Genomic DNA, 72089 nt, shown 5'->3' with positions numbered 1-72089 from the left:
CCTCTGGTTTACCACTGCCACCCTCTGGTTCATCACCGCCACCTTCTGGTTCACCACTGCCACCCTCAGGTTCATCACTGTCACCCTCTGGTTCATCACTGCCACCCTCTGGCTCATCACAGCACCCACTGGTTCACCCCTGCACCCTCTGGTTCATCACTGCCACCCTCTGGTTCATCACTGCCACCCTCTGGTTCACCACTACCACCCTCTGGTTCACCACTGCCACCCTCTGGTTCATCACAGCACCCTCTGGGTCACCACTGCCAACCTCTGGTTCACCACTGTCACCCTCTGGTTCATCACTGTCACCCTCTGGTTCATCACAGCCACCCTCTGGTTCATCACAGCACCCCCTAGTTTACCACTGCCAACCTCTGGTACATCACTGGCTCCCCCTGGTTCATCACTGCCACCCTCTGGTTCATCACTGCCACCCTCTGGTTAGTCACTGCAACCCTCTGGTTCACCACTGCCACCCTCTGCTTCATCACTGCCACCCTCTGGTTGATCACTGCCACCCTCTGGTTGATCACTGCCATCCTCTGGTTCATCACAGCACCCTCTGGTTCACCACTGCCACCCTCTGGTTCATCACTGCCACACTCTGGTTCATCACAGCTCCCCCTGGTTCACCACTTCCACCCTCTGTTTCATCACTGCCACCCTCTGTTTCATCACTGCCACCCTCTGGTTCATAACAGCACCCTCTGGTTCACCACTGCCACTCTCTGGTTCATCACTGCCACCCTCTGGTTCATCACTGCCACCCTCTGGTTCACCACTGCCACCCTCTGGTTCACCACTGCCACCCTCTGGTTCATCACAGCACCCTCTGGTTCACCACTGCCACCCTCTGGTTCACCACTGTCACCCTCTGGTTCATCACGGTTACCCTCTGGTTCATCACTGCCACCCTCTGGTTCATCACAGCACCCCCTGGTTTACCACTGCCACCCTCTGGTTCATCACTGGCTCCCCCCTGGTTCATCACTGCAATCCTCTGGTTCACTAATGCCACCCTTTGGTTCATCACTGCCACCCTCTGGTTCATCACAGCACCCTCTGGTTCACCCCTGCCACCCATTTGTTCATCACTGCCACCCTCTGGTTCATCACTGCCACCCTCTGGTTCACCACTGCCACCCTCTGGTTTATCACATCACCCTCAGGTTCACCACTGCCACCCTCTGATTCACCACTGCCACCCTCTGGTTCACCCCTGCCACCATCTGGTTCATTACAGCATCCTCTGGTTCACCACTGTCACCCTCTGGTTCACCACTGTCACCCTCTGGTTCCTCACTGCCACCCTCTGGTTCACCACTGCCACCCTTTGGTTCAACCCTGCCACCCTCTGGTTCATCACTGCCACCCTCTGGTTCATCACTGCCACCCTCTGGATCACCACTGCCACCCTCTGGTTCATCACAGCACCCTCTGGTTCACCACTGCCACCCTCTGGTTCACCCCTGCCACCATCTGGTTCATCACTGCCACCCTCTGGTTTACCACTGCCACCCTCTGGTTCATCTCTGCCACCCTCTGGTTTACTACTGCCACCCTCCAGTTCATCACTGTCACCCTCTGGTTCACCACTGCCACCCTCTGGTTTGGTTCATCACTGTCACCCTCTGGTGCATCACTGCCACCCTCTGGTTCATCACAGCACCCTCTGGTTCACCACTGCCACCCTCGGAATCATCCGTGCCACCCTCTGGTTCACCACTGCCACCCTCTGGTTCATCACTGTCAGCCTCTGGTTTATCACTGCCACCCTCTGGTTCATCACAGCACCCTCTGGTTCACCACTGCCAACCTCTAGTTCACCACTGCCACCCTCTGGTTCATCACAGCACCCTCTGTTTCACAACTGCACCTTCTGGTTCATCACAGCACCCTCTGGTTCAACACTGCCACCCTCTGGTTCATCACAGCACCCTCTGGTTCATAACTGCACCTTCTGGTTCATCACAGCACCCTCTGGTTCACCACTGTAGAATATGGGGAGAAAGCACACCTGCCCAGCCTCAACCGGGGGCTGGTTAATGTGTTACTGAATTTGAGCTTCATGTCCGGCACCTGCTTCCTTATCTGTAAGTGCTTCCTGTTGTGGTTTAATTTTTGTGATAGCCTGGAGCATTGTGCCATACTTGTAACTATTCTCTGACCCTGCTTCGAGGATCAGAGCAGGGTCAGAGCATAGTTTCAAATAGGCAACAACTCTGGAGGCGCCGCTCAGGAAGCACTTACAGGGTTACAGCAGGTGCACAAGTTGAAGTTAATTTCTTTGTAACCATTTTGCAAATAGTTACAAAGAAATTAGCTTCAACTTGGGCACCTGCTGTAACCCTGTAAGTGCTTTATGTACTTCAGTTTTTGAAAATCCGTCCCGCAAGCGATTGCGCAGATTTTTCTGCAATTTCGCGAGATTCGCGGACCGCAAAATAGCAGAAAATCCACAAATTCCGCGAATGGAACGGATTTTACGCCCATGCTTAATCTAAATGAGGAACATGAGAATAGCGATACTGAAAATGAGGATGAGAGCAATATTAGACTACCTTATCAAAGAACTGTATCAGCCTGAGGTGGAATACATTTTGTCAGAACAAGTCAATAAAGGACTCTAAAAGGGATAAAGAAGAAACACCATTGTGTGTAGGATGACACCACCAGAAATATGTATATATATTTCTAAGTTCATTTAGATTTTTTCTTTAGGCATTAGCTAAAGGAGATTGTTAAACTTTTCAAGCAACCAAAATCTAAACTAAAACGTAGATGTGTAGAATTTTGCTTTTGTAATATTTTCTTACTAACACTTATATGGATCATATTAACAGTAGTCACACCAATTTATTTATGTGAATAACTTTAGAAATAAGACTAAAGAAGGGTTTCCTAAAAGAATGTAAGATGCTGCTAAAAACAGACCATAAATACTAATCGAGAAGTTAGATGGAAGGATACTCTATCATGAGGAACGGGATAAAGATTTTTTATTAAATGTGTTTACTAAGTTGTTGTATGAGTATACCAACACCATAAATGTGAGTGATTGTTATGTTTGCATGAAATTACCCTCATCTGTCTCTGAGGGAAGAACATACCAGCATCTTTCTCTAACATATGCTGTTTCATGTAGTGCTCATCTTTACATAGAAGGTAAATTGCAGTAACAGTATACAGACGTAGATTTGTTATTTTCAAAGGTACCAATAATAAGAAAACTAACGAAAATATAAAGTGCTAAACATGCACGTTATATGGGTGAATTTTTCCATATTAATGAGCCATTAGATTTAGACCATGCTCATAAAAACAACTTTCCATGTGGACTGCATTATGAGGAACAATTGTTTTTAGATATGGTAGAACATAGAAGACAGAGTTTCCAGAAGAAAGCGGTTGAACTAAAAATACAACAACCCCCGTGGGCATTCCAGGAGGGAAATTATGGAAAGAGTGAAATCTATGCTGCAATGTCTTTAGACTGGTCGACGAGAGAGAAATTATGTTTATTGAGATCAAAGACAAATTACACCAATTATTCCATTGGCACTAGTGAATGTGAACATACCTTCCAAATTACAGGAGGTTGGGGATTAAAAGGTGAAACTGATCCTGTCTTTCCGGATATATACTATGTATAGAATAGAAAAGCCTAATATAGGTTACCTGCCCACTGGTATGTCAGCTACTTTGGGGTTGTGTTTCCAAAAGTTTATCATATAAACCTAAAAGATAATAGTGTCAATGAAATAAAACAAGGATTAACCCGCAGAAAGAGAGCAATTTTTACTGAAATAGTAGGTGATTTATTTTCTGAACTGATACCATCAGTTGGGGTAGTACAAAGTTTGCATGAAATTCAAAACCTGTCCAAGGTAGTGGATCGATTATAAGCAGATTCTGCAGTGGGTTTTTGAAAATTGATACCGAAATGGTGGCAATCAGAACAATGGTTTTGCAAAATAGACTTACCCTTGATATTATCTTGGCACAGAGGGTTGAGTCTGTGGAACATTAAAAATTTAACATTGTTGTACCTATATCCCTGATAAAAGTAATGGGATAGATGGTTACATTAGAAACTTTACAAAGTTACATAAGAATTTATCCCAACTGGAAGTTAACCGTATCTGGGAAAGAGTTGGAAAAAGTCCTACAGCTGTGAAAAATTGGTTTACAACGTTTGAAGAGAGTCTTTTAGGGAAAATAGTAATGCAATAGCAATAATAATTTTAGTAATGATAACAGCGTATAAATGTTGTAGGGGCATGAAAAGAAGAAAAGTTACATTAGATAAAAAGTATAAAAAGAAAGAAGTAAAAAGAAAAAGAGATGAAATAGAACTTGAAGAAAAAATTGAAGAATATTATGATATGATGAAAAGTTTAGATGAGAGTGCCATGAAAAAGGAGAAGAATACTAAGCTTTAAAAAACATAAAAGTGGTACTTGGTATGGTGAGTATTTGTGAGGGCTTCAAAAGCCATCAGAGGGGGAATTTGTGAAGCGGGGATTAAAAAAAAATAAAAAAATAAACCTGCTCATATTAAATACCCTGTAACACATACTAATGTTAAGTAGATAGAATACTAATGTGCACCTATACATCACATGAGAGTAAACCGCTTCGCAAAATGCATGAAATTAATCTTAACGAAACGTAAATAACAGAAGATGAAATAACATGGTGAATAGAATGTGTGTGAATGGCTTGCACTGCAAATTGTGCGCATAGTGTATTAAAAGGCATGACGTGATGCTTAAGAAGTGCTAATTAACGTTGCTTTTTACTTATGCTATGTTAAAATAACTGATAACTTGGATCTGAGTAGAGGAGGGTGGTTAACAGTGAACGTTTCATTACCACATTATTAACACATGCCTGTTTTCAGTTTTTTTAGTAAATAGATAAATCACCATGTTCTTAAATTGATCAAACTTTGATGAGTGAAACTTGCAGAGCGCACAAACCACGTGATACTGTGGATAAATTTGCTGAGCCAGCCGAAAGGCTGTTATGCGGTGAAGGACATGACACTAGATGAGCGGCCAACTTCTGTGCATCCGTGTGAAAGCCTGCAAATTTATAAAATGTATAAACTTTTCCTTAACATGATACTTTTCCCTCATGAGAGAGTAGGGATGTATACCAAATAGGTGGGAAAGAAGACGAACAATAGAGTAGTCAAATAAAGCATGATCTAATGTAGGATGACCATCCGCCCCTCTTTATTAACCAATCCCATAGCTAGAATAGGTGACATTAGCAACTTTAGTGGGATGGACATGTACAAAAAGGGTATAAAGGATAGGTGATTTAGGGGTGGGGCGGTTGCTGACTACAAGACTTTTGAGGGATATTGAGAGAGTTAGGGTGCGTTGCGGATTGTCGGGTTGCAGAGAGGCCTAGTGGATCCAGTCCTATCCTTATCCTGATCCTAAGACTTTGATCCCTGACACTCTGATCTGGGGTCCCCTGGCGCTACCTAGGCGAGGGTGGTAGTTTTCCTCATTCTTATTTCCTTGGGTAGGTATCTTTGATAACTCGAGATTTCATTTTGTGCTTTGTCTCTTCATCTACTTTCCTGAAATGAGAGTTTTATTTGATGCCTATTGTCTGATGTCTCTTCCTCTATCCCCTCCATGAGACAAATGTATTTGTTGAGATTGAATATTTGCTAGATGATTATTAGATTGTACTCTCCCTCATGAGGTGTTTTTCAAATTAATGCATCGAGTTAGAAAAAATGTAATAACTTACGACAAACGTTTGTGGTTATTTGCCTCTGTCAATGATTTGAAATGACTATTTACCTTCAATTATTCAACTAATTGATCCATCGATTAAGTAGATGAAGAATTGATACACAATGATTATATGTGAATTTGTGGAAATCCTCAACTATTGAATTAGGGATATATGATCTGGTAAGGAAATCGCAAACATGACACCGGATCAACATGGATGCTGGGTGTATGTGTATGGGCCACAGTAAATAAGAGAATTGAATGTTCGTCCCTGTCCAAATAATTGGGTTTGCGCTGGATCAAGACCATTGCTAATCAAACCACCAAGGGTTTTCCTGCCCTTCTTGTGTTGGTTAAAGCAGACTGTTTTGGTGCACACACATAATGCTTCATTGTGAGCTAGCATGACTTAACCATGCTCAGCAGCCAAAGAATGAAAAAATATGACTAGGTGTTTCTGCAAGAGGGAGCTAAGAGTAACCCCAGGGTCCTTCCGATGACAGAAATGCCTAAGGCCATCCATCACTGGAGGGCTACAGAGGTAAAGGAATTGTAATCTCTTTTTGACCCTAAACATAGGGAAGTCCCCCACTATTGCTAATGCCTTATGATCGTCCCGTCAATTTGAAGGACAGTGCCCAACGAAATAAAGTATGAGATGTTTCTTGTGGCAAATATATAATCTATACCTGAAGCCAGGCCATTGCCTCTAAAAGATGGCAAGGTGCGCCCACCCCCTCAAAACAGCGGAACCAAGTGAACTAGGTTGACAGCTGCAAGATCCTGCCCTAGCTCATTCCATTTATTATCGAAACATCTAATGCTGTCAGCATTTTGCTGTACTTCCTGCTCATCAACAAACAACAAACAAACAAATGATGGACAGAATGCGGGCAATGCAATAATTCTCCCCCAGTGAAAATATCTGGGTTAAATTCATCGTTTTTTTGCCCACTACACCACCCTAGTTTGGATCCATCACAGGTTTAGTGCTAAAATTCCCACAGAGAGGATAATTTGGCTGGGAACAGGTCTCAGCATCTGGGGGGTTCAAATGGGGTAGGAAAGCAAATAACTTGGTAAAATGAGTGCACACAGCTTTTGATGAATCATTATTATAAAATGTATTAAAAAAGTAACATACAACTCAGTTTGTCTTTGATAAGAAGGGCTTCGAAAGGTGAGCTGTGGGTGTCAAAGTGTCAAAGGCCAGAACATTAATGTTAAGATCCAAACAAATCCAGATAGAGAGGCCTTGCCTTAATTGGAGGAAATTGCGGGGCTGGAATAACAAGTGAAACGAACCAGAGAAAGGGACTAGTGACCCAAGTTTCTTGAAATGCTATACAATCATATTTGTCAATAAAAGCAGTCTGGACAGGATTGTTTATCTTGGCCTGAGGCCTCATCAGTCCAACTCAAAAGGGAAAAGGCATGATTTATAATTGTATCTAAAGGACTACTTCTTTTTTGTTCCTAGTTGGGCTTGTTGATAGGGGATGACTCCTTCTGGAAGGCAGGAAGTCAGTCTACTTGCCAGCAATCAGGTAAGGCTTCAAAATAGCCAACTGATACAGAGAACCTCTCCACAGAACTAGGTGGGTGTATGTGTGGAGTTGGTTCGGTCGTAAACGGGACAGAAATCACTGGGGACATTGAGATTTTTTCCATTGCACAATTCGAAAAATGTTGTTTAGACACAGTGATTATGCTGATGTTATGAATTGAAAGGGTATCTAATCCAGCTGAATGAGGACTATATTTCCACCCTCTAGTACTTTTCATGCAGGCATGTATAATAAGTTCTGTACCAGGTGAGATGTAAAGTTTGCAATAATGCAGTCACCGTCAACATCCATAGGACTGGCCGGATTGGCACCAATCCAACCAACTCTATTCAACAAAATATCTCCAGCATAAAAAAAGCAAAATCTCTATTGCGCACCAGCCAGTGCAGAACTTTGCTGTGAAGCTCCCTGTCGGAATACCCCTGGTTATGACCAAGTGGGGGTACCCCAATAAGGACTGCAATTTAGGGGCAGGCTGCCGGAGATATATTATTGATAACACAACCAGGGTTCAGGGTAGCCCCCCTCGCATTTTGTTCTGCTCTGAGAGGTTTCGATGGGATCTTAATGACTTTCTCCTTCAAGCTGCCTGGATGCAATAGTGGTCTGTGCAGTTCAATAGGTCTGTGCGGCCCAGGAGCCAAGGAAGCAGAGCGAATGTGGCCCTTGTTTGGTAAGGGGCTCCTGGAGTCGCGAGGCAAAGTTTGGTTGTATGGGTTAGGTAAAGCAGTGGGTGGAGGAGAATTGACTGCAATGATGGAAGATGAAGATAAATCGTTATTGAAGTGACAGCCATATCTGCTGTGATAAAGCATACATCTTTCAATTACAGGTGTCATTTCAACTTGCAGAAGTGATTTACATTTTGTACAGTAGTCATCAATGAAGTGCTCTGGACAGAAAGAAGTTGGCATTACGGCACTTGGGGCTTCAAGTGGAAGGAACTGAGGGTTAGGAGCGCAGTCAAAGGATGTCATCTGGCAAGGCTCCTCTCTACTTTTATTATGGGGCCCTACTTTTTACTTTCATTAGGCAGTGAATGGAGACTTTCAGTAATCCCTATGAAGTTGGCTGGGTAGGCATTGCAGCAGAAATAGCAGGTAGAACATTTTCTGAAGAGCCTGGGAAAATGCTGCTGCTTAACTTAGCTGAGGGGCTGTCTAGTTTTATACACATTCTTCTTTTTTGGTGAGTGCAATTTCAGTGTTTATAACCACTGATCATCAGGTAGGCATATGTTTGCAATAAAAAAACTAACCAAAGCAGCAGGTGTCTGTCTTGCAAATGTATTGTAAATGTAGTGCAAACAGTGTATAGATATTTTAAAGTTCAAGGATGACCACCACATATAGAACCAATGTGCTGACCATCTTGGAATGGTAATCAATGATACACTAATGACAACAGCCTTCCTGGCCTAGAGGAATTAGCCAAGTGCATTGTGGCACATTGCAAATGAAATGAGCGGCAGACAAGCAACCTATTAGCACAGTCTTGAAAGCTGTAGTATCCACATAAGAAACATTAAAACAAAAAGAGGAGAAGCAAAGAGATGAGAGGGCAACTATAAAAGGAGAAAATTCAAAACTAAAGGACTGGCCCACCAGCTCTAATACTGAAGCACACTCATTTTCAGGTGAATGTACACACGTGACCAGAAAGTGCCATAATTCACATGGCAAGAGAGCCAATGAAAAGTGCACTTTGAACCACTACCCAATGTAGGTCACTGTCATAAATAAAAGCAGAGTGTAAATGATAGACAGATCAATACCGGAACGTAGCAAGCCCAAGTGCCTTACAGGTTCCTGGCAGACATCTAGGATGAGGTTCTAGCAAAAATTATTACAGTGTAAATCGTCTCCCTATAAGTTCTTTTCAGCTGCAGTAACCAACACCAAAATTATCACTTACAAAGGTAATTTTACATTTTGCATAACAGAATTGCTATCTGTAATATTTAATACAGAAAAATAAAACGCCACCCTTAAATGACTGTTGATTTTATCACATGGTTTTGGCGGTCAACATGTCAAGCCAAAAGTGTTTGTTATAAACTTTAATAATAAACAAATCATACCTATGGTAACAGACATATTATTCCTAATAAACTAATCAGTCCAGTAGCTGTTCTCAATGGCTTATCACTATAACCAAGTGAGTCTTTCTGTACCGACCGTAGGCTTTCCCAATAAAGCACACCTGCCCAGCCTCAACCGGGGGCTGGTTAATGTGTTACTGAATTTGAGCTTCATGTCCGGCACCTGCTTCCTTATCTGTAAGTGCTTCCTGTTGTGGTTTAATTTTTGTGACAGCCTGGAGCATTGTGCCATACTTGTAACTATTTTCTGACCCTGCTTCGAGGATCAGAGCAGGGTCAGAGAATAGTTGCAAATAGGCAACAACTCTGGAGGCGCCGCTCAGGAAGCCCTTACAGGGTTACAGCAGGTGCCCAAGTTGAAGTTAATTTCTTTGTAACCATTTTGTAAATGGTTACAAAGAAATTAGCTCCAACTTGGGCACCTGCTGTAACCCTGTAAGTGCTTTATGTACTTCAGTTTTTGAAAATCTGTACCGCAAGCGATTTCACAGATTTTTCTGCAATTTCGCGAGATTCGCGGACCGGGAAATAGCAGAAAATCCACAAATTCCGTGAACGGAACGGATTTTACGCCCATGCTTAATCTAAATGAGGAACATGAGAATAGCGATACTGAGAATGAGGATGAGAGCAATATTAGACTACCTTATCAAAGAACTGTATCAGCCTGAGGTGGAATACATTTTGTCAGAACAAGTCAATAAAGGACTCTAAAAGGGATAAAGAAGAAACACCATTGTGTGTAGGATTACACCACCAGAAATATGTATATATATTTCTAAGTTCATTTAGATTTTTTCTTTAGGCATTAGCTAAAGGAGATTGTTAAACTTTTCAAATAACCAAAATCTAAACTAAAACGTAGATGTGTAGAATTTTGCTTTTGTAATATTTTCTTACTAACACTTATATGGATCATATTAACAGTAGTCGTGCCAATTTATTTATGTGAATAACTTTAGAAATAAGACTAATGAAGGGTTTCCTAAAATAATGTAAGATGCTTCTAAAAACCGACCATAAATACTAATGGAGAAGTTAGATGGAAGCATACTCTATCATGAGGAATTGGATAAAGATTTTTTATTAAATGTGTTTACTAAGTTGTTGTATGAGTATACCAACACCCTAAATGTGAGTGATTGTTATGTTTGTTATGTTTGCATGAAATTACCCTCATCTGTCTCTGAGGGAAGAACATACCAGCATCTTTCTCTAACATATGCTGTTTCATGTAGTGCTCTTAGTCGTCATCTTTACATAGAAGGTAAATTGCAGTAACAGTATACAGACGTAGATTTGTTATTTTCAAAGGTACCAATACTAAGAAAACTAAACAAAATATAAAGTGCTAAACATGCACGTTATATGGGTGAATTTTTCCATATTAATGAGCCATTAGATTTAGACCATGCTCATAAAAACAACTTGCCATGTGGACTGCATTATGAGGAACAATTGTTTTTAGATATGGTAGAACATAGAAGACAGAGTTTCCAGAAGAAAGCGGTTGAACAAACAATACAACAACCCCCGTGGGCATTCAAGGAGGGAAATTATGGAAACAGTGAAACCTATGCTGCAATGTCTTTAGACTGGTCGACGAGAGGGAAATTATGTTTATTGAGATCAAAGACAAATTACAACAATTATTCCATGGGCACTAGTGAATGTGAACATACCTTCCAAATTATAGGAGGTTTGGGATTAAAAGGTGAAACTGATCCTGTCTTTCTGGAGATATACTATGTATGGAGTAGAAAAGCCTAATATAGGTTCCCTGCCCACTGGTATGTCAGCTACTTTGGGGTTGTGTTTCCAAAGGTTTATCATATAAACCTAAAAGATAATAGTGTCAATGAAATAAAACAAGGATTAACCCGCAGAAAGAGAGCATTTTTTACTGAAATAGTAGGTGATTTATTTTCTGAACTGATACCATCAGTTGGGGTAGTACAAAGTTTGCATGAAATTCGAAACCTGTCCAAGGTAGTGGATCGATTATAAGCAGATTCTGCAGTGGGTTTTTGAAAATTGATACCGAAATGGTGGCAATCAGAACAATGGTTTACAAAATAGACTTACCCTTGATATTATCTAGGCACAGAGGGTTGAGTCTGTGGAACATTAAAAATTCAACATTGTTGTACCTATATCCCTGATAAAAGTAAAGGGATAGATGGTTACATTAGAAACGTTACAAAGTTACATAAGAATTTATCCCAACTGGAAGTTAACGGTATCTGGGAAAGAGTTGGAAAAAGTCCTACAGCTGTGAAAAATTGGTTTACAACGTTTGAAGAGAGTCTTTTAGGGAAAATAGTAATGCCAATAGCAATAATAATTTTAGTAATGATAACAGCGTATAAATGTTGTCGGGGCATGAAAAGAAGAAAAGTTACATTAGATAAAAAGGATAAAAAGAAAGAAGTAAAAAGAAAAAGAGATGAAATAGAACTTGAAGAAAAAATTGAAGAATATTATGATATGATGAAAAGTTTAGATGAGAGTGCCATGAAAAAGGAGAAGAATACTAAGCTTTAAAAAACATAAAAGTGGTACTTGGTATGGTGAGTATTTGTGAGGGCTTCAAAAGCCATCAGAGAGGGAATTTGTGAAGCGGGGATTAAAAAAAATAAAAAAATAAACCTGCTCATATTAAATACCCTGTAACACATACTAATGTTAAGTAGATAGAATACTAATGTGCACCTATACATCACATGAGGGTAAACCGCTTCGCAAAATGCATGAAATTAATCTTAACAAAACGTAAATAACAGAAGATGAAATAACATGGTGAATAGTATGTGTGTGAATGGCTTGCACTGCAAATTGTGCGCATAGTGTATTAAAAGGCATGACATGATGCTTAAGAAGTGCTAATTAACGTTGCTTTTTACTTATGCTATGTTAAAATAACTGATAACTTGGATCTGAGTAGAGGAGGGTGGTTAACAGTGAACGTTTCATTACCACATTAATAACACATGCCTGTTTTCAGTTTTTTTAGTAAATAGATAAATCACCATGTTCTTAAATTGATCAAACTTTGATGAGTGAAACTTGCAGCGTGCACAAACCACGTGATACTGTGGATAAATTTGCTGAGCCAGCCGAAAGGCTGTTATGCGGTGAAGGACATGACACTAGATGAGCGGCCAACTTCTGTGCATCCGTGTGAAAGCCTGCAAATTTATAAAATGTATAAACTTTTCCTTAACATGATACTTTTCCCTCATGAGAGAGTAGGGATGTATACCAAATAGGTGGGAAAGAAGACGAACAATAGGGTAGTCAAAGAAAGCATGATCTAATGTAGGATGACCATCCGCCCCTCTTTATTAACCAATCCCATAGCTAGAATAGGTGACATTAGCAACTTTAGTGGGATGGACATGTACAAAAAGGGTATAAAGGATAGGTGATTTAGGGGTGGGGCGGTTGCTGACTACAAGACTTTTGAGGGATATTGAGAGAGTGAGGGTGCGTTGCTGATTGTCGGGTTGCAGAGAGGCCTAGTGGATCCAGTCCTATCCTTATCCTGATCCTAAGACTTTGATCCCTGACACTCTGATCTGGGGTCCCCTGTCGCTACCTAGGCGAGGGTGGTAGTTTTCCTCATTCTTATTTCCTTGGATAGGTATCTTTGATAACTCGAGATTTCATTTTGTGCTTTGTCTCTTCATCTACTTTCCTGAAATGAGAGTTTTATTTGATGCCTATTGTCTGATGTCTCTTCCTCTATCCCCTCCATGCGACAAATGTATTTGTTGAGATTGAATATTTGCTAGATGATTATTAGATTGTACTCTCTCTCATGAGGTGTTTTTCAAATTAATGCATTGAGATAGAAAAAATGTAATAACTTACGACAAACGTTTGTGGTTATTTGCCTCTGTCAATGATTTGAAATGACTATTTACCTTCAATTATTCAACTAATTGATCCATCGATTAAGTAGATGAAGAATTGATACACAATGATTATATGTGAATTGGTGGAAATCCTCAACTATTGAATTAGGGATATATGATCTGGTAAGGAAATCGCAAACATGACACCGGCGCAACATGGATGCTGGGTGTATGTGTATGGGCCACAGTAAATAAGAGAATTGAATGTTCGTCCCTGTCCAAATAATTGGGTTTGCGCTGGATCAAGACCATTGCTAATCAAACCACCTAGGGTCTTCCTGCCCTTCTTGTGTTGGTTAAAGCAGACTGTTTTGGTGCACACACATATTGCTTCATTGTGAGCTAGCATGACTTAACCATGCTCAGCAGCCAAAGAATTAAAAAATATGACTAGGTGTTTCTGCAACAGAGAGCTGAGGGTAACCCCAGGGTCCTTCCGATGACAGAAATGCCTAAGGCCATCCATCACTGGAGGGCTACAGAGGTAAAGGAATTGTATCTCTCTTTTTGACCCTCAACATAGGGAAGTCCCCCACTATTGCTAATGCCTTATGATCGTCCCGTCAATTTGAAGGACAGTGCCCAACGAAATAAAGTATGAGATGTTTCTTGTTGCAAATATATAATCTATACCTGAAGCCAGGCCATTCCCTCTAAAAAATGGCAAGGTGCGCCCACCCCCTGAAAACAGCGGAACCAAGTGAACTAGGTTGACAGCTGCAAGATCCTGCCCTAGCTCATTCCATTTATTATCGAAACATCTCATGCTGTCAGCATTTTGCTGTACTTCCTGCTCATCAACAAACAACAAACAAACAAATGATGGACAGAATGCTGTCAATGCAAACATTCTCCCCCAGTGAAAATATCTGGGTTAAATTCATCGTTTTTTGCCCACTACACCACCCTAGTTTGGATCCATCACAGGTTTAGTGCTAAAATTCCCACAGAGAGGATAATTTGGCTGGGAACAGGTGTCAACATCTGGGGGGTTCAAATGGGGTAGGAAAGCAAATAACTTAGTAAAATGAGTGCACACAGCTTTTGATGAATCATTATTATAAAATGTATTAAAAAAGTAACATACAACTCAGTTTGTCTTTGATAAGAAGGGCTTGGAAAGTGGAGCTGCGGGTGTCAAAGTGTCAAAGGCCAGAACATTAATGTTAAGATCCAATCAAATCCAGATAGAGAGGCCTTGCCTTAATTGGAGGAAATTGTGGGGCAGGAATAACAAGTGAAATGAACCAGAGAAAGGGACTAGTGACCCAAGTTTCTTGAAGTGCTATACAATCATATTTATCAATAAAAGCAGTCTGGACAGGATTGTTTATCTTGGCCTGAGGCCTCATCAGTCCAACTCAAAAGGGAAAAGGCATGATTTATAATTGTATCTAAAGGACTACTTCTTTTTTGTTCCTAGTTGGGCTTGTTGATAGGGGATGACTCCTTCTGGAAGGCGGGAAGTCAGTCTACTTGCCAGCAATCAGGTAAGGCTTCAAAATAGCCAACTGATACAGACAACCTCTCCACAGAACTAGGTGGGTGTATGTGTGGAGTTGGTTTGGTCGTACACGGGACAGAAATCACTGGGGACATTGAGATTTTTTCCATTGCACAATTAGAAAAATGTTGTTTAGACACAGTGATTATGCTGATGTTATGAATTGAAAGGGTATCTAATCCAGCTGAATGAGGACTATATTTCCACCCTCTGGTACTTTTCATGCAGGCATGTATAATACGTTCTGTACCAGGTGAGATGTAAAGTTTGCAATAATGCAGTCACCGTCAATATCCGTAGGACTGGCCGGATTGGCACCAATCCAACCAACTCTATTCAACAAAATATCTCCAGCATAAAAAAAGCAAAATCTCTATTGCGCACCAGCCAGTGCAGAACTTTGCTGTGAAGCTCCCTGTCGGAATACCCCTGGTTATGACCAAGTGGGGGTACCCCAATAAGGACTGCAATTTAGGGGCAGGCTGCCGGAGATATATTATTGATAACACAACCAAGGTTCAGGGTAGCCCCCTGGCATTTTGTTCTGCTCTGAGAGGTTTTGATGGGATCTTAATGACTTTCTCCTTCAAGCTGCCTGGATGCAATAGTGGTCTGTGCAGTTCAATAGGTCTGTGTGGCCCAGGAGCCAAGGAAGCAGAGCGAATGTGGCCCTTGTTTGGTAAGGGGCTCCTGGAGTCACGAGGCAAAGTTTGGTTGTATGGGTTAGGTAAAGCAGTGGGTGGAGGAGAATTGACTGCAATGATGGAAGATGAAGATAAATCGTTATTGAAGTGACTGCCATATCTGCTGTGATAAAGCATACATCTTTCAATTACAGGTGTCATTTCAACTTGCAGAAGTGATTTACATTTTGTACAGTAGTCATCAATGAAGCGCTCTGGACAGAAAGAAGTTGGCATTACGGCACTTGGGGCTTCAAGTGGAAGGAACTGAGGGTTAGGAGCGCAGTCAAAGGATGTCATCTGGCAAGGCTCCTCTCTACTTTTATTATGGGGCCCTACTTTTTACTTTCATTAGGCAGTGAATGGAGACTTTCAGTAATCCCTATGAAGTTGGCTGGGTAGGCATTGCAGCAGAAATAGCAGGTAGAACGTTTTCTGAAGAGCCTGGGAAAATGCTGCTGCTTAACTTAGCTGAGGAGCTGTCTAGTTTTATACACTTTCTTCTTTTTTGGTGAGTGCAATTTCAGAGTTTATAACCACTGATCATCAGGTAGGCATATGTTTGCAATCACAAAACTAACCAAAGCAGCAGGTGTCTGTCTTGCAAATGTATTGTAAATGTAGTGCAAACAGTGTATAGATATTTTAAAGTTCAAAGATGACCACCACATATAGAACCAATGTGCTGACCATCTTGGAATGGTAATCAATGATACACTAATGACAACAGCCTTCCTGGCCTAGAGGAATTAGCCAAGTGCAATGTGGCACATTGCAAATGAAATGAGCGGCAGACAAGCAACCTATTAGCACAGTCTTGAAAGCTGTAGTATCCACATAAGAAACATTAAAACAAAAAGAGGAGAAGCAAAGAGATGAGAGGGCAACTATAAAAGGAGAAAAACTAAAGGACTGCCCCACCAGCTCTAATACTGAAGCGCACTCATTTTCAGGTGAATGTACACACGTGACCAGAAAGTGCCATCATTCACATGGCAAGAGAGCCAATGAAAAATGCACTCTGAATCACTACCCAATGAAGTTCACTGTCAGAAATAAAAGCAGAGTGTAAATGACAGACAGATCAATACCGGAACGTAGCAAGCCCAAGTGCCTTACAAGTTCCTGGCAGACATCTAGGATGAGGTTCTAGCAAAAATTACTACAGTGTAAATCATCTCCCTATAAGTTCTTTTCAGCTGCAGTAACCAACACCAACATTATTACTTACAATGGTAATTTTACATTTTGCATAACAGAATTGCTATCTGTAGTATTTAATACAGAAAAATAAAATGCCACCCTTAAATGACTGTTGATTTTAACACATGGTTTTGACGGTCAACATGTCAAGCCAAAAGTGTTTGTTATAAACTTTAATAATAAACAAATCATACCTATGGTAACAGACATATTATTCCTAATAAACTAATCAGGCCAGTAGCTGTTCTTAATGGCTTATCACTATAACCAAGTGAGTCTTTCTGTACCGACCGTAGGCTTTCCCAATAAGCAAACATCAGATATAGCCATAAAATGTCATACTATACAAATTAGCAATTGGCAAAGCAAAGGCAAAGCAAAATGCTATCTCTTCTAAGGATTCTGACACTTTTAAACCCATAGTTTGTCAGATGGAGTGACAAGCACCGAAATGCATGGAAGTCTGCGAGATACCATGTAACAAAATACCCATTTGTAGGCTTTAATATAGAGTAATAATAATCTACCCGTAAATGCCTATAGACTTTAACATATGCTTTTCACAATCACTATGTCAGACCTTTATCATATCTTTTCTGTATAAACAATCAAACCTATAAGCTTTATTATTGGCTTGTAACTTTGAGCAACTCAGACTTACTGGGTTGGTTTATAAGATTTTCATAAAGGCAAGCATAAGGTATACAGTAATAAAATTACAAACACGTACAAAATACGGTTATCAAAACAATAGAGTGCAAATCGTCTATTCCCATTGGTAGTTAACGGGCATCAAAACCCTTGCATACTACAGCAAACTGGCAGGGACAAAATCCCTGTGTTTAGGTTTTATCACAGTGTAATAACAAACCACCCATAACAGTTATTTGGCTTGAACACATACATTTCGGAATAAGTAGGTCAGGCATACTTACTTTATCATAACTTTTCATTTTAAACAGCTCTCACCTAAGGAATATGACATAGCTTTTCCCATTCAACTGTTAAGGCCTCTACCCATTACCAATGGCTTGACACCATAAAGAATTCAGGCCTACAGGTGTGCATTGACGCTAGCAGCCATAAGGCATACATTTATACATTTACCAAAAAATTTTAGTTCACAAGCAACTTAGAGCCCCTCTCCATAGGACCTACCAAGAATCATGATAGAAATTCCTCTCCCAGGGTTTGTCAGAGGGAGTGACCACCACCATTACCATTGCCTACAATGGTGATCTGTAAGATGACTTGTGACCAAATACCTTTCTACGGCCTGTAGCATGATGTTACAACAATGCACTGTTAGAGGACTATTGGCCTTACCATATGCTTTTCACAATAAATGAGTCATGTTTACTGTCTTTGTGATAATTTTTTATAATAAGCCAGTTAGATCAGTGACATCAGACATAATATTTACCTGCACACCAATCAGCTCTACAGCTGTTATTATTGGCTTGTCAACATAACCAATTTAGGCCTACTGTACTAAGAATAAGATTTTCCACAAGGTAACCATCAGGCATACAGTCGTAAAATTGAGATTATGTACCAAATTACAGCTGGCAAAGCGAAATAGTATCTCTCCTAACAGGGCTTAACAAGGATTCTTAAAGTGCAAATCTTCTATGCTCATGATTTGTTAGAGGGGCAACAAACACCAAAATATTTATAAAGGCAATCCATAAGATTCCATGTAACAAAAAACCTATTTGTACGCGTTAATTCCGAGTAATAACAATCCACCTCCAAATGCATATTGACTTTAACATAAGCTTTTCAGGCCTTCTGCCTTTATCGTAAGATTTCACAATAAACAACCAGGAATATCTTTATCATTGGCTTGTCATCATAACCAACTGAAGACCCTTACTCTGAGGGCAAGTTCAACTATCAGGCATACAGATATAAATGTACAATGTACACAACATTACAGCTGGTAGAGCAAAACACAATCTCCTAAAATAGCTTGAACCGGCATGGGTCGTGAGTACTGGGCAGTTCAAGAGGAAGAGAATTCCAGGCTTTGGTCGCTTTGAAAGATAGAGAACAATTTCTAAAAGTTTATCAAGGGACTGCGGGAATCAACCAGTGAGTCAATACACACTCTGTAAAAAAATCATGCCAATACCACCAAGGTGTTTTATACAAAATGTACAGTTCTCTCAAAGAAATATAGCTACAAACCTGTGCTTCACAGAGAGTTGTGGCGTTCTAAAATCTCTCCAATACTTTACAATCTTTCGTGAGAGCAACAGTATGATCAGATATACCTCTTTTCAGGATTGCATAACTAAAGTATGTGAGGTTACTTGCAAAACAATTGCATTACATACATGAGCTCCTTCATACAGATCACAAGATGGGTCAAGCAATACAAAGACTGGGTACAAGACATAAGCTACACATCCTGAAGAGGTACTTGTTAGGGCAGCCTTCCTTCCCAGAGTTGTCCCAAGGACCAATAATCCAGAGGGGACAGGCATTCTTCTTTATATTGGTTTATTTATCCAAGACAAACAGGCAGTCCTATTGTCTTTGAGAAATAGAAACTGGTCCAACACGTATAGTATTCAATCCTGCTCCAGTAGAACATGCTTCCAAGGAGCATGCAGAAACCCAGCACAGAAAGCAAACCCAAACGAGGCAACACCCGAGGCATGGCACATCAGTTGACCAGCAATTAGATCATAGAATCCCACATTGTTGTAATCTCCAGCTTGCAGCCATTCAAACCAAATAGCTGTTTTAGAGCATCCATCAAGCAGCACTGTCATGGCCAATGGATGCGTGCATCACTGTTCACCGCCCTGCAAGTTAAAGGGTAGTTCTGTCAGTCTGAAGGGCCATTCACACCGCAGCACTGATTAAACAGCATAGGATGATTACAAGTCTTTCAATTCAATTCAATTAATCTTTATTCAGATGCAGAGTGAATCCATAAAAGCACAGGTCAAAAAGATCAGTATTAAAATACATAAAATATTTAAAAACACAAGGATATAAAAACGGTAGCATTATAAAATGCATGTCCGAACAATAATATATTGGTAAAGAGTTGCAGCATGACACTGCAATATAACTACAAAGTGCATTTTTTTCCATATATACACTATAAAGTGCTTACATTTCATGTATTTCCCGAAGAAAGAAAATAACATGTGCAATGTACGCATAAACATCCTCATAAATTATAAATATGGATGAGTAAACAAACTTAGATATCCAAGTATTTTACAACTCATTCAAATTGTAATTTTAAGCAACAAGAGACACAATAAAAATCAGCCATCAGTGATTGCACATGGAGGTGCATGAACAAACTGCTGCTTTCAAAAAAGAACCTATACGAAAAACCAGAGCTTCCTCCTCCAATTTAAGGATTTCCGTATAGGCTGCTTTGTAATCAATAACGGCGGTTTCCTTAAGAAAAGGAATCAAAAACAGTATTGTGTACATTTGATAAAAATTGCAGAAAAATACTAAATGTAACATCGTCTGTTTGCTATAGTTATCACATGGTCATAGCATTTGATCAAGCTTAACATTAAACCCCAAGGGGGATCACTGACATAATATCGAGGGACATAATATCGACTATCTAAAATATTGACAAAAAAAATCAGGTAAGTACAAAAATATCGAGTAAAAAATATCGTTTACAAAAATATAGGGGCAGATTTATGAAGGGCTTGCGCCACGTTTACGCCACCGTTGCGTGACGCAACGGCGCGGAAACGTGGCGCATCCCTGCGCCCTATTTACAACATGACGCATCTAGGAGATGCGTCACGTTGTACAGCACTGCGCCATGAGGAGGCGTTCCTGCGCAGGGGGAGGCGTTCCTGCGCAGGAACGCCTCCTGAAAGTGGCTGAGTGAAATCTATGAGATTTCACTCAGTCACTTTCAGGGCAATGCTGCGTCAAAACCCTGCGCCTGCTTGAAGCAGGCGTAGGTCTTGAGGCAGCATTGAAAGAATAGGCCCCCCCAGAGCATTGCTGGAGCTGCGTCGTGCTTGCGACGCAACCCCAGCAATGCGTCACTTTTACGGCACAGATGCGTGACGCATCTGTGCCGTTTTTGCCCCATGGTGCGCCGCATCATAAATGCAGCGCACCATGGGTGGCGTAGCTGTGGCGCATGTTAACTGGCGCATCCCTGGGGATGCGCCAGTTGACATAAATCTGCCCCTAGTTTGTAAAAATATCGACTTTATTAGAAACAATGTTAAATTAAATTAATATTAAAAATTAATTACTAAAATATACTTAAAAGTACTTACATTACCTTATAATAATTAAATAATTAATTAAAGTTATAAAATATATTGTTTTCAATCATATTTGTTAAAACATATATATATAGTAAAATAATATAACTACAAAATATCCAATTTTATTACCGTGGGATAGCGGAAGTGTAAAAATTACTATTCCCACTCCAGAGAGTGCAACAGTAGATAAGGCGTTGTATAGCGTAGAGGTAAAAATTACTATTCCCACTCCAGAGAGTGCAACAGTAGAGAAAGGGGTGGATAGCGTAGGGGTAAAAATTACTTTTCCCACTCCAGAGAGTGCAACAGTAGGGAAAGTGTGGGATAGCGTAGGGGTAAAAATTACTATTCCCACTCCAGAGAGTGAAACAGTAGGGAAAGCGTTGGATAGCGTAGGGGTAAAAATTACTATTCCCACTCCAAAGAGTGCAACAGTAGGGAAAGCGTTGGATAGCGTAGGGGTAAAAATTACTATTCCCACTCTAGAAAGTACAACAGTAGGTAAGGCATTGGATAGCGTAGAGGTAAAAATTACTATTCCCACTAAAGAGAGTGCAACAGTAGCGAAAGGTTTGGATAGCGTAGGGGTAAAAATTACTATTCTCACTCCAGAGAGTGCAACAGTAGGGAAAGCGTTGGATAGCGTAGGGGTGAAAATTGCGATTCTCCTATTAACATGACCAGAGAATCTGGATTTCATTAAAGACACGGAAGCTAACATTATGCTTACAACTTTTAATGCAGACCCAAGCAGCCGCATATGTCACAAAGTAAAAGTTCTATACTAGAACACAACAGACCAAACAATAGCAGTAATCACTAGGCAATCAGCCTCTTTTAAATGTGGAGCAAAGGAAGTCCAAGGAGCATCCACAAAGTACAGCTTGAATGAAGATAGAAGAACTTGAAAAGCCAAAAAAACAGGAATTAAATCCAAAGGATGTAGAACAGGAGCCATAAAATAAATTCATGAGAGGTTATCTGAAAAGAAGAAAGGTATAAATGAATTCAGAAATATGAACAATAAAACAAAATTTTATGCAGTAAATTATAGAATAATCGAAGATAAATCCTGTAATAAAGGAAAAAGCAAGCATGTGAGTATAAGATGAGAATGAAATACAAATGCAACAGGAAAATGAATTAAATATGATCGTGAAATTAAACACAACCACCCAAGGGATGGGTGGGAGGGATAATGTTAGCCTCTGTGTCTTTAATGAAATCCAGATTCTCTGGTCATGTTAATAGGAGAATCGCAATTTCATTACAAGACCGGAGGCTACCATTATGCTTGTTGGTAGTCATGTAAAACAGCATCAGACATATGAGTAATACGTTTGCAATAATGATGAGCAAAGGTCCTAGAATTTGACCAATCAGCAGATTTAAGAATGTCTTCTAACTTACCGCCACACCAGAAAGACTTACTTGCCATAGCACCTCTAATGGAATGTGGTTTAAAAAGATCCAGATTGACGCCAGCAAGGCCCATAACAGTTTTAACCCATCTTGCTATAGAAGTGGAAGAAATACCTTTATGAGGTTTAACAAAGGAAATAAGCATTTGATCAACACCCAGAGGACGAAGAGAATTCATCCTTAAATCATATTCTTTCATGCAGTGAACAACACAAAGTTTATTACACATTTCAAAACGTGGATAAAAGATACTATCAGACATAGTTTTGGTTCTCCTATGTAGTTCAAATTTGACCCCAAACATATCATAGCACCTATATGAAATGTCAAGAGCCTTAACATCAGAAACTCTTCGACATGAAATTAAACAAAGAAGAGTTGCCAATTTTAAAGAAAGATTCTTTCTACTTAAAAGAGAGTTCTCAGGCCAGGAGCAGAAAAGGTCAAGGACTAATTTAACATCCCAAAGAGATTGATATCTTGGTTTGGGAGGCCTTCTGATCCTTACACTTTTAAGAATTCTACAAATAATAGGATTCTTACCTACCGTCTTATTGTTGACAAGGGAATGACCAGCAGAAATAGCAGACCTATAGCAGTTGATAGATCTGTAACTCAGACCTCTATCAAATTGTTCTCCCATAAAATTAACTATATCAACGATAGGTGCCTCCACGGGATCCAGGTGCCTTTCCAAGCACCAACGTAACCATATCTTCCAGATGTTGTTGTACCGGTAATGTGTACCGGGAGCCCAAGATTCTCCGAGGAGAGTAGAAGCTGTTGACGAAAGTCCTGCGAGATGGTTAGATCTCCTGACACCTTCCAGGTAAGAAGGTTCAAACTCCCTGTCTGAACGAGAGGGTGAATTCGCCCGTCTACGTCTGTAAGGAGGTCTAAGAGTGAGGGAATCAGGAACGGTAGATCGTAAGTTAGTTCCAGAGTAGTGGGAAAACATGCCTGGGACGGCCAAAACGGAGTTATCAGAATTATTGAAGAGCGTTGTTGTCTCACTTTTTGAAGTACTCTCTGGATCATTGCAAAAGGAGGGAAAGCATAACCGATGATCCCTTCCCAAGATTGGAGAAAGGCGTTCACCGCTAGAGCACCCGGATCGGGCATCCAGCTGTAATAATTTTCCAGTTGGAAAGTCAGTCTGCTGGCAAAAAGGTCTATTTGGAAAGGACCCCAGAAGTGATTGAGGGAATTGAAGACAGAAGTGTTGAGTTTCCAATCGCTGTAATCTATGAGGAACCTCGAGTTCCAGTCTGCACAGAGGTTGGATTTCCCTGGAAGGTATTCTGCTCTGAGAGAGATCTTGTGTTCCAGGCAGAATATCCAAAGTTTCTTGGCTAGGTTTGACAGGTCTTCCGATTTGGTGCCACCTAAGCGGTTTATGTAGGCAACTGCGGACATGTTGTCCATTTTCAGAATGACTGATCTGCCTTGAAGAGAGTGTTTGAAACTCATTAGAGCATATAGCCCTGCAGTCAATTCCAGATAATTGATGTGTTGAAAGGATTCTTCTTGAGACCAGATCCCACCAGTGTTTTGATCTTGGAGACAGGCACCCCAGCCATGAAGGCTCGCGTCTGATTCCAAAATAAAGTCTGGAGCTGAACCAAAGATGGCTCTGCCATTCCATGCGTCCAAATTGTCACACCACCAATTCAGTTCTGAGACCGCTTCTTGGTTCAAAGAAACGCGGTCGCCGTACCAGAGACCTGATCTGAGAGCTTTGGTCTTTATTCTTTGAAGGGCTCGATAATTCAAGGGGCCCGGAAAGATAGCCTGAATGGAAGAAGAGAGAAGGCCCAAGAGTCTGGCTAGTTCTCTCAAAGAGAGATACTGTTTTTTCAGGACATGTTTTATCTCTTTCCTTATTTTTGAGATTTTCTTTTGAGGAAGGAGAAGAAGACAATTCTCTGTGTCTACTGTGAAACCGAGGAATTCCATCGTTTTGGAGGGGGAAAGAATGGATTTCTCCTTGTCCTTTGTTTCTAGAAGGTCTACAACAGTTTTGAGATCTTGAATGATCTGATCGTAATTTTGAGAAAGAATAAGGATGTCATCTAGATAAATGATGAGACGAATACCTTTTTCTCTTAAGGAGGAGGTCACTGCCCTCATCACCTTGGTGAAACACCAAGGGGCTGAGGAGAGGCCGAAAGGAAGGGCCTGGAATTGGTAAAGACGGTTTTTCCAAATGAATTGAAGAAAAGGTTGATGAACCTTGGCCATGGGGATTGTAAAGTAGGCATCTTTCAGATCCAGCTTGACTAACCAGTCTCCTTCTAATAAGAGGTCCCTGAGAAGATGGATTCCTTCCATCTTGAAATGTCTGTAAACAAGGTATTTGTTGAGTTCCCTGAGATTTATAACGGGTCTCCAACCTTTGTCCTTCTTTTCTACAAGAAAAAGAGTGCTTACAAACCTCAGAAATTCCATAGGGACTTCTATGATAGCACCTTTTCGAAGCATTGAGGAAATTTCTTCCTCTATTATTTTTTCTTGGTCCAGAGTAAGTGGAATTGCTTTCGGAATTGAATTCTGAACTGGGGTTTGAAAGAAATCTACGTGGAAACCAACTACGGTATCTAGAACCCAAGGATCCTGTGTGATAAGTTTCCAGTTGTGGTAAAAGAACTTCAGCCTGCCTCCCACTTTTGGATTCAAAGAAAGGGGAAGAGAAGGAGTACTCACTTTGAGGGTTGGTGTCGGCAGGAGCTCCTCTCGCTCTGAAGCCTCTGGAACGAAAGCCTCTTCCTCTGGGGGGATAGAAGGGAGGTTGGCTTGGGGGTTGGTATCCTCTTCCGCCATAACCCCTGGATCTAGAAAAGGGCCGTCGGTTGAAACGGCCGAAAGATTGGCCCGTCTTCCGGCCCTTCCAAAAAGGTTACTTGAATTGAAGACCTTCTTCATGTTTTGATGGGCCTTATCCAAGGCGGTAAAGGTATTGACATATTTGCCAAGGCTTTTAATTAGGTCCTCCCCGAAGAGAAGACCTTTGGGATTAAGGGAGGGTTCTTTGTCGGCCAAATCGGTTAGTTTTGGGCTAATTTTGGTTAAGACCACTCTTCTTCTCTCGGAGTTGAGCCCTGCGTTAGCATTGCCCAACAAGACTAGAGCTCTTTGAGTCCAACCACGGATTGAAAGAGTGTCAAGAGGGGAGTCGGTGAGGTAGCTTTCTTCTGCGGCGTTAATTATTTTAGTTAAGGGACCAAGGATATCTAAGACCTTATCTTGGCATATTTTTAGGGATCTTTCCAATCCTTTACGAGGGTCCCTGCCGAGCTTAAACAGATAAGTTATTAGCTCGGGTCGAGATTTGGGGTTTGGCAAACCTTACCCTCTATAGAGGGCCTGGAGCATTCGGCTCTTAAAAGGTTTCGAGTCTCCCTCTCCAAAGGATTTCTGATCCACTTAGTAATGAACTTACAAATGTGGTCATGGGGGGGTCCATTCGGAACTTCTAGGGTGCTTAATATTAAGAGGGGAAAACATTTCTTCTCCCAAGGGGTCTAAAATACTATACTTAGAAGATGACGGAAGGTCACCACCAAAGAGAAGTGAGTCAAAATCTTCGTCATTTTCATCTAGATCAAGGATATATTCATCTTGAATATCTGAGGCATCATCATTGAGATCATCATTGGTATCATTCTGAGCACTTTGGTAGTATGTGTCGCGGGGGACACCCAAAACTTTCGTGCCGCTAAGGACACCTCTTGAATTTGTGCCGCTAAGGACACCTGAGGCAAGTGAGGTGAGATTACCTCCTGTAGAATTTGAGGTGCTAGGACCTCCCGTGCTCTCTGGGGTAAAATTAATATTGTTAGATTTTTTATGCCTCTTACCCCTTATTTCTGTGTTCTCGTTTGCCAGGTCATCGTTATTAAAATCATCCCTTCCGGGAGGGAGTGATCTCTTGGAGGATATGACCTGAGAGAGGGTAGAGAACATGCAGGATCTCATTTCTTTATGTATAAGATTCCTGATGGATTCATCGTTAAAATCAGATTCAGCTGCGTTGGCTTGATCTGAGTCGGAATCAGACATGAGTAAAATTATAATAAAATATGTGATGCCTTTATGTATTCAAGGATAATAATTATAGTTTTTTAGTTTTTTTTTAATACAATGTTTAAATAATCTATAATTCAGTGCCCCTTTTTTTTTTTAAATATATTAATATAGTAGGGATGGATGGGGAGGGTCCAGTAGGACGAAGAGACTCTTAATCACAGATTAATAGACAGTAAAGGGCAGGAAACAGTGTTAAAACTGTTAAAGTATGAGGTTGGAAGGGTTAATGGATCGTTTTAGAGGGATTATATGGGATTTGACAAGAGCGCTAAGGATTTGGCAAGAGCGCTAAAAGGAACGGTAAATCTCCTTCAAAACAGCTGATCGCGTCGGGGAACTGTTTGTTTCCTCGAGCGCGAGCTGTGTAGAGACGCCCATGGTAAACGAGGGAATTGAGGAAGGTACCTAGGCAAGCATAGCACGCAGCGCGTGTGTTGCCAACGGTCCTTCCTCGGGTCCCTGTGGGCTTGGAGAAAGAAACGGGAAAAGGTCCTGAAGTCCGAAGGAAAGGCGAGGTAAGAAACGCCTCAGGCTTCATATGAAAGGGCGCATGAAGCGGTCGAAAAGCGGGCGCATAAAGCGGAAAAACGGACAGACACTTGAAAAAAGACTACGAAGGTGGTGAGAGAAGAGGGAGGAAGCCGATCTCCGTAAATTGGAGAACGGTTACCCGAGACAGGAATAGGGGGAGAATCGGTTAGGTGAAACATACAAAATAAAACTCACCTGAAAAGACCTGAAAGGCAATATGCTCGTTAGATAGAAGTGGCAAGTTTAAATACTTATGTATAAATCTAAAGCAATAGCTATAACAATAATAAGAATAATCAGATAAAATAAATTAAACCAGTAATGATAAGGAGGATAAGAAAAGCATGACTTATCTGCTTGGAGCCGCATTTAAAAGAGGCTGATTGCCTAGTGATTACTGCTATTGTTTGGTCTGTTGTGTTCTAGTATAGAACTTTTACTTTGTGACATATGCGGCTGCTTGGGTCTGCATTAAAAGTTGTAAGCATAATGTTAGCCTCCGGTCTTGTAATGAAATTACTATTCCCACTCCAGAGAGTGAAACAGTAGGGAAAGCGTTGGATAGCGTAGGGGTAAAAATTACTATTCCCACTCCAAAGAGTGCAACAGTAATGAAAGCGTTGGATAGTGTAGGGGTAAAAATTACTATTCCCACTCCAGAAAGTGCAACAGTAGGTAAGGCGTTGGATAGCGTAGAGGTAAAAATTACTATTCCCACTTCAGAGAGTGCAACAGTAGGGAAAGGGTTGGATAGCGTAGGGGTAAATATTACTATTCCCACTCCAGAGAGTGCAACAGTAGGGAAAGCGTTGGATAGAGTAGGGGTAAAAATTACTATTCCCACTCCAGAGAGTGCAACAGTAGGGAAAGCGTTGGATAGCGTAGGGGTAAAAATTACTATTCCCACTCCAGTGAGTGCAACAGTAGGGAAAGTAGATCCTTAATATATTATTTAAGAATGTATATATTAATATCCATAAAAAAATAATTAAAAGTAATTACCAATGTAATATAATATAATAATTAATTAATTACAAATGCTAATTTAATTTAATCATTACAATTAGTTATCTATTAATACTAATTAATTACAAATTAACAATTAATTAATTAGTAATTAAAAAGTTACTTAACAATTAAAATCTAATAAATACCCCAAAAAATTAACATATGTAATTAGTTATAATTAAATTACTTCCCACCCTACTCTCCTATAAACACACAAACCACTACAGAAAATAAATTAGTAAAATTAACATAATTATCAATTAATTAATATATAAAAATAATTCTCAATTAAAATTTAATTAATTACCAAATAACAATTATTTAACAATTAATTATAAATAAATAACTCTACATAAATTAACATATTTAATAATTATAATAAAATTACTTCCCACCCTACTCCACTATAAATCCACAACCCGCTACAGAAATTAAATTAGTTAAATTAACATAATTATCAATTAATAAATTAAATACAATTAATTGGCAATTAAAATTTAAAGAATTACAAAATAAAAATTAATTAATAATTATTATAAACAAATACCAATAAATAAATTTACAAAATTTAATTAATTATAATTAAATTACTTCCAACCCTATTCCCCTATAAACCCACAACCCGCTACAGAATTAAATTACTCAACATTTAAATAACATTAAATTAATTGATTAAATTACATTATAACATAAATAAACACTTTTAACACATACAATACACTATAAAAAATTCGATATTATTAAATGTTTGATATTTTTATTAACCTATATTATGTACTTCGATATTTTGACTATCTATATTTTAAAATTCGATATTACATTACTTACCTTCAAAACGATATTTTTGATGTCTATTTTCTGTCCATTCGATATTCTGTCCAGCCTATATTTTGTACTCGATATTATGTCAATTCGATATTTTGTAGTCGATATTTTGTAGTCGATATTTTGTCTGTTTACCTTCTTTAAAAGGTAACTAGATGGCAAGTGAGTACATCATCTAAGGACATATACCTTGCTACTGAGGATTTCAGGTGCTCTTCTTCGTGTCTTACCCTGTTTTACTTATCATATAGCGCCTCTTGTAGGAATTTTTTACTTACTCCACCCGTGTCACTTGGGTTTAAAAAAGTGTGCTCAAGATTTACACTACTTAGGCTTTCCCTTAGAGCAGCGAGCCATGGTATATCCAAGCCCTTTACACATTTAAGGCAGTCGGTAATTACATTTCTAGTGAGGGTTGTTGCCTGATTTCGCCAGATTTTTAGCCAGAATCTAGCTGGCCGAGCCCTGATGTAATCCTCAATATATGTCAGTTTTAACTCCCAGTGACAGATGTACTGTGATGAGGTGATCAGGGCCCCCAGCAATTTCCTGCAGAATCTATTTTCCTCACTTTGTATGCCGCTGCAACTCGTGAAGCCCCAAATTTCCGCACCATAAGTAGCAGGAGGGATACATTGAGAGATAAAGATTTTAGTGATAGCTAGTACCATCTCAACTTTGTTTGGTTGGGGAAGTGACAGGACAGAGTTAATTGCTTTAGCAAACATGCTCCTACTATGTGCCACATGGTTAGTCCAGGAACCAGTGGCTGAAAATACCAGCCCCAGATAGGGAAAAGTGCAAGTGAGATGTAAACGTTCGTTACCTATGGAAATAGAATTAACAAGGTGCTTTTTTGTGCCGCATGCCATTAAAAAGGATTTGTTAAAATTTGTACGGCGATCTAAGGTGGCGCTAAAATCAACAAAGCCCTGTACTAAAATACGAAGTGCGTTTGGTGTGCGGCCCATTAGGACCGCATCATCCGCATATAATAAGGCGGGTAGGATATAACCATTAACGGCAGGGGGATCATTGGTAAGCTTACTCAGGGAGTCATGCAAATCATTGATATATAAGATAAATACGAGTGGGGCCAGTACGCACCCCTTCCTGACCCCTCTGCCAATAATGATGTCCTCAGAAACCTCCCTGCCTTTACCGATCCGCACCCGGGCTTTCAAATCCCTATGTGGATACGCCAGAAAGTGAACTAAAACCTTGTCCAACCCATATTTTAAAAGAATCGACCAGAGATGTGACCTGTTAACAAAATCAAAGGCTGAAGTGAGGTCCATGAAGGCAAGATAGAAAGGGGATTTTCATGCTACAGTTTATTTACCAATGATCAGGTTAAGGTTTAGACACTGTTCGACTCTGCCTATTTTACTTCTGAAACCTAACTGAGAAGAATTTTAAATGTGTTCCTCCTCAGCCCAGGACCTAATCTTATTAAACAGGATCCTCCCAAGGATTTGCAATGTATTATCAATCAGGGAGATTGGTCTTTAGCAGCTAGGGTTGGAACAGTCGCCTTTTTTAAAAATAGGGACAATGTTCTAGTCGACCATGTGCTGGGAATTGAAGCAGCAGTTAAGTAATTAAAAACATTAAGTAAAAGGGGCGCCCAGAATTCAGGTTTATATTTGATAAGATCTATCGGTAGCCCGTCAGGACCAGGAGCTTTATTGCCCAAACTTTGATATATATCATCCTCAACTTCTGACACGGATATCTCAATCCTTGAGGCACCTCTGTAGTTATATAAATCCTCATTCCGTAACGTTGCTTGATAGATCTTTGAGAAATGGGAAACCCAGGATTAGCTAGTAATGGTGCAACCTATTGGTGTTAACGTAAGGCCTACAGATCTCATGTCCTTAACTGCTGACCAGAAACCACTCCCTTTATTGAGTCTAGCGGCACAGGAAAGGTTATCCCATCGTTCTTTTAAAACCTCGTCTTTCCGCTGTTTCGTGATACACTTATATTGATGCCTCAGGGACTTTACAAGTGCTAGGGCCCTTGGGCTTGTCACAAGGGCCTCGCGGAGCTCTCTGTTTGCTTTAGAGCACGCACTATTGAACCACCGTGGACCCCGATTTGGCTCCATTATCAGTCTAGATATCATTTGTTTGACACCCCCCTCAGAGTTGAGAAAATGTGTTAATAACCACAAGGTTATGATTGCATGGTGACATGCAAATATCAATAAGTGGCGAGTGAGTTTTTATCATTCTAGGGAATAGATCACTATTGTCGACCCCTCGCCAAGCCAGTCTTAGATTGTCAGTGGAGGGCACTAAGTTACTGGCCCCACATTCTTTTACAAATACTGGCCTAGGGGTGACTCTTAGTGTTGTAACAATGGGATTATGATCGCCCATGGAAGTAGGTATGACCTCAGCCTTTAACAAACACTTCCACTGCAGCAGATATAAACACGTAATCAGTAATAGAGGCACAACCTCGCCCTCTATATGTTGGTACAATGAGATTATCTTTATTGGGTACAGCTGCAATTTCCATTACATTTGTTAAACTATGGTTGGACAAGTAGCCCAACAACTCTACCCCCTTGTTACATGGGTGTTTATTGGTATGAGAATCCCTATCTAGTTTGTTCTTGCTTGAAATCCTGATGTTAAAATCACCACTTAGACAGATACCAAGGGGCCCATTAGGATGTCAGGAGCCTGTCGCACCACTGCGGCGCTGGCGGGGTGGAAAAACGTCTTTTTCCACCCAAGGGCAGCGGTACTCACTACCCGTCCGCCGCTGAGCGACGCCCACCATTATCAAAGTGCGCCCGCCACCGCGGCGGTGGGAGCCAATGGAGACTCACCTCCGTGCGGAATGACGTCCGCCCGCTCCACAAATTAGGATGGCCCAAACAGGCAGATGCACCGCAGCGGAGACACCGCCCAACCAGACACGGCGGAAACTTGACAGCGGAGCACCATAGCAGAGACCCAGTCCTTTCCACCCAGACATGAACACCATGGAGCCAGCTCTACATATGCATCCGGTGATTTACCTGCTACAGCACTACCATCACGTCCGCCATATTAGTATATAAAAACATAGGTCACTACCCGTCCGCCGCGGAGCGACGCGCACCACCATCAAAGTGCGCCCGCCACCGCGGCGGTGGGAGCCAATGTAGACTCACCTCCATGCGGAATGACGTCCGCCCGCTCCACAAATTAGGATGGCCCAAACAGGCAGACGCACCGCAGCAGAGACACTGCCCAACCAGACACGGCGTAAACTCGACAGCGGAGCACCATAGCAGAGACCCAGTCCTTTCCACCCAGACATGAACACCATGGAACCAGCTCTACATATGCATTCGGTGATGTACCTGCTACAGCACTACCATCAAATGGGCTGCCGCGGAAGCCGCCGCAGGTACGCAACTACACAAATACAACACACAGCACACGGGCTGACACAGGGTCCAATTCCACCACAGACACCCTGCTGGGGGTCACAACACATCCACAAGGGCACCCACATATTACCCACATGCCACCAACTTACCCCTCTGCATCCGGGACACACGTCGACCGCAAACTAGCAGCAACGTCCCGTTCCCGGTCACGTCACCGCCGCGGTCAACACATGCACACAATGCAGTAGGCAGGGCCACTTCAAGACATGGGCAGGGCACAGAGACCACAGGGACACACCACCCCCAACCACACATCAACACACCCCATCAAGTCACAGGCCAGGTGACCATCCTGTGCACCCCCATGCACAGCAACAATCAACAAGCAAACACAATAAACACCCTGCACCACACAACAAACAACCAGGGAGATAGCCACCTCAGGAGTGGCTGACAAGGAACACACAACACCAGTGCCTCACACACTGAAGGCTGCCAATACTTCCTAGAACATACACACACAAACAAACACACACCCTGGGTGTATCCACATACAGAACACACACACAGGGAAGACTGAACAGATGCCTGCCCAAACACTACACACAAACACCACAGGAACACACACAGAACCCCAACAGAGACACCCCCTGTCAGCCAAACTGTGGAAAGGCAATAGGAGCACAAACACAACATGAGTACACAACCTCATCACTCAAGAACAAAGCACACACACAACATACCACAAATCACACAAGAAGTACACCTGCACAGAACTACACTGCCACATCAAACCAACCACAGATGCACATGAAAGCACAAATCAACAAACACCACAGGACATCAGGGGATGCACATCAGGCAATGCCAAGCCCACATACACACAGCACTGTATGCACTACAAGCAGTGTGTGCACACCAAGCAGAACAGTCACACATAGACAAGACTGACACAACCTCAACACACACAACACAAATCAGCACAGCACAAACACAACAGCACACCCAGGAAGTGAAGCAATACCACATCCAACACACATATATCCAACACAACAACAACAGGATGCACCACTCTGGGATACAAGAGCAGAACCATCTACACCAGAGCACACACAGCTCAAGTGCACATGGGCAATCCTCACTGTTCAATAGCTCAAGAACATCACACATCAACCACTGGGGGAATGTCCAGAGTGGAACATCACACTTGGCCCAAGAACTGCACAACAAGGCACAGTCTCACAAATGAAGTGGCGGGCAGGCACATACACATATAAACAAAGGGGACAGCTGACATCAAAGTGAACCGACTTGCATGTCAGTAGCAGACATGTAAGAGGTGTACCATACACAAATATAGGGAGTGCAGACCCACAATGGCTAGGCACAAGAGGCACACATAGGGGATGGCATTACACCGCACACACCATGCCACACTCACTATGCCATACAGGAGGAGAAAAGGCACCATGTGCCTGCAATGCATGAGAAACACAAACGCAATGCCAGTGAGGAGCAGCAGGGCCCCACAGTCTACACAATCACACTCAAGACACATTGATGATCAAACAAACACAACACCTATGTGCAAGTCGCACACTTTGCACACTCATAAGTGACCAAAACAACAAAGAGGAGTCACACAGAACTGCATGGACACACCAACACACTGCACAGTGCACAACAGACAACTCACACAAGTGCATACAATCATTTACACAGGGCAGGACAATACAAACAACAGGTACACAACTCCAGGCTGACACATGTGTGTCTATTACAATCCAGGGGAACACACACATCCACACCCACTACATAGTCACACCCTTAACACTGCACACCTCGTAACAACCCAAGAGTACACATCTCATGTATGTTATGTTATGTTATGTTATTTGGGTTCTTCTATAGCGCAACGGCTACTCCCGTAGGAGTGTCCCGGCGCTTTAGCGAAGAGGTCCTTGAGAAGAGGAAACATAACTGCAGAATAAAAGGAACAGCGAAGTTAACTGGTAAACAGCCAGGTTTTTAATGCCTTTCTGAACGACATCAGACTAGGGGCCTGTCTGAGAGAAATGGGAAGCTCATTCCAGGCGCGCGGGGCCAGGTAATGAAAAGAGCGCCCCCCTTGTCTGGTTCGCTTGATGGACGGAACAACCATTTTAGACAAGGAGGCAGATCGCAAAGTTCTGCTCGGCTTGTAAAGAGCAAGGCGCTTCCTAATGTACCTAGGGCCTGAGTCATGAAGGGCCTTGTAGGTCAGCGTCAGGCTTTTAAAGAGAGCCCTCTTGGCTATAGGAAGCCAGTGCAATTCCTTCAACAAGTCTGAAGCACTAGCTCGTCTAGGGAGTCCATAAATAGCCCTGGCAGCTGAATTTTGGACTACTTGAAGTCTCCTCACGAGATATTTAGGGAGTCCTAGATAGAGGGCATTTGCATAGTCCAAACGCGACCCGACAAGTGCTTGGACAATGACCCTTCGATGGTTCATAGAAATCAAGGGGAGGAATTTCCTGAGCATCCGCAGGATCCCGAAACATTTCCCCGAAAGACAGGATATTTGAGGCCCAAAGGTTAACTCATTGTCAACAATGATACCAAGATTTTTAGCCTTGGTACTTGCATTAACCGGTGGAAACAGGTCTTGTGGCCACCAACTTTTCCAGTTTGGTTCAGAGACACATCCAAAAAAAAGCAGCTCCGATTTATCGGAGTTGCATTTTAAGCCGTGTCTTTTGAACCAATCAAAGACTGCTTCTAGGCAGCCTCTGATGCGGATCCCATCAAACACCTCATTCTTGTCGTATGTGAACAAGAGCTGGGTGTCGTCAGCGTAAGACACGATCTGAGCGCCGAACGACTCCGCAACCTCTGCAAGGTGGGCCAGAAAGATGTTAAAGAGCAGGGGGCTAAGAATAGACCCCTGAGGGACCCCCACTTCCAGAGTTGCCATAGCTGCGGAGTGAGGTGGCGCCCAGATCGTTTGTCGACGGCTAGCTAGAAATGATTTGAGCCAGTTCCACACCGTCCCCCGGAGACCACAATCCCAGAGTCGAATTAGGAGGGTATCATGGGGAACGGTGTCGAACGCCGCCGACAGGTCCAACATGACCAACATGGCCTTTCCTCCAGTATCCAAGACCTCTCTGATGGCAGTGGTGACTTCAAGTAGTGCGATCTCTGTGCTGTAATTCGCACGAAACCCAGATTGAGTGGGGTGCAACAGATTGTTATTCTCGATGAAGTCAGAGATAGATCTGTGCACATGTCTTTCCGCCACCTTTGCCAGAGCAGGGAGGAGAGAAATAGGCCTGTAGTTGGCATGTATGATGGGATCCAAAGCTGTTTTTTTTATGAGTGGAAGGATGAGAGCACTCTTCCAAGCCTGAGGGACTACGCCAGAAGACAAAGAGGAATTAAGAATGGAATTGATGGGGCCATTTAGCACAGGGGCTATTTTGTTAAGGCAAGAGACCGGGCAAGGATCTAGAGGAGAGCCCGACTTCAAGCTTGTCAGATGGTCTAATGAGGCAGCAAGGCTCAGCTGCGGGAATTCCCAGAGGGTGGGTTGTGAAGAGGAGAGGGCACCAAGAGCAGCATCCTGAGGCTGTTTTGAGTAAATGGCAAGAGAGGCTTGAATAGATGTTATTTTATCTACAAAATAATGTGCCAGTTCAGTCAGCCAAGGTTCTGAGTGAGACTGAGCAGAGATGCCTAGGGACGGAGAAGTAAAACCTTGACAATTTTAAAGAGTTCCTTACAGGAGTTTTCAGATTCATCTATCCGACGTTCAAGATAGGATTTTTTTCCACTCCAAATCATCTTGTGGTAAGATCTAGTTAAGTTTTTAAATTTTTCTTTCTCAAGAGGATTGTAGTCTTTCCTCCAGGCTCTTTCTGCTCTCTTGCAGTTTTGACGGGCTTCTCTAAGCTGAGATGTGAACCAAGGAGCAGAAGGACGCTTGTTTCCGGGTTTAGCGGCTTTCTCAGGCACGAGATCCGCCAGTATAGTCGTGAGCCAGTCAGTGTAATGAGCTAGATCGATTTCCACATTACCTGACAAGGTGCAGGGTGAACATGACATGGCCTGTAGTAGCAACTCATTAGAGAGCAGATGAAAAGGCCTGGAAAGTCGTTTAGCAGAGGTAGTGGGATTTGGTCTAGGGGGAGGGGTACTTAATAGGAAAAAGGAGATTAAGTAATGATCCGACCATAATACTGGCTGAGGAGCAAGTACATTAATAGGGACGGTGGAAAAAACTTGGTCCAGAGTATGGCCCTTATTATGCGTGGGATCGTGAATGAAAGGTGTAAGTCCTAATGCTGTTGTGACCTCCATGAGTTTCATTGTGTCAGGATTTGTGGCCTCATCCATGTGTATGTTTAGGTCGCCTAAAAGTAAACAATGTTCTGATTTAAGACATGGGACAGAAAGTGCTACCTGTAATTCATCCAGGAAAGAACCTAAGGGACCGGGAGTTCTATATACGAGAATGCCGGTACATGCCTGGTGGGGAGACAAATGAAGTGTGAAGCCGAGCGCCTCGGTGTCCTGAATAATGTCTATCGGGAAGGTAGTGCAGTGTAGCTGGTTGTTAACTATGATAGCCACACCACCCCGGCGCCCAGATGTTCTGTCCCTCCTGATAATGGAATAGTTCGGTGGGATGGCGTTGACTAAGTCAGGGGCCGAGGTATCACTAAGCCAAGTCTCTGTGAGAAAGAGGCAGGATATATTAGAGTTATCGAGCAGATTCCAAATATCTAGCGCATGACAGCCTAGGGAACGTGTGTTAAGGAGTAGTCAGGTGGTAGTGATAGGTTGATGGATCAAATTCGGCTTGTTGTGTATAGGAAAGCGCCAACCGCACTCAGTGCCACCTTTCCTACGGGCACGGCAACCAGGAAAGACAGAGTGGCAGCGACCTACCGGAGGACGCATATTTAAGAGGGTCTCTGAGGAGTAAGAGAAACACATAGCTCAAGCCGAGAAGAGTAGGGCACCAACCAAAGGTAAATGCCAGCCAGCCGTCCTGCCCCGTCTGCTGCCGGAACGCTGACGGGCGCAGACGGGCTGACTCTGGCGTGACTCTGGCGCTGAGGAGGCGCGTCCGCAAACGCGACCGCTAGCGCGGAGAACGACCGTTTCCTTAAGTACAGGAGACTGGAGCGCTCTCACCGCTCTCGCCCCCTCACCCAATATGGCCGCCGTAGAATCTGTTTGCTCTGCACCTCGATCTTCAGCCCTAAAGTCGGCTGGGATCGTCAAAGCAAGGCGAAAATGGTGCCAAGTGGGTGCCAGGTGTGCTGAGTGCAAGCAGTGTGAAAATTCAACAATTTAGAAGTAAAATTCGGCGATTTTTAAAAGTACAAAAACGTTGCACGCAGTAGCTCTAAATTGCTCCTAGCGTGTTCTGATGACAGACAAAGTGTTGGCAAGGCTCTAGAATCACGCGCCTGCCTCCTAGGGGCTCCTTAAGTACAGGAGACTGGAGCGCTCTCACCGCTCTCGCCCCCTCACCCAATATGGCCGCCGTAGAATCTGTTTGCTCTGCACCTCGATCTTCAGCCCTAAAGTCGGCTGGGATCGTCAAAACAAGGCGAAAATGGTGCCAAGTGGGTGCCAGGTGTGCTGAGTGCAAGCAGTGTGAAAATTCAACAATTTAGAAGTAAAATTTGGCGATTTTTAAAAGTACAAAAACGTTGCACGCAGTAGCTCTAAATTGCTCCTAGCGTGTTCTGATGACAGACAAAGTGTTGGCAAGGCTCTAGAATGTAGGCCAGGGGACCAGGACTAAGGGCCAACACAAAACGACCATACACATACACAGCTGGGCACATATGCAGGAATAACACACAAACATAATGACATTGCCCAGCCTGCATGCAAACCTGTGCACAGCATCACACCCTTTGCTGGCAGTGTACCCCAACCTGACATGACAACAACGTAGCCAACAATAGAAAACCACTAAAAAAAGAACTGCATGACAGGTAAAAGAGCCAACACAGATAACACAAGTATCAGTGTCTGAATGGACTGAAGACCCTGTCACCCCTGTTTAAAAATGTGATGTGGGCAAAGAGCTTTTTCAATATTGAAGTGACATATAGAGCATGGGGCACAGGCAACCAAATGCACACACCAAAAGAACTTTTAACAGCAAGGACACTGACAAAACACACACAAGGAGTAACTGTCTATATTCACATATTGCACAGATGTGACAGTAGAACAACAGTACACAAGAGCAAGGCAGAAAATGCTGATCTGCAAGATAATCTGCACAGGCAAACTACAAACAGGATTGCCAGTGGGCATGGCACACGGGAGAGCACAGCACAGCAGAGCAACAGGGCCAGTGTCCATGGCACAGGTGAGAGTACAACACAGCAGAGCAACAGGGCCAGTGTCCAGGGCAGGTGGCACAGCAGGTACAGGCGAGGCTGCACAGGGGAGACCCCAACACAGCAGAGCAAAAGGGCCAGTGTCCATGGCACAGGTGAGAGTACAACACAGCAGAGCAACAGGGCCAGTGTCCATGGCAGGGGACACAGCAGGTACAGGAGAGGCTGCACGGGGGAGACCAAAACACAGCAGAGCAACAGGGGCAGTGTCCATGGCACAGGTGAGAGTACAACACAGCAGAGCAATAGGGCCAGTGTCCATGGCACAGGTGACAGTACAACACAGCAGAGCAACAGGGCCAGTGCTCATGTCACAGGTGAGAGTACAACACAGCAGAGCAACAGGGCCAGTGTCCATGACACAGGGGAGAGTACAACACAGCAGAGCAACAGGGCCAGTGTCCAGGGCACAGGTGAGAGTACGACACAGCAGAGCAACAGGGCCAGTGTCCAGGGCAGGTGGCACAGCAGGGACATGGGAGGCTGCACAGGGGAGCCCCCAACACAGCAGAGCAACAAGGCCAGTGTCCATGGCAAAGGTGAGAGTACAACATAGCAGAGCAACAGGGCCAGTGTCCAAGGCACAGGTGAGAGTACAAATGCAAAACAACAGTTGATGGACAGAATGCAGAATAATGTCATACATTCACCCCAGTACAGAGATCTGGGCCTAAATCCATCGTTTTTTTGCACTCCACAGGGCCAGTGTCCATGGCACAGGGAAGAGTACAACACAGCATAGCAACAGGGCCAGTGTCCATGGCACAGGGAAGAGTACAACACAGCAGAGCAACAGGGCTAGTGTCCATGGCACAGGTGAGAGTACAACACAGCAGAGCAACAGGGCCAGTGTCCATGGCACAGGTAAGAGTACAACACAGCAGAGCAACAGGGCCAGTATCCATGATGTAGTGTAGTTCCTATATTCTCAATAGGCTCTGTGCATTGGAATAACATAAACAATAGTTTAGACGTAAGACTGAAGTCGACTAGGTCTCTATTGAATATGTTAGACTTGATTGTGAATGCCAGCTAGCTCAGAGGTCACTAGAAACTTTCTCGAATAAACAAGAAGGGATTAGTCTCTGTCAACCATATAACATGACAACTTTGTTCCCCAAGAATAAGAAATATAGCTTCAGAGTCGTGGAAGCAATAGATGGTTATTTCACTCATTCAATCGTGCATGCTTCGTTTCACCAGGGTTTTTGCAGAGAAATAGAGAGACGGGCGTTTTCAATAAAAAGGTTATTTATTGAGCAGTCTTCTTTCTCATGCAAGAGAAGTGAATTGCTATAATCGTAATACTTGCTATGAAGTAAAGTGCGTACAGTAAAAAGAGTATTATGAAATAATACTGTAAAAGCATTATATGGTTTCTAAGCCATAAGATACATAAAATAGATAAAATACATACAATGATAAATAATGACTAAAAGTTTTCAACTGGTGCATCTAAAATACGCCTACCCCAGTGTACCTAACCTAAGTCTAGTACAAGGGAAGAAGTAAGTGAGGTGTAGCTTGAGTTAAATAGTTTCTGCCAAGAATCTATCCAAGAATTCTCTAAGGGTCTAATCAGCTCCATAGCTTGGTAATAGAATGAAGGAGGTCTTGTATCTCTCTCTCAGGACTCGATCTCCCAGTAACACGCAAAGGTAGCAGGGAAACACTGGAGCTGGATTTCTCGGCAGGAGAAAAGACAGCGTCTCTCTCAGTGCGTCAGCTGGAGGGTCGGCTTCCTTCGGCACTCGCTACAGCAGGGCGTTGGGCAAGTAGTTAGTCGGTCCCGAGTTTGACGTAAGGGTGGACATAATAACGTCACTAAGAACTCGAAGTTCTTTACACGCTCCAGGAGTTCTGGGACAAACCAATACTGAAGCAGGGGGAAGTCCCGTACTGCTGAAGGCTGGTTGTCTACAAGAACTCGTTGTACTCTAGGAGCTTAGTGGAAGTAGCCATGCCGTATTCGGACTGCATTGGCTGTGTCTAAATATGGTTATGATTCTTATGCCTATATAAGGATATTATAAGTTATACCTATATAAGGGCATGAATCGGGAAAATTACACTAGAGTCCTAGATTCGTTTACAACAATGGCACAGGTGAGAGTACAACTCAGCAGAGCAACAGGGCCAGTGTCCATGGCACAGGTGAGAGTACAACACAGCAGAGCAACAGAGCCAGTGTCCATGGCACAGGTGAGAGTACAACACAGCTGAGCAACAGGGCCAGTGTCCAGGGCACAGGTGAGAGTACAACACAGCAGAGCAACAGGGGCAGTGTCCATGGCACAGGTGGGAGTACAACACAGCAGAGCAACAGGGCCAGTGTCCATGGCACATGGGAGAGCACAACACAGCAGAGCAACAGGGCCAGTGTCCAGGGCACAGGTGAGACTCCAACACAGCTGAGCAACAGGGCCAGTGTCCAGGGCAGGTGTCACAGCAGGTACATGTGAGGCAGCACAGGGGAGGCTCCAACACAGCAGAGCAACAGGGCCAGTGTCCATGGCACAGGGGAGAGTACAACACAGCAGAGCAACAGGGCCAGTGTCCAGGGCAGGTGGCACAGCAGGTACATGAGAGGCTGCACAGTGACTGTGTTTCACTGTACCCTTCCATGACCAGCAACACACCCAGGTGGCAAACAATGAGCAGGACTAGCACACCTGTATGAGAGACAGGTGTATGAGGGGGACTGCCACTCACATTTAGCTGTCAGGCGGACTTGGAGCTGGCTGTGTGTCGGGGACAGCAGGAACACTTGACTGGGGAGTCAGAGGCTCAGGTAATGTAGGGCTAAAAGTCGTTTGGCAAGCTGGAGGGCTGTTTGGACCAGGTGGTATAGTGGTAGGCAGAGGTGGAGTCATGCAGACCTGTGACACAGTGTGGGTGCGAGAGGTTGGAGGGGTACCCTTCCACTTTTTGGGAATACAAAATGGCTTCCCAGTCTTGGGTTTAATGGGAACTAGTGATGACACAACAGGCACACACACCAACTGTCCTGCATCAGGTTCAGACACTGGCACTACCTCTGGTGATGTGCTGGATCCTGCGGAACGTTTTATCTGGCTACGCCTCTGGACCACCTTCCCCTGTTTGCCAGGTGTCCCACCTACACTGCCCTCCTTTGCCTCTTTTCCAGGGGTGGTCCCTACAGTGACCTCCTTTGCCTCTTTGCCAGGGGTGGCCCCAGCAGTGTCCTCCTTTGTCTCTTTGCCAGGGGTGGCCCCTACAGTGCCCTGCTCCACCTGCTTCACTGGGCTTGGAATTGGAGTTGATGTGGTGGGGGATGTGGCCCTGGGCCCTTCCTAGGTGTACGCTTGCTATACAGCACCTCCTCAGTGGGCACAGACACTGCACGCCTAGCTCTGCGTGAAGGTTTAGGAACAGGACACTCCTTTGCTGGTGATGCCTCTGAGGCATGTGAGCCTGATGTCAGCCTCATTGCTTTTTCGGCCTTGCTCTTCCTTGACGGGCTCTTGTCCTTGCATTCTGGGGTGGCTCTGCTCTTCTGTGGGGATGGTGTCTGTGGGCTGGACCACTTGGGTTGTGTCTGCTGTGTGCTCCTTGTGCTGTATTGTGTCTGTGACGCATGCGAACGGTGGTCACTGTCCTCTGAGGTGGCCACTGACTGGGGGGTGGACAAAGGCACCTGAGCAGGAATGGGAGAATGTGCCTGTTGAAGGGCAGACGTCACTGCGGATGACAAAGCCTGGACTGTACAGTGTAGCCCACCCACGTCATAGTGTATGCCCTCCATGTAGGCAACCACCTGCCCTAATTTCTTGTCATGGTCACTAAAGGCATTGAGCAGGGCGGTCTGGCCCACACAAAGCTGGCGCAGGAGCTCTACAGATTCAGCATTGAGGGCAGCAGGGGGGACAGGTGCAGGGTCAGCAGTGCCAGGTGTGAATGTAACTCGCCCCCTCTTACTGACACGGACACAGGCAGCACCAGATGAAGTAGATGGGAGGCTGGGCACTGGCCCCTGAGTGGTAGATGATGTTGCAGACTCCCCATCCCCTGTGCCTGCCAACATGGAGGCATCACCGCTGGCATCAGATGATGAAGTACTCTGTGTCTCAGCCACTGATTCTTCCTGCATACTTCGGTCCCCTTCAGATGTACAGGTGAGCTCTGTGTTCCTGGCCTCCGGTGCAGCTGTGGTGCTACTCTCGCCACCACTGGTTTCTGGCTCCTGTTCCTCCGTGTCCACTGGCGATTCTGCATGAGACAGAGATGCAGGGTTGTGTTAATGTCATCATCAGGACAAAGCAATCCAATCAATGCAGTACAGGGGATTCCCAAATCAACATGGTGACCACCACACCCTGCAACCACATTGCAAAAACACACTACATAGACCACAACAGTGCCTGTAACACTGAATATCTGCCATGACTGAGCCAGGTTGAGGCCACACAGCACAACACCTTGCCCGTGGATGAAGTGTACCAGGCACACAACTTGCCCTGCCCGCTCCTATCATGTCCCAACACTCATTGCCACTGACAGACCTTCAGGGAACAGGAGGGACAACACACACACCTATTAAGACTGTCTCCTCGCCAGAAGGGTAGATCAAGAAGAAGGTACAAGCTAAGAAACCCTTGCTGGAAAACTTCACTGCGATTTCTAGTGGCAGCGTTGCGGAGGTCCGCCATCTTGGGAATGCGGAAGTAATTCCGTTTTTTGCCTGGCGGTTTACTTTGCAGTTGTTCCTAGAGCATCTGTATTTCGCGCACGCGCGCAATTCGTGCTGCGCACTTCAACTGAAGAATTTACCGGAGAAGAGTGTTTCCTCACGCTCTCTTCAGAGAAAATTCTCCTTTCGACCAGAGTTTAGTCAGACAAGGCTTCCGAACTGAAACCTCAAGGAAAGTAACAAGTTACGTTTTCTTAGAATGAAAAAAGACATTTCCTAATTCACCTTTTTTCCCTCAGTAATCTTGCGACCTGGAAGTATCACGACGTCGGAGTCAAGAGAAGTAGCCGTGAGGAGGAGTCGGAGTTTTGGGAATACTTCAGTCAAGAGAAGTTCCCTCAAAGACTTTCAAGTAAGCGTAGCAATTTTGGGTTATTCAAGAGAAGTCTCAAGGCAATGAACTAAAGATGCAGTGGACTCACTTTGGCAAGGAAGCTGAAGAGAGTTTGCGTCTAGAGCCTATCAGAGACTGTTTTGAAGAGAAACTTTGATAAAAAACTTTGAAGCTTCAGAGTATGCCAAAATAGTAAGACTTGTTTTGAAAAGACTTGCTCCATAAGGAGCTTTCGGGAGAATTCCAGTATAAAGAGACATTTTACAGTTCTGAGTGCAAGACTTTGAGTATCGCAGTTCAGAGTGTGTTTGAAGCATCGAATCTAGTCAAGAAAATTCCAAAGACCATTGAGTGTTCTTCCAGTGAACCAGTAGTAACACTTCAGACATTACATATAAGAGAGTGGCTATCTTCCTAGTCTGTTTGGGTAAGGCTTGGAGTTCATAGAAGATAATCTAGAGCAGAGTAACTTAAAATGTTAAGTAGAGAGGGTTAAAGAATTGTCTTTTCCTTTTCAGCGAGTCCAATCTGAAGACTCCCGAGGCAGACCAGTCGAGGAAGAAGTCTCTCTTGTTTTGTCTGTCCACTTCCCCTTTCCCTTGCGGGTTAGGACTAGAGACTGTAATATCTAAGCGGTTTCTGGTCTTGGCTTGAGGGGGACTGAGGAAAAAGCTTCTGTTCCTGAGGGGGCCGAACCAGTGTATCCTTTACGGTTCTGACAGATTGAAGTGCCCGCCTCTTATTGAGGAATCAGGTCCCCTCCCGGACAGAATGGCGGAAGGCTTCGACTTAAAGACTTTAAATGAAGTTTTAGGTAGTATGCAGGTGCAGTTAAATAACGCTTTAGAGGAAAACAAGGCCTTAAGGGAGGAAGTTAAAAGATCTAGTTTAGAGACCATGCAAACTCGTCAGAGGTTAGAAAGTTTAGGGACGGCAGGGTCGTTACCTAGAACCTCGACACCACAGCAGTCATCCTCGTCAGGGATTTCAACTCAAGTAATTCATTCCATCTCCCCAGTCATTCCTTTAGCACCCCCAGAGAGGTATGGGGGTGATCCGATGAAGGCCCAGATTTTTCTGACGCAGTGTTCCTTACACTTTCTGTGTCGTCCTGTAATTTTCACTGATGATCAGGCTAAGGTAGCGTTCATATTGTCTTATCTGACGGGAGATGCGGCTGCTTGGTCCATGTCATTGGTCACCAAAAAAGATCCGATCCTAACCAATTATGAAAACTTCAAAGTGGAGTTTGCCCGAATTTTTGATCGACGATCCTGTGCACAATCTACCGATAATGAGCTGCTGGACCTTAAGCAAGGAAGTCGAGATTTGGTTGGATATTTGGCTAACTTTAATAAGTTAGTAGTGGAAACTAACTGGCCGGAGGAGAAAAGAGCGGCAATTTTTTACAGAGGCCTTCGGGACGAGTTAAAAGATGCTCTTGCCCAAATTCCGCAACGACCCACAGAAGTTTCTGCTCTCATGGACTTGGTCTTACAGTTGGATCATAGGTTAAATGAACGAAAACATGAAAAAAGAAAAGACTTTCGTCCCATACCTCCTCGATTTGACCGAATAAGAAGTGAATCTCAAAAGAGTTCAGAGGCATCGTCAGTTGAAGAACCCATGCAAATTGGATCAGTTCGAGGTCCTTTGTCAAAGGAAGAAAAAGGGAGACGGAGGAACTCGCAATTGTGTTTATATTGTGGTGTGTCTGGGCATTTCGTCAGGGAATGTCCAAAAAGGTTGAAAACTCCGCTGCCAGTAAAAGATCGGCTTCGCCCGTAGAGAGAGTTGCACGGGTAGAAGCCAGGTAGAATCACAGCATATTATGAATACCCTCCAGTCTGCTGCTCCACATTTAATCGCAACTTTTGTGGTGAGATTTTGAGATCAAGAGATTAAAGAGTATCTGTCATGATTGACTCTGGGGCAACAGGCAACTTTTGTGACTTAAAATATGCTCGACGACATGGCATTCAATTTGTGAAGAAGGCTACTCCTGAACCAGTGCGAGCAGTGGATGGCACCAACTTGTCCTCGGGGCCCATCACTCATGAAACCGAGTTGGTCCAATTAACAGGATTAAAAGGACATTCGGAGTATATCACTTTTAACTTGATCGATGCTCCACAGTTCCAGTTAATATTGGGGCTTCCTTGGTTGACGGAGCACAATCCAAGGATCGATTGGAGTTAAAGAACAATAGAAATGACCTCACCTTACTGTGTTGAACATTGTTTTGGCACTGAGAAGATTCCAGAAGATGAGTCACAGGTCAAGATCTTAGCCTCTGTTCACCCGGCCCAAATCTGTGCGGTGGAAGTAAAATCAATCCCAGCGGAGTATCAGGACTTAGCAACGGTGTTTGATAAAAAGAAGGCAGAAACACTTCCTCCGCATCGTCCTTACGACTGTAAGATAGACATTGAGCCTGGAGCAATTTTGCCCTGCAGTCGAATTTATGCACTCACAGAGACGGAGAATCGGTTTTTGAAAGAGTACTTAGACAAATACTTGGCCAATGGATTTATTCGTCCTTCACAGTCTCCTGTCTCCTCGCCTCTTTTTTTTTATTCCAAAGCGAGATGGAGATCTGCGGGCCTGTATTGACTACAGAGCATTAAATCAGGTGACTGTCAAGAATAGGTACCCGCTCCCACTAATCTCAGTACTGTTGGATCAGGTCAAGAATGCTAAGGTCTATACCAAGCTGGACCTTAGGGGGGCATACCATCTAATCAGAGTAGCCTCGGAAGATGAGTGGAAAACTGCGTTTCAAACTCGTTATGGGCTATTCGAATACCAGGTGATGCCATATGGCCTTTGGAATGCTCCTGCAGCCTTCCAACATTTTGTGAACGACGTGTTGAGAGAGTTTTTGGATCGAGTGGCTGTGGTTTACATCGATGATATTTTGATCTTCTCCAACAGTCTGGAAGAACACATTCCTCATGTGAGGGCAATTTTGAGTAAGTTACTGGAGAATCATCTATATGTCAAGTTGGAAAAGTGCGCCTTCCATGTTACCAGAGTTGAGTTTCTGGGTTTTGTGCTATCTCCTGAAGGACTGAGTATGGATGTCACAAAAATTAAAGCGGTCCAGGATTGGCCCTCTCCCAGGTCTGTAAAGGAAGTGCAGAGTTTTCTGGGGTTTTCGAACATCTACAGACGGTTCATCTCCGATTTTTCACAGAAGGTAACCCCCATTACTCGGCTCCTTAAGAAGGGAATCAAGTTTGAATGGAAGGAAGAAGCTGAGGAGGCTTTTCAATTTCTGAAAAAATCATTCACTCGAGCTCCAATATTGTTACATCCACGAACTGAAGACCCCTTCTATGTAGAAGCTGACGCTTCTGATGTTGCCATAGGAGGAATTTTGTCTCAGCGACATCCCATTTCAGGTCAGCTTCATCCTGTGGTGTAATACTCTCGAAAGTTAAATCCTCCTGAGTGTAATTATTCTATCGCTGACAAGGAGCTTTTGGCCATGAAGAGTGCCTTTGTGGAATGGCGCCACTATTTAATGGGAGCGAGGCATAAAGTGACAGTCTTTACGGACCACAGAAATTTACAGTTCCTCAAGTCAGCACGAACCTTAACTGCGAGGCAATTGCGGTGGTCATTGTTTTTTGCGGACTTTGACTTCGTCATTACCTTTCGTCCCGGTAAGAGTAATGCCAAAGCAGATGCATTGTCAAGGATTGATTCGACCACTTCAGAGAAAATTGAAAGAGAGGAACAGAGCATCATTCCGAAGGAGAAGATTGTCATGGTGACTACAGCAAGTGATCTGGGTGACAAGGTGCAGAAAAGTATGTCCATTCAAGAAATGAAAGATTGGTCTCAGAAGGAGGAAGGTCGTGAAATTAAGAATGGTTTGCCATATCAAGATCAACGTTTGTTCCTGCCGACACCAGAGCTCCAAGAAAAAGCATTGGAATCTTGTCATGATCACTTATTGGCAGGGCATAAAGGAATTCTCAAGACCACAGAGTTGGTGGAAAGGAACTTTTGGTGGCCAGACATGAGACCGCAGATTCGGCAATATGTAACTACCTGTGAGAGGTGCTTGCGAGGGAAAGCAGATAGGAGATCACCTCAAGGGAAGTTAAGGCCCTTACCGGTGCCGCCTCACCCCTGGCACACGGTGTCGATGGATTTGATAGTGGAACTACCCTCTAGCCTAGGGTTCACCACAATTTTAGTGTTTGTCGATGTATTCTCTAAAATGGCACCCTTCATCCCTTTAAGAAAGGTTCCTGATGCACCCACCTTGGCACAGCTTTTTTCCCAGCATGTTGTGCGGTTGCATGGGATTCCCAAGATCCTGGTTTCGGACAGGGGAACTCAGTTTGTTTCGCATTTTTGGAAGGCTTTCACCCACAGGCTAGGAATAGACACTCGGTTCTCCACAAGCTACCATCCAGAAACGGATGGCCAGACGGAGAGAGTGAATGAGGAACTTGAGCAGTACCTGCGGCTATACCTATTGGATCAAAAGATGGAATGGTCTGAGATGGTGTGGGCAGCGGAGTTTGCTTATAATAACTCGGTTCACTCTTCTACTGGTTATTCGCCTTTCTATATAAATTATGGTAGGCACCCTACCCTAATTGTGGAAAAAGAAGAGAGTTCAGTCCCTGCAGTGAATGACATAGTCTCTAGAGTGCAGAGATCCCTTGCTCAAGTTAAAGAAAATCTGTCCAAAGCCAAGGAATCGTATAAAAAACATGCTGATAAAAAAAGGAGAGAAGACCCAGTTTTTTGTCCTGGAGAAAAGGTGTGGTTGTCCACAAAAAATTTGAAATTAAAAACTAATCGGAAATTCCAACCCCGATTTTTAGGGCCCTTCACTGTGGAGAAAATGTTAGGTCCTGTAACGGTTAGGCTACACTTACCCTCTTCTCTGAAAATTCATCCTACCTTTCATGTTTCTTTGATTAAGAAAAGTCCAGCGCATTTGAGAGTAGGCTTGACTCCTAAGCCAGTTCAGATAGATGGTGAGGAAGAGTTTGAAGTACATAACATTTTAGACTCAAGGTTCAGAAAAGGCACACTATACTATTTGGTTGACTGGAAGAACTTTGGTCCAGAGGAAAGATCTTGGGAGCCTAGTGAAAACATACATGCCCCAAAATTGCTCCGAGACTTCCATAAGCTTCATCCTTCAAAACCCAGGGTGGGGAGAGCATCCTTGGTGGGAGGTACTGTCAGTATCCGTCCATCTCCTCGCCAGAAGGGTAGATCAAGAAGAAGGTACAAGCTAAGAAACCCTTGCTGGAAAACTTCACTGCGATTTCTAGTGGCAGCGTTGCGGAGGTCCGCCATCTTGGGAATGCGGAAGTAATTCAGTTTTCTGCCTGGCGGTTTACTTTGCAGTTGTTCCTAGAGCGTCTGTATTTCGCGCACGCGCGCAATTCGTGCTGCGCACTTCAACTGAAGAATTTACCGGAGAAGAGTCTTTCCTCACGCTCTCTTCAGAGAAAATTCTCCTTTCGACCAGAGTTTAGTCAGACAAGGCTTCCGAACTGAAACCTCAAGGAAAGTAACAAGTTACGTTTTCTTAGAATGAAAAAAGACATTTCCTAATTCACCTTTTTTCCCTCAGTAATCCTGCGACCTGGAAGTATCACGACGTCGGAATCAAGAGAAGTAGCCGTGAGGAGGAGTCGGAGTTTTGGGAATACTTCAGTCAAGAGAAGTTCCCTCAAAGACTTTCAAGTAAGCGTAGCAATTTTGGGTTATTCAAGAGAAGTCTCAAGGCAATGAACTAAAGACGCAGTGGACTCACTTTGGCAAGGAAGCTGAAGAGCGTTTGCGTCTAGAGCCTATCAGAGACTGTTTTGAAGAGAAACTTTGATAAAAAACTTTGAAGCTTCAGAGTATGCCAAAATAGTAAGACTTGTTTTGAAAAGACTTGCTCCATAAGGAGCTTTCGGGAGAATTCCAGTATAAAGAGACATTTTACAGTTCTGAGTTCAAGACTTTGAGTATCGCAGTTCAGAGTGTGTTTGAAGCATCGAATCTAGTCAAGAAAATTCCAAAGACCATTGAGTGTTCTTCAAGTGAACCAGTAGTAACACTTCAGACATTACATATAAGAGAGTGGCTATCTTCCTAGTCTGTTTGGGTAAGGCTTGGAGTTCATAGAAGATAATCTAGAGCAGAGTAACTTAAAATGTTAAGTAGAGAGGGTTAAAGTATTGTCTTTTCCTTTTCAGCGAGTCCAATCTGAAGACTACCGAGGCAGACCAGTCGAGGAAGAAGTCTCTCTTGTTTTGTCTGTCCACTTCCCCTTTTTCTTGCGGGTTAGGACTAGAGACTGTAATATCTAAGCGGTTTCTGGTCTTGGCTTGAGGGGGACTGAGGAAAAAGCTTCTGTTCCTGAGGGGGCAGAACCAGTGTATCCTTTACGGTTCTGACAAAGACATGACAGTCCACAATGCCAAGTTGGCCACACCAAGCACCATGTGGTACTCTGGGGCACCTTGTTGTCAGATGTGTGGCCCTCACCAATCATGGTGCATGCAAAGTAGGAATACATGAATTTACACTTAGGTAGTGGACCCTGCTGTTCACCCCTAATAGATTCCCCACACTATCCCAATGCTGAATGACCATGTGGATCCTAACACATCTGGCTATGAGAAAGCACAGCAGGGAGGATCAGCTTTGTAAGGCCTGTTTGGCACAATGCCTGACACTAGAACACATCCCAGCAGCCAGTCACATGACACAGCACAGCACCAGCACATGAACATTACATGGGCCACCACTGCCACAGGCCCTGTGCACATGCATCCGCTCCCAGCCAAAGTCATCCTCCCCAAATACTCACCCCTGCCTTGCTGGCGATGCTCCTTCAGACGTGCATCCAGCTTCGGATTAGTCACTGCCAATATGCAGACCATCAGTGGTGTTAAGTTGCGCCGTGCCACACGCCCAGTGCACGTTTAACGCCCCAATGTCATCTCTGCCATGTTCTTTTCCCAGCCGGCTGATGTTATCCCACCTCTTGTGGCAGTTGGTGCGTCGTCTGTTGGCTACCCCCAGGGCTCGAACCTTTGCTGCAATGGCCCTCCAAACGGCCTTACTCTGGTGTACCTTGAGCTGCAGGTATGGGAGAAAAGAAGGGTAAATGACCAGTTACACAGTGTCATGTACCAACATCTATCAGAACAGTAGCAAGACACAGACTCAGGACCTATTGTAATCTCCCTCCATCCCAAACTGGGGGACAACTCACAAGGGCACTCTGCATGGGCCAAACAGAAGTGATTGCATGCATACATGAGGGCGTAGAGGGTCCCTGATAATCTCACACACATGCAGGATGACTGCACTGAACCACTATTGGGACACACACATTCCCTCGCCCTGGAGACAGCTTGTTTGTCAGTGTATGACACAACCCCACACCCTTAGGCATATACTGCAGCAGCACAACTACATGTCTGACACCCCCCTGCCCTACAGCTCCCTTAATGATGACTTAGCACTACGTTGGGGCCACCATACAGCCTTGGGTAATGTGTCAGCACCTCGTCCACTAGGACCTCCAGCTCCTCGCTTGTGAATGGACTGGCAGGGATCTTCTCTGTCCTTGCCATCCCTGTGGACATGGAACACCTGTGGTTCAAGTGAGTGGTGAGGGGTCCCAGGCAGCAGGCACTTGAGGCAGCAGCAGGAGAGTGTTCCAGGCAGCAGGCTCTGTGAGCAGTGGAAATGTGAGTCTCAGTCCCACAGATTTATAGCCCCCTGGGGTGGAATGTAAGTTGCAAAGCTGCAACAATTGGTTGTCCAGGTCTGCCTCATTCAAAAGCATCCAAAGATCTCCTCCGTGGTGACGGAGCACGCCTTCCGCGATTTTCAAAACTGCATCATGCCACTGCAATCATCGTTCCAATTGGCTGTAGGCAATGCGCCATGGCGGTGTAGCACCGCCGTTGCCAGGTGGTAGTTACCGCGATTTGGGTGGCGGAGCATGCCCACTGCCATATACCCATGTCTCCATGCTAATGGCTACCACTCTTGTGTAGGGGGTGGTGCTGGTGTCAAACCGCCGTTGCCAGGCGGTAGCCACCGCGATTTGGATGGTGGAGAATGCCCATCGCCATATACCCATGTCTCCAAGCAAATGTCTACCGCACTTGTGTAGGGGGTGGTGCTGGTGTCACACCGCTGTTGCCAGGCGGTAGCTACCACGATTTGGATGGCGGAGCATGCCCACAGCCATATACCCATGTCTCCATGCCAATGGCTACCGCACTTGTGTAGGGGGTGGTGCTGGTGTCAAACTGCCGTTGCCAGGCGGTAGCTACCGCAATTTGGGTGGCAGAGCATGCCCACCGCCATATACCCATGTCTCCATGCCAATGGCTACCACACTTGTGTAGGGGGTGGTGCTGGTGTCACACCGCAGTTGCCAGGTGGTAGCTACTGCGATTTGGATGGTGGAGCATGCCCACCGCCATATACCCATGTCTCCATGCCAATGGCTACCGCACTTGTGTAGGAGGTGGTGCTGGTGTCACACTGCTGTTGCCAGGCGGTAGCTACCGCAATTTGGGTGGCAGGGCATGCCCACCACCATATACCTATGTCTCCATGCCAATGGCTACCGCACTTGTGTAGGGGGTGGTGCTGGTGTCACACCGCCGTTGCCAGGTGGTAGCTACCGCGATTTTGGGCATATGCAATGGCAATGTCCATCGTGAACACTGCATCAGTACAGAGCAGCAACAAGGTTAAGGGCACATCATTGTGCACACAATGCCATTATTCCATATAATTCACAGGTGGACGCAAGTTATGTGTGACGCACATTGGTCTGTGGTCCCTGCCATTTCACTTATGCATTTGATGTTTGATGATGATTCACAGTGTTAAGCTGATGTCAATAATGTGTGAGAAATCAATGTGTTGTGGGTCAGTGCTGACCTTGGCAAGGCTTGTCTCACTGTATGGTGTTGTTACTTACTTGTGCTACCATATGGTGGTGAGTGGACAGTGGCAGTGTCCCAGCTGCTTTAACGGCGCTAGCGCTAACGCGACCTGTGGTGTAAATTTACACATGCTTTTAACTGTGAGGGGGCATAGGGAGGAGAGCGATTAGGCTCCCTTCGTGTTTGTTTTTTTAAATTCACTTGTGCACTGTACTCTTCTGCTGGACTGTTGTGTCTCCTGCTGGCAGCTACCCCGCAGGTATTTTTAAAAACGTTCACTGGTGGCACTGTTGGGCTGCTGAGGTCTCCTACCTGAAGGCAGCAACATCGTGCAGCGGGGCTGGGCTCGTTTTCTTCCTTCCCGACCTGTTCTGACGCCGGTGACAAGCACTGTTTGAGCAGAGGGTGTGGAAGGTCCGAGCCAGCCACTTCCGGTGCGCGGGGGAGGACAGTCAGCGCTCTAGTCTTCCTAGACGCTGGGGGGGTTAAAAGGCACAGGATCCCGGGTCCCGTGGTGGTGAGTGCACAGTGGCAGTGTCCCAGCTGCTTTAACGGCGCTACCGCTAACGAGACCTGTGGTGTAATTTTACACGTGCTTTTAACTGTGAGGGGGCATAGGGAGGAGAGCGATTAGGCTCCCTTCGTGTTTGTTTTTTAAATTCACTTGTGCACTGTACTGTACTGCTTGACTGTTGTGTCTCCTGCTGGCAGCTACCCCGCAGGTATTTTTAAGAACGTTCACTGGTGGCACTGTTAGGCTGCTGAGGTCTCCTACCTGAAGGCAGCAACATCGCGCAGGGGGGCTGGGCTCGTTTTCTTCCTTCCCGCCCTGTTCTGACACCGGTGACAAGCACCGTTTGAGCAGAGGGCGTGGAAGGTCCGAGTCAGCCACTTCCGGTGCGCGGGGGAGGACGGTCAGCGCTCTAGTCTTCCTAGATGCTGGGGGGGGTTAAAAGGCGGATGCCTACTCGGCAGCGCAGCGGACGAGGGCAGCGGGCGTGCCGGAGGCTCGCCCGTCTGCGCCCATCCGCGGCCGGGCGCGGGCCAGGGCCCCAACCCCTGCTAAGATTTTGGTAAGAACACAGTGGAGCAGAGAACAACTCCTGCGCTTCAGTAGAGGCACCCATAACTCATGCCTCCATAGCATGAAAGTGGAGGAGGACACAGGATGTAAGCGCTGTCAATTTGTGTGTAGTACGGGAGGTAAGGGAGAACAGGAGTATACCAGTCTGGTTTGTGTATTACTTAATGTTAGATATTTGCGCAAACATAGACTGGATATTTATAATCTCCTTACAGAAAAACAATTTGATCTTCTTTTCCTTCTGGAAACGTGGCTAGATGCGCACTCTGTCCCGGATATTATCGAGGCTTTGCCGGAAGGATATCTGATGGTTAGGTAAGACAGGCCTAAGGGTAGAGGCGGAGGCATAGCCATTGATTTCAAGCAGCCTCTGTGCTGCCAAATGGAGCAAATGACGGTTACGGAGAGTGAGGTAGGCGCCTTCACCATCAGGGTGAATGCAGGTACTACAGTGAACGGCTTCCTGATTTACAGACCTCCGGGTCCACACACCAGGTTTACAGACAGCTTGGTAGAAGGTTTTCCTGAAGCCGCTCTACGTAGAGACAAGTTCCTCGTGTTAGGGGATCTGAATATGCACATGGAAGATCCTCTGGACAGAGGGGCCGTTAGTTTCTGTCTGGAATTGCAGGCATTACAGCTAGACCTGAGAGTTAAGACCCCCACCCATCAGCAGGGCCATTTGTTGGACCCAATATTTGCTAATTGGGAGGAAGTGGAGATCAAACCTACCATCCCGGTTCCCTGGTCAGACCACTTTCTTGTGCCGTTTGTGGGGCTCATTCCGGGTGCAAGAGCACTGGAACAGGCACCCCGTAACTATCCTAGCCGGAAATGGGCGAAATTCTCTCAGGCCACGTTCGACGAAGCACTCACCAAAGGAGGGTGACCGGGCGGGGTTGATATGGAAACAGCTAGCAGTAATTTGGATGAGCGCATTACAGAGGCTTTGGACTCTACCGCCCCACTATGTTTGACTAATGCGGGCCGCCGCTCACAGAGAACGGCTCCTTGGTTTTACCACGAGCTGCGGTTGGCAAAGGCGGCATGTAAGCGCGATGAGAGGCAGTGGAGGGTGGCCTTCTCGAGCCAGGCAAAACAGGAGTACTTGGCAAAGAGGCGAGCCTACCATGGGCTGATTAGAAGGGCTAAGGCAGCCCACTCTGCCAAGAGGATCAGGGAGGCAGAGAACTCTGCGAAGGAATTGTTTAAAATCTATAAATCTATTTCCACCCGAAGTCCTCCGCTGCGCCGGCGGATTGTTCTGTGGACTCATGTAACCGTATTGCAGAATTCTTCGCAGAAAAAGTGGCAAAAATGTACTCCTCTTTTCCGGGGCAAATTGTAACAGGGCCTGAGTTTTCAGAAGATGCAGGGGTAGTCAGGGGACGACAGGGATTGGAGAAATGTATTACCCCTTCCCCGGAGGTACTTATAAAGATCTGCAGATCGATAAAGTCGGGCTCCCCGAGGGATCCTGCCTCGCACAAGCGACTTGCTGAAACCCTGGTGACCCTTGAACCTTATATCAGACATCTGCTGGAGGTATCTTTTAGGACTCATACGGTACCTATAGGGTGGAAACAGGCGCCACTCAGTTTGGATTCCGACCCGCCACTCTACTGAGTCGGCCCTGCTTATGGCGGTCGAGACCATCAGACAGGGGGTGGATGAGGGCCAAACTATGGCCCTGGTCCTCCTGGACCTCAGCGTGGCATTTGACACTGTAGCACATGCCACTCTGCTGCAGTGTCTGAATAAAGGTGGGATTTCAGGTGCCGCACTGAAATGGATTCAGTCATTCCTGGTAGACAGGAGCTTTCAGGTCCGGCTGGGGGACTGCTACTCTAGAGACATCAACTTGGGTCAGGGTGTACCTCAGGGTTCGTCCCTGAGCCCAAGCTTATTTAACCTATAGGTCTCCCCAGTGGCAGCCATAGTTGAGGCCCATGGGCTGCGCATAGTGTCCTATGCCGATGACACGCAGCTGGTCATCTCCCTATCGCGCGCGCCCGGTCTTGCTGCTGACAGGTTCAGAGCATGCATGCAGGAGCTTGCATCCTGGATGTCGACCAACTGCCTTAGGCTGAATGGTAGCAAGACGGATGTGCTCGTGGTAGGGGGGGCCTGTCTGTGTGGTCATCGGCATGGTGGCCGTCCTGCCTGGGGTCGGCCCCTACTCCTTGTCAGGAAGTCAAAAACTTGGGCATTTGGCTCGATGCTGAGCTAACATTTGTGCCCCAGATTAGTCGCGTGGTGGGGGTATGCTTTGGCGTTCTGAAAGGCCTGCGGAAGACTATTGAGCTTCTCCCCACGGAGGCCCGTAAGACGCTGGTGCATGCCTTGGTCACTGCAAGATTGGATTATGGCAATCTTCTTTATTTGGGTGCACGGAAAAGAGCCTTGACCACCTTCAGGTGTACCAAAATGCAGTGGCTCGCTTGGTCCTGAGGCTATCCAAAAGATCTGCCTTCAAGGCAGCGCTGCAGGCACTTCATTGGCTTCCTGTCAGGAGCAGAATTGAGTTTAAGGCTCTGTGCACGTGCCACCGTATTATATGCGGCAAGGCACCAAAGCCATTACAGAACCTTATTACTCCCTATGAGCCTGCCCGAGTCTTGAGATCTTCGGGCTCGGGGCTTCTAAAAATTCCCCCCCCCAAAAAAGGCACGTATGGGGGGAAGGTCCTTCCGGTTTCTAGCAGCGAGAAGCTGGAATAGGCTCCCGCTAGAACTCCGCCTTGAATCATCAGAGTCTAGATTCAGGGGAAAACTCAAAACTCATCTGTTTATCCAGTGGACTAGCTCAGTTTTTTTGTTGTGACTCTGTTACTCCCACTTACTATAGCGCGGGACACGCCGGTGTGCGTAACCAGGCGCTTTATAAACCTCCCTATTATTATTATTATTATATCAGCTCATGCACACAAGTTACAGTTTTCCAGCTACTGTGATTATTGGGTTGTTGATGTGTGCCACGTTCACATGATGCATTGAGGTGTGACAGGTACAGCAGATGGGTATGAGACAGTCATGGCCATTTTACACAATTTTGTGGATGGTATGGTACGAGGCGTGCATATGTGGAATGTGGAGTTCTGTATGTGTGCATTCCCATTGACCTATGTGTTGTTTTCGGCACTTGTGTATTGTAAATGGAGAGGTGATCCCTCTGTGTGTCTCAAATGTTCACCCATGTAACCTGGTGTGCCACACATCTCTCATGGCAGTCTTTGGTTTTCCGTGACATCCTTAACGGTATGTGCTGTTGGCATCTCATGATGGTTGTCATTGACATTTGTGCATTTATATCACAACAAGGAGGAGGCCTAATCTCATATATCACCTGACAGTGCTGGAGGACATGGAGGATATAGCGATCATTTGCAAATTCCACCTTGACAGTCCGATACTGAAGGCCCTTTGTGATCTGTTGGAGCCCCACCTGCAGCCTTGTCACCACTACCCAACAGCATTCACACCTACATACAAAGTCATGGCAGCCCTCTACTTTTTTGCAACTGGTTCCTTCCAGGAAACCGTGGCCAGTTCTGCAGGGGTGTTGCAACCCATGTTCAGCCTGGTGCTCAGGGATATTTTTGCAGCCATGATGATATATAAATATACATTTCCCCAAGGGAGCAGAATTGGCCGTTGTAAAGGGTGACTTCTATCCCCTTGGGCACATGCCCCATGTTGTCGGTGCCATCGATTGCACACACGTAGGTCTGGTGCCACAACAGGCATCTGAGCACATTTTTAGAAATCGTAAACATTATCATTCGATGAATGTGCAGGTGTTGTGCCTTGCGAACATGACCATATCACATGTGTGTTCAAGATTCCCCGGCTGATCGCATGATTCGTACATTCTGAGGAACAGCATGGTCCCCCGGATGATGGCAAATCTCCTTCCCGAGCTTGCTTGGATTGTGGGTGAGTATGCCTAGTTATATGGCGTGCTGTGTGTCTGACCTGCTGCCTTCTGCCTGTGCAACATTGCAATGTGTGTTTGTCATTCACAGGTGACTCTGCATATCCCAGCCATCCATGGCTGCTGACCCCACTACGGAATCCCAGGACCCCGGCAGACATTAGGTACAATGACGCACATGGCAGGACCCGATGTGTCATTGAGCGGACTTTTGGCCTGCTCAAGTCAAGATTCCGCTGCCTTGACAGGACTGGAGGTGCACTGTTATACTCGCCTGGGAAGGTCTGCAATATCATTGTGGCATGCTGTATGCTGCACAACATGGCCATTCACAAGGGGATTCCCTTGCTCATGGATAATGGTGAGGACCCAAGGCCCCCGCCTGCCCAAGGACCTGAGTCCAGTGATGAGAACAGTGGAGAGGAGGAAGGAGTTGACATGCGTCAACAGGTCATCACCCGCTACTTAACTTGAAAGTGGGTGAAGAGGTACGACTTGTACATTGTCTGGCGTGATTGCTGTTGTTGTGAAGGGCTATGTGCAGATAGTACAGACAGGCACATGTGGAGTCACCTGTGTGTGGAAATTTGGCAGTGACATTTCACATGTGATCGTATACAGAACTCTGTTTGTCGACACTTGCTGCACATTGTGTTGTCTGCCTGTAGAATTATGTGGATGTTTTGTGTAGTGTTAAGTCTGTGATGCCACACTAACACCAGTGACTGTTGTTCTGTTGTGTCTCCCTAGGTAAGTCAAACTTATCCAGCCCTACATACTGTACATCTTTTGGATACATCATGGACATTTTCAGCACTGTAAATATTGCACTAAAAACAAAACTGCACAAATTCAAGTGCGTAAGGTATTTTATTTACAAAGTTGACATGTGAGGGGTGCGGGCATATTTACATGAAGGTGGTGATGGAGCAGTGAGTTGACAGCTATGGTAAATGAGATGCAAGAGTAGACACCCCATGGATGTGGTGACCCAGTCCAACAGACAGGTGCCATTCACAAGGCAGTGTGGGGAAGGACAGTCCAAACAGTCAATGCAGTGGGGAAGAGGATTGCCATCAGGGCTGGCTCTGTGACTGGCGTGTGGCTAGTGCTTTGCCTCCAGAGACTCCCCGGCTCTTCTTTGGATGCCTCTAGTAAAAGAGAGGGACCCACAAACCAAAGGGGTGGGGTACAAAAAGAATATTAGTCAAAGCAAGAGATCCCCTTTGGATAGACTTACACTAGCATTCTTAGCTTATACACACAGCCTTAAAGCATTAATGTTAACCAACACAACATTCAATTCTAATACTGGAGCAGACAACAAACGTGCAGAGATAGTACTTATGAAAAGTCAATTAAAAAAGTATACAGTTTATTTCATATTAAAAACATAATACATTGCTAAACAAATATTTTGTTTAATACAGTACTAAACAATGATATATTACAAATACAGTGGGAGACAATAAAAACAAGGAAAATAATTCCTATAGCTAAGAGAGAACTGCAATAGTATAGAACAAAATCACACTACACAATTCGTAAAGTATCGTAATTGGAGTGGTTATTACAGAAACTTAGGGCCAGATGTAGGTAGGCATTTACCGGTCGGTAACGGCCGAAATCGGCCGTTACCGACCGGTAAATGCAATTTGAGATGTAGGGCCCTGTATTTTACAGAATCGGTAAATTTACCGATCGGTACATTTACCGATTCTGTAAAATACCGAATCGGTATTTTTTCCGATTCGGTAAAATTGATATGTAGGTGGGACTCTTCTGAGTCCCACAAGCATTACAGAATCGGTATTTTACCATCAAATACTATTTGATGGTAAAAAAACGATTCTGGTGTGCATGCACATGTGTGCATGCACACCTGTGCCATATGACAGGCAGACCTGCCCTTAGGGCAGGTATGCCTGCCACATGGCCCCCGAACCTTTTTTGGGGGTGCTAGAGGGTGTCAAAGTGACACCCCCTGCACCCTTGTCAGAATCGGTATTTACCGATTCGGTAAATACCGACCGGCAATGCCCCATTCATTCCTATGGGCTTCAAAGCCCATAGGAATGAATGGGGCATTACCGGTCGGTATTTACCGAATCGGTAAATACCGATGTTTACCGATTCGGTAAAAGGAACATCTGGATGTTCCTACATATCCACCCCTCAGATTTACCGATTTTTAATTACCGAATCGGTAAAATTCGGTAATTCAAAATCGGTAAATCTCATTTACCTACATCTGGCCCTTAATGCAGTATGACTCAAAGATTGCATCGACGTGTTTCGGTGGGCGTGAAAATAAGAAGCCAGCACCTTCTTCAGGATTAAAATTTAATAATTCACCGTTGAAGAAGTTTGTCCCGGATTCCCTTGTTTCGCGATAATAGCAGACTGCTAGCTACCTGTTAGTTAAGGGTGGAAAATGCAATGGTGTTTGGGTTGTGCAAGGAAGTACTTATGAGTGTGTTGGTTAACATTTGTTTGTACTTACCAGCCTCCACTCCCCTGGATACTCCTGTGAGACTCTCAGGATGCAGTATGGCAAGCACCTTCTCCTCCCATGGTGTGAATGGTTTTGGTGGAATTGGAGTCCCACCGCCAATCTTGTCAGCAAGCTCCCGGTTCTTGCTTCTCCTCTCTTTGACAACCCTTTTGAGATCATGCCACCACTTCATGATCTCCTTCTTGGATCACGGGGTGGTCCCTACTGCATTGACTATTTGTCCTATCCTTTCCCACATTTGTGTCCTTGTGGCTAATGGTTGTTGGACCAGGCTACCAAACAGTTGTGGTTCCACACTCACTATCTCATTGACCATGACCGTCAACTCACTCTCTGTGAATTTGGGCATTTCATGTGCTGCCATGGTGCGTGGTGTTTGAAGTTTTTGTGGCCATCGTTCGTGGAAGGAGCATAGAACCCCCGTGTTCTGTCGCCGGAATCTTGGAGCCCTGTTGATATCAATTGGACAGGGAGTTATTTTAAACCATTTGAAATCGACCGCTTTTGAGCACAAGTAAAAAGGCAATCATCGCCATTAATTATCCCCACATCAGGAGGACTATATCTTCTCGGTTTCACAAAAATACTCATTATTGTGGCCATTACTTTTAACTCCGGTCGGCGGGTCTAACCGAAATCCCACTCCTTAATTAAGGAAATATAGAAATTCAAAATCAACAATCAAGACCAACTAATTACATCAGTGACTATGGAATATCTATCTGCGAACCTCAATTAAAATAGAATATCTTCGTCACATAAACAAAGAAAAGAAACTCATTGTACAGATAATCCAGATTGCAACGTCAATTAGCATTAATACATTTCGTGTTTTTAAAATACTATCGTGGCTGCTCCAGAAGAAGGCGCTGGCTCGCCGAAACGCGCGTAGAGATTAATTTAGCCACATTTTTCACTCTTAAAAATTGTGTTTATTTCATGTAACCTTTATTTGTTGGATCAATTGCCCCCCCCCCCTTTTTAACAGTGTTGTTGTGTAATTTTGATCCATTAAGTCACATACGTTAATTATAATTTGTGAATGTGTATTATTATTTTAATGTGTTTTAAAAATTTGTGAATAAAATTGAACTTCCCCTTTTTACAAAAAACCAATGTTTTAGCTCAGTTTATTTCGACCACTTATTACGTTCTGTTGCCTAGACTGATACATATCAAATTATTTGAAGTTTTTGTGGGTGCAGGGGTGTGTGTGGTGAGTATGGTGTTGATGTGTGAGGTGTGTTGTGTGCTGGGGGATTGTTGATGCTGGTGTGATGGTGGTAGTGATGGTGGTAGTGGTGGTGGTGGTGGTGTGTGTGCTGTGTTATTTTGCCTCTCCTGTCAGATGTAGTGTATGTCCTTCTCTTCTGGAGTGTTGCAAAGGATTGTGGTCAGTAAAGGGGCTGGTTTTATACTCAGCTGTGTGGGTGTGTCCAAATGGGATTTAGCTGTGAGGTGTGTTGTGGGTGTTGTCCTAGAAAATTTATGTTTTTTTGAGCATTTGTTTTTTTTCATTGGTATGTGTTTTGTGTATTTTAAGAGCATGGCTACTTTGATATGTGCTAAGTTTGGCATTGTTGTGGTGTTTTGGCATCATCCGCCATGTTTTTCATGTACCGTCCTCTTGGGTGGCTATGCTGTTGCTCTTCCGCTGTCTCTCCCATTCACTCCTGTGTGCGACCGCGGCGGTCGGAAACAGCGGATCGTACCGCGAGTCCATTGGGGATATCCTAATTTACTGTGTGGTGTCTCCGCTTTGCTTGCGGTGGGTTGTGGCTTTTCCACTGCATTTCCGACCACCTAAGTTGGTTTTTGGACCTCACAGCCCGGGTTGGACGTTTTTCGTTAGTCCGCTTCCGCCGCGGTCGGTCTTTTTTGGCAGTTGATCCTAATTTGACCTCCGGTTTATCCGTGTCCCGGCGGGCGGTTGTTTTACGTCTCCATGGCGGTCGGGGTGATTTTCTGCCCGCTATCCTAATGGGACCCCAAGTCTTTGTAATACCATCAGATTTAAACCCTTGCCTGGGGGCTAATGCCCCAGCTGTGCTGGGGCGGGGGGGGGCGCGCACAGCACCCGGTGCTCATGACGAGCTCAGCTTGTCATGAGATATGGTGGCCGTGTGCTCATGACGAGCTGAGCTCGTCACGGCCACACCTGTTTCTTCAGAAAGTTCAACACAGCAGGGGAATTAGCCCCACGTGCGGGCGTTATGACCGTTATGACGAGCTCAGCTCGTCATAAGCACATGGCCACCGTGGCTCATGATGAGCTGAGCTCGTCATGAGCATGGGAGAGGTTAATAGCCTGCCTATTGTTGATTGGGTTGGGGTTCTGGTACATCTCCAACATCTGCTTCAGGAAGAAGGTCTGAATAAAAAAGTCATGCTGTGTTGCAGACGTAATGGAAGAGGCCACTTCAAAGCAGTATATGATAATCATGAGAATCAGATACAACAAGAGCATCCTACAGTTAGACTTCATAACTCCCATTATGGCCACTATAGACCAGACAAAAGACAGATGCCGATAAAGATGCCTATCCAAGCTGGCCAGAAATTTCATCATTATCTGTAGCTTCAAGAAGTGGGTAAAGGGATCTCTGATCTGACACAAAAGATATGCACCCTGCTGTCAATGCCATCCCAGCCACTGTAATAATTACATTTCCAAAAATGAGAGTGCCTTTTGCCTTTTTCCAGCACCACTATAAATACTAAGCTCTTTGGCCAAGACCTTACTCCTCTGCCAGCATCTCCCCATAGACTGTGAAACACCTGTGGGAATCCAATTTGGCTACTTTGACCACTTTCCACTACAACTGGTGCCCAATATGCCCAAACTCCAGTTCATGTTTAATGAGGGGAGCCCCTATTACAGTGTTGGCTGATACAGTGTTGGTTGACACAGTCTTCGTGTAGCCTATATTCAATCTTTTACCAAACACATAATGGCATGTACAACATTACACCTGTTACGTTTTGAATGGTCAGTGAGTTTGTAAGGCATATTTTCCACCTTCAAATACTTTGTGTTATAAGTAACCTTACATGTGGTGAAATTGCCAAATCTAAAGTTCCTACAGTTGGTGCCAAATCCTCTCCATGAGGACGGCTCTCTGTGTACCCAGACCACAGAATCTTTAATCTACCCATGATGTTTGAACACCAACAAGGGACTGCCATTATTGATGTCCTCAAGAAATCTCCATTGTGCCTTGATGATCTTTTGAGTCTGATTGCTGACAGGGTAAAACCTCATAACCATTCAATTATTCTGTTAGTTTAATCCATCTCCAGCAATTTACCTCTTGAAATAGATGATTCACTTTTAATAGTCCTCTTTGTTTATGCAGCTTCTCCGGATGTGCAGGAACTGTCCAAAAGGCAGATTGACATGTAGGGCCCTAGAACGGTAGCTACTGTATAACAACAAGGAATACCTATCAGTGGGATTCTGGTACAAGGAGGGCAATGCGGTTCTGTCCTTGTGTTTTACTAGCGGGGCAAGGCAATTAATATCAATGTTACTGTGACTGCATGTAAAACTGAGGTTTATGCTTTGGGCAACCAGTTATCCAGTAAATGATTCCAATTCCTCATTTGGTCTCTGCCAAATCAAAAACGTATCATCTATATACTGGTGCCAACACTGATGTTGTTCTAATATAGATTCTCTGGAGCGGATATGGTGTGGTCCTTAACTTCCATTAGTTTTGTTATGTCCTGCGGTAAACAACCTTTGCAACACAGTCAAAACACCGCAGTGCCATCACAACACAGAATTACCACGACTTGCACTGGAGAGCGCTCTAGACTAAGGAATAGTAGATTTACTATTCCAACACCTTCCCTACTGTACGTAGGCTGGAGTTGGAATAGTAAATTATACTATTCCTAAGTCCAGCACCCTACAGAGCAAGTTGTGGTAACGACTTGTGTTGTAAAAGCTCCGTTGTGATGTACCGCAATCATTTTGATCGCGTGGTAACATCATACATCCGTCCTGGCAAAACATGTTCCCATTGCACGCCTTTAGTTTAAAGTTATAATTTATTTTTAACATGAAATAATTTTGTTTCAAAGCTATCGCTGACAGCTGGAATATGAACTCCACCCAGGCTAGTTGAGTAACACACTGCTGGCCAGATTTTCAAAAAATGAACGCAGCACAGCCCCCAAAGAGGCTGAGATGAATTGTGTGACAGAAGGGAGTAGGAGAGCACCATATCTACAGAGATATGGCATTATCCTCCCTTTTCCCTAGAACCGGTGCGGATTTCAGCTGTCAAGCACCACGCACACACCTTAGCTCAAAAGCTCTATGGTTCTGGCCTGAGTCTAGCGTAGCTTTTATATAGGAAGGGTACCCTTCCTGTACAAAATACTATGCATAGACTTGTTCAAACACTTTTCCACCTTTGTATGTGTGCTGCACAGTGCTGCATGCATACAAAGTAGGAAAAGAAAGCAGAAATAAAAAAATGTCTCCTCTTAATGCCTCCTTTCAGATGGCATTACCTTTTGGCGCTAAATCCTGTCTACAATTTTTTGTAGACAGGGTTTCGCATCAAAATTCATGAGGGGTTGTATGGGAGCGCTGCTTTGTGTTACTTGTTGGGTACTTCTCAAAACAAGTTTTACGCTGGAAAGTAAATCGCTAAAAAGCATTTTGTGCTGGTTAACGTCACTTTTGGGATGCTAACCCAGTGCAAAATGTTTGAAAATCTAGCTCTGTGTGCTCCAAGATCCTGCATTGGTAGAAAGAGATAGCATAGAGATACAGATTCTATTGGAGATGTGCTGTGGGAGGTGGAGATGCTATTGGAGACGTGATGCGAGGAGATGCTGAGATGTGCTGAAGGAGTGAGGGTTGAGCCTCGGTTCAAAGACCATGGAGAGGCGCCACCACTGTTCGCAGCTTTGAGGAGGTCTGATACAGACTGTGGCGGCATCCATTGTTTCCCTTGAGAGCCTTACCTTCCTTGCTTGCTTTATTGTTGAGGTCCTGTGTCTGGTACTCTCAATGATCACTAAATAAACTCCGACGCTGCAGTGAGAGGCCTGAGAGGCGGCATGATAGGGTGATACATGCTACAGCGATGTACTGGTTGGGTGGGGGGAGTTTACTCACTCTGTTGCCATCCTGTCTACCATACTGCCCATTACCCTGCTTTTTCCATCGGCATCGGGACCACAGGCTTCGCAGATGTAGACGCAAGGGCATTGTTGAGCCCCTGTGAATGGTGCTCTCTCAACTCTCACCCATACGGGGTGCTGAAGGCGGCATTAGCTGCGTCAGCTGGGTGCTGTAGCAGAGTGCACTAGAGTGCTGTTTGTTACAGGGAGTGCAGCATTTAATGTCAGCACTGAATGTCTGGAAGAAGAGAGGTGGGACGCGTTAAGCATTTACAGTGTTGGTAGACCAGGGCCCGGAGGCAGCCTCTCTAGAGCAGGTGCGGCTTGTGTTCTGAGAGAACCACCTGTGCACCCTCCTAGATTTTTTAATGCATGCTGGGATTGGTGCTCTCTGTTGTTCACCTTTGCCTGTTTATATGCTGTGTTACTTTATGGTTTTACCTCTGCTATTTTCAACATTTTTACCTGGAATATTTAGGACACCCAGTTTAGGCAACTAACCAAGGCAATTGCCGGAGCTGTCAGAACTTCTATCAGAACTTCTGAAGTTGTTGGAATTCGCCGGAATTGGAAGTTGACAACTGACGTTCTTGAGTGTTTGTTGCCTTGGAATCCGTAACTCTGAAGTGTTAGTTTTCACCTTTCTTAGTGGCAGAGTGTATATTGAGGCCAGGAGGAAGGGTAGTGGAGCTGATAGCCACAATCAGAGCAGGGAGGGGAAGTGTGGTCAAAGAATGCTCTGAGGCTGGTCAGAGGGAGCCTTTACGTTCACTGGGGACTGCCCCTTCCGTTCTCTTCATCCCTGATACCTGCAAGGTTCTTGTACAAGAAAAAAGTGGGGTCTTTAATCTCGGGGAACTTGGCATAACGGACTACTACAAAGAAGTCTCTGGGGGGGGTCTAGAGCTTCGTATCCTTGTTCCAGACTTGCACCGAAAAATGGCAAAAATGGTAATGATGACAGTATCATCACCAAGTGGGCAGTGGGAGACATATTAAGGGATGTGGTATCCCATCTAACTCATTGTTCCACAGTGGTGTCCCCACCATCCCCTCAGAAGGGATTTTGTGGCACCTCCACCTCATGGCTAAACCAAAGTCATGTGGGTGGGTTTCTGGCCCCCATCATGGAAGTAACACTGGAGCCTAACTTGATTTTTGTTAAGTTTATACAGCACCAAGACTACTGTGACCCCTACATCTTTCCCCTCAGAGATAAAAAGGGCCCAGTCTCTAGGGACCAGACAGAAATCTATCAGGTTGGTTGTTGGGTTTCCATCTTTTCTGCTGGACTTACTCACAAAATAATGTAAGGCTGAAAGTCCAAAGCCTGACCTGAGGGAGGAGGAAAGTAATATGATTTCGATTAAAATTAATGCTGATGGGGGGGGCGTGGCTAGCGGCCGAGTACAATGGCTGCTGCCTAAGGGAGGTCCGGTGAAGCAGTAGCCTTTCACGCCAATCCGGGCATAAATCCATACAACAAATGCACCTCAAAGACTGGTCCTAAAGCCTGGAACCAAGCGGCAGCTGCGGTAGAAACTCCGGCCGCAATCTGACACCGAGGCCGTGCACAGTGGGAAGTAGGCGCCAGAGGCCTACTGAGCGAGCGGCCGCCGGGGACTCAATTACAGGCCGCACCCGGCATAAAACGCAATGGCGGAGGTGGGCCGGGAGACATGGGGACAAAGCTGGGAGCGCCTTGGGACACCCCGACTGCCCTACTGACTCTGGAGCCCGGAGTTGAGACCACGGGAGAGCCGACAACGAGGTGAGGCCTGCTGCCGGCGGGACAGCGAGGGACTGGAGTGTCTGAGTCCCCCAAGGCCTCATCGGACCGGAGACGCAGCAGCCCGCACCCCAGCGGAGATCGGGATTGGCAGCACCTGCGCCAGTGCGGAGACCCGATAGAGCAGCCCCCCCTCACTGGCCGTGGGGGGTGAAATCTTTACAAAATACACGGAGGCCTGCTGTGACCGACCTACACACCAAAGGCCGATAATTATTTTGGGCTGAGGAGGAATCGGCTACACGACAACCCCCCCATCTCCTACTCGCAACACATATTACTGGGGGCAGTATCACCCCACACGGCGGCCCTGAGTATCTCGCCGGGCTACAGGGTCTGGATATCCCAAGACCAACACCGCGCTTCGCGGCAGGGTGCCCTGTCAAACACCGAAGACGCCATGGTGGGCAGGGGACCCGCGTAATCAGAACGCGCAAACTAGACAGAACAAATATGCCTCCCACCTCAGTCGGAGAAAAGTGATTCCTCGGAGAAAGTCCCCGGGGGCGATGGCTCCAAAAAAGTTAAGTTGGATGATATTATGACAGCCCTTACAAGTGTCCAGACCACGGTGGGTACAATCTCCACAGATGTCTCCCTCTTAAGAGCAGACTTTCAGAAAATGTCAGCCCGCGTCACGGAAGTCGAACAAGTCACCAAAACTCTGACGTTCGACACTGCTGCTTTGCGAAAAACAGTATCCTGGCTCAAAACTGAGAATAAATTATGGGCGGAGAAGCTGAACGATCAAGAAGGACGCTCACAAAGAAATAACGTCCGAATCCTCGGAATTCCGGAAAGTGAAGGGAATCAGGCAATGGACCTCTACGTGGAGGACCTTATCAAGACTCAGCTACAACCAAAGTGTCTATCAGCTTTCTTCTCAGTGGAAAGAGCCCACCGGGTGCCGGGGGGAAGACCCAGGCCGGGGGCACCCCCCAGACCAGTGCTCGCCCGTTTATTCAACTTTCGAGATCGCGATGCCATATTGCAAACGGCCAGAGTGACCCCACCGATCCGAGTCCAGAACTCAGCAGTATCCTTTTTCCCTGACTACACGCGGCGGTCTCCAGATGCCGCCGCAGTTTCTTAGAAGTCAAAAAAGAACTACAAGCCAAAGATTTACCTTACGCAATGTTATTCCCAGCGAAACTCAGAGTAGTGGCAGAGGGCAAAACATGTTTTTTTGAGATGCCGGAGGAGGCACACGACTGGCTGGAGGTCTGGCGCTGAGCGGAGGGACCACGATGCGGCACTAGGGGCCAACGCCGCCGAAGAGAGAGCGAAGAAATGAGCGGGCAGGAGCAGCGGCGGCAAGAAGAGGACGACCTGCAACACACTCAAAATGAGGACCTCGTCACGGATAACGCTGGCGGCCTGTAATGCTGGCGACCTGAGAATAATTGGAAATCAGAGCACGAACCTGGACAAGATGCAGTTTGGCCATCTTTGAGCACTGGGCTGAGGCAGTCTAAGGGGGAAAGGGAAGGACTGCGCTTCTCACTGGACCTCTTACCCCCCTCCCGCAAGTACATAGTTCGGGGTTGGGATTGAGCACTCTGCTATGTTGGGGTGGCGGGCAGTTTGAAGTCCGTTGGGCAGGAGGCAGTGTGGGGGGGAGGGGCACAGGGTTGGGGTGTTTGGGTTCTGAGTTTTTTTGTTTTAGTTTGTAACGGCAATGACAGTAGAACAACGTACCCGCTGGCTGCTAAACTTCCACACTACATGGATGATGTAAAATACACACCCCCTGCTTACCGCACATATGGCGACACTCACCCCAGTTGAAGGTACTCCAGAGGCGACCCCGATACGCCAGTCACCCCCCTAACACTACTCATGTGGAACGTGCACGGCTTAGGAGATAAAACCAAGCAGGGTCTGGTGCTGCAGGCTCTCAAACGTCAGGCCCCCACGTTAGCACTCCTACAAGAAACACACCTCACAGACACGGCGTGTGGGGCACTGGACAGGTGGGGATATAAAATGGCAGTGCACTCCGAGTGTTCCTCAGGCTCCAGGGGAGTAGGTATATTGGTACTGAAGTCTTCCTCCTTTATAATACTACAAATAAAAAAGGATGATCAGGGGATATTTGCAGCAGTGCAGGGTCAGTGGGAGGGGCTGAAAATTAACGTAGTGTCGGTGTACATTCTCTTGGCGCACCATACAGTAGAGCTTCCAGCTCTTAGTGAATTTCTGCTTGCAGTGCCGGAGGGGGACCTGATTATCGGGGGGGACTTTAATACCACGATGGATGCTGACTTGGACAGATACCCAGTGAAAACACAGACACCTGGCGACTCTCATCTACAGAGTTTCAAAGAGGCACTTGGACTGCTTGACATCTGGAGGCATCAAAATTGCACAACACGACAATATACGTTTCATTCGAATAGACTATTTCCTGACTTCCACTAATAGTTTGCAGAACATAGTAAAATGTAAAATGTAAATTGATACTTGTATAGCGCACTACTCACCCGCAAGGGTCTTAAGGCGCTTGTACGAATACCGCTGTGGAACCCCTCCTGGCTTTCCCTGTGAGGCGTCCACTCCTGGGCACCCCCAAGGTGGAGGCCAGGCATCCTTAGCGTTGTGGGGGCTGTTGTGGAGATTAAGCAAGCTATTGCCCAGAGTTGCAGAGTGAGACTCCATGATTGAAATAGGCACAGAGGCGAGAATTATCAGGTCCGTGAAATGTTTGAGCCCAAGACCTGCCGAGGCGGGGAATTGAACCCTGGTCCCGGGCTAGACCTCTGCATCAGGGTCTGCCGCTCTTTAATGATCAAGCCTAGAGGCATCTCCGACCACTCACCGGTAATGGTGCCTTTTTCACTTCACCATGTGTCCCACAGGAGGACATACCCCATCTACCCCGGATACCTACAGATTCCGAAAATTCGAAAAGAAATCCAAAAAGCTACAAAATATTTCTTTACAGAAAACACTGCATCCGCCAGCTCTTCATCAGTTTTATGGGAAGCCTTTAAAACGGTCATTAGGGGGCAGGCCATAGTCTCTATCATGGGCTATAAGCGAGACAAACAGAAAGATTTACTAGACCTAGAGTTGGAACTACACTCGGCCGAGACACAAAACTCAGCAGATCACTCTTCGTCCTCGGCGCATGCACTACACCTCAAACAACAACAATATAGAGACCACCTGCGAAAGGAGACTGTGTCCAACCTCACTGCCACTAGACATAGGATATACGACGTAGGCAACAAGGCAGGGAAGCTCTTAGCATGGCTAGATAGGCGGGAGCAAAGAATTAAGGGAATAGCACAAATACGGACGGATGAGGGACAATTGACATCGGACCCACAGGAGATAGTAAACCCTCTGGGGCGACACTTCCGAGATGTTTACACATTGATATCGCTCGTGTCAGAAGAGGAAACAGCGGCTTCCATAAAAGACGTAGTAATGCCCAAGCTCTCTCAAGAGGCCTCCATGGAGTTGGAGGCAGATCTTGGAGAGGAAGAGTTGCACACCGCAATACGTTCATTACAGTCAGGGAAGGTACTAGGGCCTAATGGGGTCTCAATAGAATTGTATAAACAGATGGCGGACTTTCTCAACCCCCACTTATTAAGTATGTACGACAGCCCAGGAAAAGGTGAACTGCTGCAAGATCAGCAGCTAGCCACTTGTTCTGACCGACTTTTTCGGCCCTCCTTTGAGGAAGGATGATTGGAAGTGACTCTAGTCTATTATCATTCTAGTGCAAGGGTTAGAACCATGAACAGGGCCTATCCATAGGGCTCAGTAATGCACTTTCGTACCCTTTTCCTTAGATCAGGGCTTATAAACTTATGTTAGGGGATAGATTCATTAGTATTAGTGATAATCCGTCCTTTTGCAAGAGTGTTAGTATACCTTCTATGGAGTTATGCTTATTTCGGGCCTTGTGGGCCTCAAACGGGAGAGACTCCATCTTGCTTTCTGCCCCGGCAGCTTGAGATGCTTCTAGGTCAAGTGTAATGTTTTAGTTTCGAAGTGTTGTTCGCTTGGAGAGAACCGGCTCAGGCTGGCCCTTATCGAAAGACTGTATTTTTCTCCACTCCGAAGACACAACATCAGGCCGGCCGGCTGGGAATGTGTCCTTGGTACGGGGAGGTACAAGAATTTGGTGGGCGGCAGGTTACTGGCCGTAACTTTCCATGAAAGGACAAGCTTCCATATTAGCGAAAGCATGAGGCAGTGAGTTAGTCAGTCTGTAGGCGGCAGCTAGCCGTTAGCATCAATGCTATTAATTATTTCCAGGCAGACAGTCACCATTTTGAAGTCCGAGAAAGATCGAGAAGCTGATACTCTCTTAGAAAGATTGAAGTTATTTTAGTTGGAGCAGCTGGCGAGCTTTGACCCATACGATCAGAGCATTTCGAATGAAGCAGTTAATCAGAAGAATGAATACCAGAGTGGCTGAAACTAAATTATAAGATCGAAGCCGAGAAGTGGAGATGGTCCGTGATTGAGAGGAGAGAGGAGTAGTGCAGAACAGCCAGAGAGAAAGCAGCTAATGAAAGGAAGGTTCCAGTGATTTGGAGGGAAGCAGAGAAGACAGAGCATAGCGGTGCAGACGTGTATCCGTGACTGCCAAGGCGTGACTTTAAGACGAGCCAAGGCACAGACGAGAAGGGAACCTAGATGACTGCCGAACCCCGACTTCACGTTAATAAGGTGATATCTGCCCATATTCTATAGTGTGCACATTCTAACCTTCCACTTTCCTTTGCAGGATATATGTCATAGTATTGTATTGTTCTTTTTCTGTTCATTGTAATAAAGATACCCCAGTTCTTAGTGAACCAGCATGTGCCTCGTATTCTTGTTCAATCAGGGTAAACTGCTCTTCTAGTCAGGCATTGTTTTCATGAACGGATGTAATTCCCGGTCTGGTAAGTAGTGACTGAGCAATGAGGGAGAGAGGGGCCCCTTA

General features: G+C 45.0%; 1 pseudogene; it reads right to left on the bottom strand.

The window, feature by feature from the left end:
- Positions 1-19247: 19247 nt before the first annotated feature.
- Positions 19248-65440, bottom strand: LOC147707541 (uroplakin-1b-like; annotated as a pseudogene).
- Between the last annotated feature and the right edge of the window lie 6649 nt (positions 65441-72089).

This window comes from Lissotriton vulgaris, chromosome 6 (assembly GCF_964263255.1).
Source record: "Lissotriton vulgaris chromosome 6, aLisVul1.2, whole genome shotgun sequence".
Lineage (NCBI taxonomy): Eukaryota > Metazoa > Chordata > Amphibia > Caudata > Salamandridae > Lissotriton > Lissotriton vulgaris.
Note: the sequence above shows the minus strand (reverse complement) of the source record. Positions and strands in the feature narration are given on the sequence as shown.